Source organism: Phaseolus vulgaris, chromosome 5 (genome assembly GCF_051622355.1).
Source record: "Phaseolus vulgaris cultivar YP4 chromosome 5, ASM5162235v1, whole genome shotgun sequence".
NCBI classification, from domain to species: domain Eukaryota; kingdom Viridiplantae; phylum Streptophyta; class Magnoliopsida; order Fabales; family Fabaceae; genus Phaseolus; species Phaseolus vulgaris.
This window is the reverse complement of record NC_143502.1, coordinates 44,136,260-44,208,348: the sequence shown is the minus strand read 5'-3', so window position 1 is coordinate 44,208,348 and position 72,089 is coordinate 44,136,260. Positions and strand designations below refer to the sequence as shown.

Here is a 72,089-nt window from a genome sequence, read left to right as displayed (position 1 = left end):
TGAATGGCCTTAGGGTTACCTTCTAACTCACCCAAGTATATATACATGCAAGCAGAGGAATCCAATTCTTTTCTGGTTTATGCAAAGTTATGGTAATATCACATTTTAGCAATTTGTGCCTCAACTAGATGGAGAATATATCCATTAATATCAAGTCTTGCAAAGAGAATATATCCATTTATATCAAGTGTTGCAAAGAGAATATATCCATTTCGAATTCTACTCCTTTTGCAACTTGTCTTTAGATTGTTTGTTTCAAACTATTGGATAGACTAACTTTAATTAGGATAAATACAATAAAAAGTTTAAAATCTTTTTTTTTTTTTTATGGATCAAAAGAATAATATATATATATATATATATATATATATAAAAGAAGTACTTATAATATATTTCTAGTTTGAATTGAATTGGGGATTGTTTATGTTTGTCGGTTGTTTTTTTATATTCATCTCTGAAATATTCTTATTAATTTTAATTTATTATTTATTGATAAAAAAAAATTCTCAGATACTATTCTCAATTTTTGAGAATTCTCTATGGTTGGCTTTGTATAATCTTGAAATATCTTAATTTAATTTTTTCATTTTTCTGATAAAAAAAGAAGTTGAAAACTAGAAAATCTTCGATTATATAAATCCAACACACAATTTGATACTTATGATATGTCTCTTATCTACAAAATACTGAAGAAAATAAGAGTATTTGGTGAACATAACCATGCTTTGAATGGAGCATATTTATAGATATTGCAGCAAAATTACTTTGTTGAATACAAGTTGTAACAATAGTAATAATACTTACAGAAATTTGTTGAGGAAAATTAGGAAGATAATTTTTTTTATAGGACAAAGAACAATTTTGGGACCGGAGACTTGATTTATAATTCGAGTATTAGGTCCTATTGCTGCTACCCATATTTGGAAAATACATATGCTTATTGCTGGTAGCATATGTATGTTTATAGTTTTAATTTTTTATTTATACAATTTTTTAACTTTTTTATATGGGTTGTGTATCTGTGTGGATGTCAGGGTCAGAGTAATGTTGATCCACGTCGATACACAATTGTCTTCGTGCCAGCAGCTACCTAATTCTCCAAGTCCTTCTTCTTTCCTACACTCGTTCGTCCGGTCGGCGGGGTACCTGCGATTGCACTCTGACGCTCAAGTCAGTGCTAGTGTTTAGTTTAGTCTATCTGATATTATGAAAACGTACCTTTCCCCCTTTCAGAAGTTCCTTTTATAGGTTGACTTGGGTTTTGGTTCGTGTGGGCCAGGTAACCGGTTACTAAAAACATGCGTAGTGGTCCTTATGTTTAGTGTAGTGGCTTCCTGATATTAAGGAAGTGCTTCTCGAAGTGTCTCTAACTTATTCAACGCTAGTTGTAACCGTTTCCTTGCCACATATTTACTATATTAGATTATTTTAATGTATAGATTCGATCGTCCGGGGCCGACCGGTACACCTGCCCCCCAGGCTCGAGGACATGATTGGCCGAAGAGTCGTATAAGATGGACGAGACTTTCAAGACAGTGCTTGATAGCTGGCACATTAAATGTGTAGCAGAGACGTGACGTTTGGCAGAGCCATCATATTAGTATATACTGCTTCATCCGATGACTTCAACGGTGGGGATTTCGTGCCGTTTCGAATGCCAGATGGGTTTAGCCGTTGGATCATCTTTGATCCAATGGTGCTGGATGATTGATGGGGAAATTTTTCTCTCACTTCCTTGCCTATAAATAACACTTCATTTGCACGTAGAAGGGTTTACAAGCTTCTTCTACTATCTGAATTTCGCGCTATCTGCTCCGAGTGCCGAGTTCACTACAAGTTAGTCTCGTCGTCGAGTTTGCTTTAGTCAAGGTTAGTAATGTCATCCTCTGTAGAGTCTTCCTATAGTGTGGATTCATCCTTGACTCGTACTTCCTTTTGTTAGAAAAGATGGCTTTAAACTAGAGGGGGGGGGGGGTGGTGAATTGTTTAAAAGAGTTTTCGCAAACTTTTCTAAGCTAGAATGAATTTATCTTAGAAACCAATTGATTCAGCAATTCAGTTAGCCAAAACAGCAAGCAAAAGCTGTAATACCAGAAAAACAATCGGTTGTTTACACCAGTCAAACAACAAATAAACTGAATTTAAAGAGTTAGAAATAGAGAGATTGTACACAGTTGTTTATACTGGTTCACTCCAAACCAGAGCTACATCCAGTCTTCTCAGAAACCCTGAGGATATCCACTAAGCAATCACCACTTGATCACTTACACAATAACCAAGAGAATGACCTTGAACACCTCAAGAAACACACTCTCCTTGGCCAACACTAAGATTGCTGATCTTGAACACCTCAAGAACACACAACCAATCTCAGCAAACACAGAAACGAAATGTTCAACAGATTACAAAGATTACACTTGTTACAGATGAATATCTGAAATCAATACAAGTAGAATCCTATTCCAGCACCTTGATCAATCGCAAACTCTTAAGCAATCTCAGCACTTTGAAAAACTCTTTAGAAAAACTTTGTCAAAAGATTCTTAATTCTTAAATCTGTTTTTCTGAATTTATACAAAGATATAGTTTGTTATCAAATCTTAACAAACTCTTAAATTGCTTTAAAAGATTGGTCAAAGCATTTAATGACTGGAGCGTATTCAGTTAAATCATTTAAAGCTCAGTCAAACACAAAACAGTTTTTCTGTTATGGTTCCAAAACAAACAATCGGTTGTTTCCTCGAATCAATCGGTTGGTTTGGTACTTAACAGTTTCAACCATTCAAAAACAATTTTCAATCTTTCTCAAAACACCTAAGTATAAACAATCAGTTGTTTCGACAAAACAATCGGTTGTTTCAACTTAGTTTGAAAAACATTTTACTTTGATAAGGATTGAGATGCTAATTGCTTGAGATTTAATACAAGGGTGGATTACAACATATAAACTACCCCAGAACAAAGCTTAAATCAACACAGCAACAACAAGCAAAGCAGAGGCTTCAACATCCTTCAAAGGATTTGGATTCTTCAAAACATTGAACATCACAAGGTTCAACACCTTTGGTAGTGCAAGTCAGTCATCGGACGACCCAAGCTATGATTGGATTGATCCGTCCGTCCTTAAAATTCCTACTAAAATTAGGTCTGCTGATGATTTGGATGAGTTCTTTTTTGTAAATAAGAACTTTCTAGAGTCTGACTGTCCGACTGAGGCATTGGCCGTGGACTTTTGCGGCGTAACCGATCGTGTATGTCACGATCGGGAGAATGCGCCGCACGACTTTTACTTTGTGTATAGCACATTCTTTTCTCACCTGAACATAACTTTTCCCTTCGACGATTTTACCATGAGAGTCCTTCGGATTCTTAATGTCGCACCTACCCAGTTGCATCCAAATTCGTGAGCAATTTTGCAAGCCTTCCGAATCTTGTGCCAAATATTTGGCCTTAACCCCACCCCCGAGTCGTTCCTGTATTATTATAATACCCACTCGACTACTCCTGTGGGCTGGTTGTCATTGTCCAGTCTGCCCGGGAATGTACGTTTTGCTGCTTTTACCACTTCCTATAAAAATTTTAAGGAATATTATTTTAAAGTTTTCGTTGAGCCGGACGGTCGAGACCTTTTTTATAATGCCGATGGAACCACCAAATTCCCTTTCCATTGGACTGAGAAACCTACCCCCCTTGACAACCGATTTTGGAAATCTTTATCCTCTTTCAACAAAGAAATATTGTTGATTGTAAACCAGTTGCCATGTAGACTTCCTACTCGAAAATTGATAGCTTTGTATGGGTCGTCCAAGAAATGGGAAGATCTAAATGGTACAAGTTTATTTGCTTTCGGTCATTCTGCTATTAGTTTTTAATGTAGTTTAATTTTACATGTGTTTTGCAGATATCATTTTCAAGATGGATCTGAGTTTGAGCAAGTTCATGAAGAGCCTGAAGAGGCAGGCTGAGGAGCGCAAAATCTCTATTGTTGTTGGGGTTGCGCCTCAACCGGCCGCTATAGAAACTGTGTCGCCCGAGACCACTGTCGTTGCTCCGGTCGTGAGCAAGAAGAGAGGACGTTCGTTAAAGGCGCAACGACCGGAGGTGGGTACCTCATCCGGTAGGCCAATAAGTATGTTGGGTTTAGGGATGAGGGTCACTCCCACTATGCAATTTGATCTTCGACCGGAGGACGAAGGTATCTTGGCAGTTGTTCCCACTCTAGATTTGATTGAAGAGATGGTGGAACTCCAGTGCCGGGCGGTAGTGGTAAGTCGGGCTATTGGTGACGAACTCAAGAGGGCTGAGTCGGTCGTGATTCCCAAACTGAAACCCCAGCTTAACGAATCGACCCTCTCCTTGAAAAATGCCTTGGAGGCTGCTGACAAATGCCAAGAGCAGAGGCAGAGGGAGAATCGGCTGGCTTGTGAAGAACAAGAGGCCCTAAAGGCCACGCTAGGTGATGGTCGAACGGGACAACCTTATGAAAGAAAAAGTCGGGCTGACAACCGAGAAAGAATCCACTACAACAAAATCATGAAATTGAAATCAATTTTAGAAATAAAAAATAATTAGTTGTTATAGTGATTAAATTAGAGACAATTTTAGAAACTAAAAAAAACTTTTGGTTTATAAATTAGTTTATATGATTGTTAAATGATTTATAAATTGGTATCTAATTAACTACCAAAGTTTTTGCTACCAAATTTAGAATTTGAATGATTGGTAGTTAAAACCTTGTAACTAATTAAATATCAATTTAGAAATTATTTAAAAATAATAGAAACTAAATTTTTTGTTAATTTCTAAGATGGTTTCTAATTTAGTCACTATAACAACTAATTATTTTTTGTCTCCAAAATTGATTTCTATTTCATGATTTTCTTGATGATCCTTTAATATGTCGTCTATTGTATATGTGTATTTATTAATTCTTCGGATTATTTAAATATTAGAAAGGTGATCTTTATATTTTGGTTCACTTTAAAATTTTATTCAAGAAGATCTTCTTAAAAAATGTACATGTATATATAGAGAAATAAAAGAAGTTTAGCAAAATATCTTGTTATTAAAGTAACAATGTGCAATAACTTTTTTTATTGAAAGGAAAATATATTTGTTGCACCACTGATAAATTTCAACTTTAACTTTACTTAGAATCGATCATTAAAAGTTAACGTAACATAAATCGATATTCAAACGTCAATACTAATAAATTTGTAGTAATAATTTTATAATTCATTATATGTATGGTGTAAAAATTTTATATTATTAATTAATTTATATGAACTTTTACTTATTAATGCAAAATTTTGATATTATTAATTAATTTATGTCAACTTTTACTTATTAATGTATGAAACAACGTTAAATGCTAAAAAGAATTCATAAATATCTTTGTTTATTTAATTTATTTATTGATGATAAAAAGAATATATTATTTGGTTTTTTAATATGAAAAAATGTTTTCATTGTTTCCAACTAACTTCTAATTATTAAGTAGCAGTTTGAGAAAAAAAAAATAGAGAAGTCCTTTGTTTATGTGTACGAGAAAATATAAATAAATATTTTTGTATACGTAACTGATTGAACAATTAACTTCTTCTTTTTTTGATGTCTTTTGCTTCTACCTTCCTTCGTTTTTAATTCTTAAACTTTTACTCTTAATCGAGAGTGTCTCTAAAAAAACTATTGTGATGCTCAAATAAATGTTCATTATTCCATGTATAATGAGTGTTATATTAATTATGTATTTTTACAATATTTCATGAGTTATAATGTGTAATGAATAAAAGTATAGATGCAAACAAATATTCTTAGTTTTTTGTTATTGGATTGCCTTAACATTATCTACTAATTAAGCCAAATGTACAGATTCTCGCAAAGAATCAAATTCTTTTCTGGTTTATGCAAAGTTATGATGACATGACATTTTATAAGAAGCTGGACAATAGGAGTTTCATAAAATAATTATATATCTCTAATCTGAACCAGAAGCCGTTGGTGTCAGAAGAAGTTGTGCTTGAAGGTGAAGTTGTTGGAAAATATATCTGAATGATTTTAGCGTTGATTTATGTAACATTAAAAAATATAATATAATTATAGTCAGATGATTATACATCCCTTCTAATAAATCCAATAATAAAATTAATAAATAAATATTTAAAATTTATCTACAATTAATAAAGTTAGTCATTAAGGTGAAGAATATATATATCCATTAAGAAGTGTTATATAATTTGTAAAGGTGCCATTGCAATTTGTGTGTCAGCTTGCTTGCATGCATTACAATATACGAGGTTCAGACACTTTGCATTAAGACTTATGAGGTTTAGACACTTCTCTTAAATGGTGTATCCGTGTTGGATACATGTATTTGTGTCGACACTCCTACAACACTTATCGGTGAAGTGTTCAATTTAAAAAAAATATTTGTTGGATTTTTAAAAATTCTATAGCACGATTTTAACACAATTTTAAAAAATATAAATACAATAATTTTCTAAAACCGCAAATTTATTGTATAAATTTTTATTATGATTATAAAAATAAGGAACAAATTCTTTTGAATCAGTCATAAAAAATATCTTCCTTTTTTCAAAAGAATCTGAAATATATTTTGGCACATAAATATTTATTTTCAATTTATATAATTCAAAATTATATAATATATAGATATGTGTTCCCGTGTTCTATATTTTAAAAATTATACGTATCTCCATGTCCGTCCGTATCGTGTCAGTATCCATATCCGTATATGTGGTACATAGCTTAAGACTTATAGCATAATAACGTCATGAAAGCAACAATATCCACTAGTGCAAAATGGACGACAAACAAAACTTGATATAATTAGATAAATGCAATTAAGAATTGTATCAGAATCTCTTTTTCACAACTGGCGTGAGAAATATATACGATTTATGGATAGATCAAAACCTATGTGGGTACTCACGGAATAATTTGAGCTGCTAAATTCTTTTGTATGGCCTATTTTATATATATTTAAGGATTTGTTTATTGACATGTAGAATCTGATGAATTTGTGTAGATAGATCACGTGTTGAGTAAGTTTGTTCTAACTATTTTTTTTATAACGGTTAGGAAATTATGAAATGTTTCATTTTATTTATTTTTTATTGATAAAAAAAAAAGTCACAATCACGATTCACGATCAAGATAAAAAAAAAAATTCGAAACTCTTCTTCTAATTATATGCATAGTTTTTTCATATAAATATTAGTCATATTGAATGAATAATATATTTATAAGTCTTAATTAATTATTAATTATCTTCTAAATCTTAATTAATATAATTCAATCTTTAAAATTCTTCTCAATTAATTTTAAATACCATAAAAAAATATAATTTTGATTAATTATCTTTTATATTTTAAATTTTAATTAATATTATTTAATTTTTTTTAAATTCTTCTCAACTAATTTGAAGTACATATTCTTTTATTTTTTTTAATAAGATTTTAGGAAATTATATTTAATTCCTTTATTAATTAGTTTTAGTTTTTTTTTTCAATTTTAACATTCTGATCCTTACAAATGATTTAATCTCTTTAACAAAACAACCATCATTCGTAAATTAATTAAATTAATCTAGCTAGTAAGAAGTTGTCAATTTTGTTAAGTATTGTGAAATATTTTTAGAAAAAATTCCCTTAAACTTTTTTTACTACTTATACAATCTCGTATGATTGTTAAGGACATGACAGCATAATCATTATTTCTGTTGAAATTTATAAAAGACGTTTTTTAAGGATAAAAAGTTCTCCTTCCCTACCAAATCATCTACAGTTTTATCATTGCAATTTGTTCAAAAATAAATTATCTCATTTTGAAAATTATATCTACTTTCATTATTCTTTTTCCTAATTTGCTCTTATGACTTCAATCTTAATGAATCTTGAATACGTGTATCTATTAATTGTTCAACTACCACAAATATACTCATTGAAATTAATTAGACTTAATATAATTATTATAGTCAATAGTTCTATTTTAGAAAAAAAATTAAAAAATAGTTGTAGTTATTTTTAATGTATGTGTAAAAACATTAGATAATCTGAAAGGGAAAAGTAGTATTTTTTTAATAAATTTTTGAGAAAATACTAAAAATGTATATATATGTGTTATAAAGGAGAATGATAGAGTTGAATAGTTGTTTGGTTGGTGCAAATCCATGCTTGTGTTATCATGTTTTGTACTTGCTATTATCACCGGGCTTTCTTGTTCTTAGGAGAAAAAGGGTGGTTGCGGGAATTACTTTTTGACTGTTATCAATCTTGGTGTGGACTCTTTTTTGGGCTTGGAGGGCCTCTAGTTTCCTTTTTGTGGTTGGGGTTATGTTGGGTGTTTCCTCCTGTACTGCAACAATTTTCTCACTGCACCTCATCTTTCTTGTAAAAGACTATTTTACCCTTTTTTTAAAAACAACTTCTTCATTGCCCTTTTCTTGAATGTTTTTGGAATATATTTTCCATAACATATTTTATGAATTATGAATTTATCATTTCAGGTGTTCCAGGAATAGGATTTATCATCCTCCATCCTCCATAGCTTTGCAAATATTCTCCCAACCAACCTATGATATCAGTGTGTGATCTCTTTCCAATGTCCACATAAACCTCTTCTGAATACTAACACTACAAGAAAATCATGAAATAGAAACCAATTTTTAGAAACAAAAAATAATTAGTTGCTATAGTGACTAAATTAGAGACTAAAAAATTTTGGTTTCTAAATTAGTTTCTATTATTGTTAAATAATTTCTAAATTGGTATCTAATTATCTATCAAGGTTTTAACTACCACTTATTTAGATTTTAAATTTGGTAGCAAAAATCTTGGTTGCTAATTAGATACCAATTTAGAAACCATTTAACAATAATATAAACTAATTTAGAAACCAATTTTTTTTTAGTCTCTAATTTAATTATTATAATAACTAATTATTTTTTATTTTTAAAAATTAGTTTTTATTTCACGATTTTCTTATAGTGTAATAATTCTATTACACACCGGAGCTTTATAAAAAGAGAAGTAGAACCACGATAAGGCTGAAAAAACAAACTTAAGACACAATCTCCCCTTAAAAGAGAAAAAAAGTCCATTCCAAGTACTTAGTCTCCTACTTATCTTATTCAAGATTGGCTCCCAAAACTCTTTTCCTCCTTGTTTATTCCAAATAAGTGAAAGTACCCTCATTAAAGGATAATTTAGCGATTTTGCATAACATTATATTCCTCACAATATTAATACCACCCTTATAAATAAGATTAATGTTTAACATTATGATAATTCAAGAGCATCTCATACATTTTCATTATTCGTTCTTATCTTCTTGGACATAGATTCTTGATCGTCGCGTTGGCATACCCATCGACCAAAGAAGTCACAACAACAATAATCTAGCAAGGTTTTTTTTATTTTCATATAACATTTTTGTGTGTAAATGTGCGCAGAAGGTGGTGAGAACAAATCGAAGGTCCCAGAACAAAACCCTACTCGCATTTAATCGAACACATTCCAGTTATGGCTCTAGTCTAACCTAAATCTTCCTCAAACCTTCCTCATGTGATATATACAAACTCAGATATATAGAATGGGAACCGTTTATAGTAGATCTAGACAAACCAACCTACTAGGCCAATCCACTACCTTCCAAGCGAGCTCCAGTGGCACCAAAGCTCAGATGGGAGACAATTTTGAGGTTTCCATGGCAACCTGGAAAGGAGGTAAAGACACAAATGTTTGGTGTGTTCAATACATAACAAGTGAGACAAAGAAGCGCACTTGTCGTTTTATACTGGAGGCAAGTCGTGAAAACAGAAGTGTTAAGAGCATTAGTTTTATGCTAAGTGATGAATTCGATAATGATGTTAAATTGGTTTTGGATATCAAAAGGGTTGGACGTGATCGTCTGCATGGAGGGATAACAGCGTCTCGTTATTCTGGTGTGGGGAGCTTCAGGCCAATGTTGTTTGAAAGGGAGGTGCAAGATCTCTGTATAGAGACGCATGTTACACCGTACGGTTGGTCACAACAAGGAGGTCTTGTTGTGCTGGAGAAGAAGAAATTGCTATACTCTCACGATGCTTTCATGGTGACTGTGGCGCACTACTATATCAGCGATGAAATAGGTGTTTCTGTTGCAGCCAAAGTTCGTCGCAGTAGAGATCACGGTTTTGTTGTTGAAGTGGAGGGTCCTTTCGTACATCCAGGTGCTGATCTGTTTAAGGTTGTTGAACAAACATGTCGCAGTGGTGTATGGTCGCCTGGTGCGTGTTCTCATTGCAACAATGGAGCCAGCAGCGGCAACGGCTCATCCTTGAGCGACAAGCAAATAAGTGAAATCCTGAAACGTCTTCCTTCCTTCGGAAGTGTGGGAGACCAATTCACAGGCATTATCAATGCCGCTGGCTACACTAATGGTTTTCTAAATAATTGTGTCATCTTAATAGATTTTAAGTAGATTAGGTGTTGTCTGTGGGGTTTTCTTCTCTAGTCCCACTTTCATCTTTATTTTTCACCAAAACTTCTATCATACTACTTATTCTTCTTTTCTTGTGTTTGTGTGAAACCAAATATCTTCAATCAAGTTTTTCTATTTTCTATTCATCAATTATCTATTCATCAAGTTGAGGTGTTTGATATGTCTATTTGGATTTTGAGATAGAAAGTCATTATCTTTTATCATATAATCTACCTTTATTTATACTTTTCTACTGGATTTTATGATTTATGAAAATTAACACGAATCCAATAATTTTTTAATCATACTTTATTATTCTTAATTTTTTTTTCACTTTAATTAACCGTTGAGAAAAACGTACGAACCGGTATATTAATATACCGGAATATACAAACCGGTTTGTAAAGGTGCACGAAATGAACAATTCAATATATATAATGAAAACAAAAAAAATAGTGATAAAAGCACACAAAACTCATCTCAACTAGACTTCACTACCTCTGGCCACCACTTACAGCCACCACTTACAATCATAAACACCAACAACAACCCACAAACAACAACACAATGAAGGGAAAAGTTCAAAATGAAGAAAAAGTGACTCGGACACAGTAAAAACTCTCAAATATACTATCAAGGGTATATTTTCCATTTAAAAATTATATGGAGGTGCAAGAAGGAGACATTGAGGTGTAAGGAGAATTTGCTCACAAAAATGAGACCAAACGCCCTCAAACCCAAAAAACACCCTAAAATATAACTGAGTGTTTCTTCTTGTAACCCTACATTCTTTGAAATATTTACCTTTAACAGTTTTAGATAATTTTGGAATAGGGTGTTCCATAAGTAAAAGGTGTTCCTGGAATAGAGATACCATATTATGAATTATTAATTATGGAGGATGGGGGCTGGGTATTAGAGATACAAGAGCTTTTAACAGTGCTTTGTTAGTAAAATGAAGGTGGCGGATGGTGAGTGGTAATCAAAGCAAGTGGAAAGACATTTTGATGTCCAAATACGGTATGAAAATGGATTGGAGGCAAACATCAGTGAAATTTCAATCACGATGGTGGAGAGACCTGTGTATTGTTTATGGAGATGGAGAAGAAGACTACTGGTTTCAAAAAGCAATTCGATGGAAAATTGGATCTGGGGATAAAGTAAGATTTTGGGAGGATGTTTGGGTTGGTACAAATAACCTTGCCAACATGTACCCTAGGCTATACTCCTTGTCATTGGATCATGTTTTGACAGTGGGAGAGGTAGGTAGGTGAGAAGAGTTTGTGTGGCATTGGAGACTGAGGTGGAGGAGGGTAAGGTACGACTGGTAATCTGAAAAAGAACTTGAATTACTAAGCTATATATCTAGGGATGCTCTAGATAAGGAGAAATTAGACAAAGTAGTTTGGGCAAAGGATATCTCAGGGGAATTCTCAGTTAAATCAAATTTTGTATGTTTGGCTAATTGTGGGAGTGGCCCAGGTGATGGCGTTTTTAATCAGTTGTGGCAGAGTAAAGCACTGCCTAATGTGTTAATTACTGCCTGGAGAATTCTCTTGTATAGATTGCCAACAAATCCAATCTTACAAGAAGAGGAGTGGAAGTGAGATTGATGAGTTGTGTGCTCTATCAAGCTTCATTAGAGTCTGCTCAACACTTATTTTTAGAATGTACATTTGCACAACGAGTGTGGTCTATTTGCCTTAAGTGAATATGAGTACTCTTCGTCCAACATAAGGACTTGAAGTGCCATTTCGAGAGTTTTCACCTAACTTTCTTGAGTTTCAAGCATAATCAGGTTTGGAGAGGGGTGTGGGCGACAATTGTAAGGGGTATTTGGGAGCAAAGAAATTCGATTATCTTTAAGCAAAGGGTAGCGGACGCAGATGAAACTCTCCATTCGACTCAATTGAGGTCATGGTTATGGATGAAGTACAGGGTACATTCTTTCAATTATGCTTATTCTAATTGGCAATTGAATCCTGTCATTTGCATTAAAAGTTGTTGCTAAATCTTGAATGGTGGAAGGTCAGGGGTTTATAGGGGGTTATGTAGGTTACAACTTGGTGTGTTGTTGTTGAAGTACTTAAGATGGGGTAGTAATGTGTCATCCTTGGTAATGTTGTTGGTGATTAGATTTTGTAGAATGGAAGTGTGGAAGGATGGTGAGTTTTTGCAGGAAGAATAGGTTTGGTAGAGATGGTGAGGAGATGAGCAAAACCTGCTGCATAATTATATAGCGATTTTCTGGTCCATGTGAGTTAAGAGTGGGAGGATTTCAGTTTGAAAGAAGTGTGTACAGTCCACTCCTTAACCATATGGTTGTTCATATCTGGTATGGGTTTTATAAGTTTTGTTTTGGAGACTACAAGGTTCAATACTGATGGAAGAGGCCCCAACACCAACTCTATTGAAAGGCCACCAACATGTCAAATGGAGTCAACCACTAGAGTTATGGTCAAGATGAACCAAGGGGACGCATTTTACTAGAGTTATGGTCAAGATGAACCAAGATGACGCATTTTACATGCCATAAACTCTAGTATAGAGTTGCATTTTATTTCTTGTCAAAAATTAGCATAGGAACTTTATTTGTAATTTTTCTTAAAATTTGGCACCTAAAACACCAACCTAGGTAAACTTAGAATTTCTAAAAACCTCTAAATTTACCTAGGCCGGTCTAGAAAGCCCATGGAGGGGGTGAGCATACAAACTAGACACACCCCTCCTCATGTGCTCATTTAGGCTCCACTTTTGGGAGGGAATTTATTTGAATTTTCCTACACTTTCTTTTGAATTTCCAATCCTCTAAACACTATAAATAAGAGGGCTTGACTCATGTATTTGCAAGATTAATATACTTAGTGAATTGTTGTCAATTTGTGCCAATTTCAATTATTGCCCAAAACCTCTTAGGTTAGGCTATTGATCTTCACAAATTTCCCCTTTCCAAGTAGAGTTGGCCTCACCACTCTCAATCCCTACCTTTTATGCACCTTCAAGAGAGTTATTTGTTTACTCTCTATGGTGATTAGCAACAGAGTGTTTGTATAAGGGTTGAGACACCTTTTAAGTGTCTCCTTTTAATTCATTTATTTTGTGCCGATAAAAAAAAGATCCACTTCGTATATAACATTCTTTTACCAATATTCAACATAAGCAAACACAACAAATAATGCACTACTAATTAATAAATAATCAATAATAACACATGTATTTTTATAATTAAATTTTTATAAAATTAAATTTGATATTAATAAAGTTATAGAGATTGAAAATAAATTTAAATCTAATGAAATTGTTGTTATCTATGTAGCACAAATATTGATACAACACAGACACGGAAATACGTATAATCTTTAAAATGTAGGACATGGGGATACAAATTTATATATTATATAATTATGAATTATATAAATTGACAATAAAGACAATAAATATTTATTTTATAAATTGTATACGGGTTGGGATACCCCTAAAGTATCCCCCTTTAATTAACAATAAAGACAATAAAGATTTATGTGCACTATGTTTCAAAAAAAATTTGGAGCATAAATGACTAGTTCAAAAGAATTTGTTCCTTATTTTTATAATCATAATAAAAATTTATACAACAAATTTGAGTTTTTAGAAAATTAATGTATTTCTCTTTTTTAAAATTGTGTTAGAGTCGTGCTAAAATTGTCAGAAATACAATAAATATTTTTTGAATTGTACATTTCACCGATACTGTGTCCTATAAAAAATCATAGAGTCTCAATGTCTGATACGTGTATCCAACATGGACACGCTATTTAAGAGGAACCTACTATCATATATTACACTATAAAATGTAGATTAAAAAGTTCTTAAATTTTTTCTAAAGAAAGTTCATACCAACCAAAGTAAATTCAATAGATAAACAATAGTTATATACGAAACTTATTTGTCAAACGTTCAACTCCATTCCCACTTTTTTATGTGGATAATAAAAAAGAGGGATAAAAATAAAACAAAGGAATAAAAAATATCATAAATAATATGATGAAAAAGTAATACAGATATGAATAAAGACACCATAATATCCTTCTACCCGAAATGGGGTAAGTAAGAGAGCTAAGAAGAAAAATAGAAACTGTAGAGAAAAAATTGCATATAAACTTGTTAGAAAAGAAATAAATAAATAAAAAATAAAAAAACATTAAATTATAAGAAAAAGTTTACTTTAAAAAAAGAATATAATTAAAATATTAATTTATTGAGTTATTAAATGAACTTTTCAGTAAGCATATATTATTCATTGTTGCAGCACTAGATAATGAATAAATTCTCCAAGACTTTCGGTTTAATTATTATTTTTTATTTGTTTTCATAAATTAAGAATTAACTATGAAATCAAATAATTTTTATATATTGATCTGATAAAATAAGTATGACATGTTCAATATATTCATTTTGTAATATATCTTTATAATATATATATATATATATATATTTAAGCTAATTAAATGTTAGATTAAAAGTAAGCATATAATTGGAAAATAATAATTTTTTTATTTATGTACTTCTTAGGCCATATATTTGATACCTTGGAATAACTTTTAGATTATATAGTGTTGAAGAAAAAATGAATATACGGTCCAAAATAATAAATACATAAATATGAACTACTTAAAGATTAAATGAGAAAAATGTAAAAAAAAATAAAAAAATAGAAAAGAATAAAACTTTGATATGAACGAATAACTTTTAGACTCCAGTGTTCCATTAAAAAAAGCATATATACTCTCCAAAACTCTTATATCCAACAATATGAATATGTTCCTAATATACCCTAGCCACTATAAAATGTTTTTATTCTGTTTATATTCATTTTAAAAAACCCAACTCTTCCATTCTCCTTCATTGCTCCTCTTGCCTTCATTGCCATCATATTCTCCAATATTATTCTCTATAATGATTTGCTCATTAAAAAATAAATATTTCTATAATACTTAGAGCAAAGGTTCTATGATTTTATAATATATAAATATAGTGCCGCTAGTGCTCACAGTAAAAAAAATAAAAATATACTTTTTTAATTGTTTACAAAAATATTCTTACACTATTAAAAAATTATTAAATAAAAACCAATTTTAGATAAAAAAAATAATTAGTTACTATATTGATTAAATTATTTACTATTTTTAGAGACTAAAAAATTATTGATTTTTAAATTAATTTCTATTATTGATAAACAATTCTTAAATTGGTATCTAATTAGCTACCAAGTTTTAACTACTAATTGTTTAGATTCTAAATTTGGTAGAAAAACCTTACTTACTAATTAGATATCATTTTAAAAACTATTTATCAATAATAAAAATTAATATAGAAAAACCAATTTTTTTTTAATCTCTAAAATAGTACCTAATTTAGTTATTATAACAACTAATTATTTTTTATCTCTAAAATTGATTTCGATTTTCTTCTAATCACAAACTCATTTTTATTTATTTAATTATTTACTAATAAAAAATTAATTTTAATATAAGTAGTGTTCATTTTATATATAATATATTTTTATACTTCAAAGGTTTTATTTACTGTTTTTTCTCGAGTACTTAAAATCTCATATATATATAATTATGTAGCCATGAAAATACTGAGACTGATTCCAAGTGCTCATGGCTCTGCTATAACCTTCTTTGTCCAAATTTAGTTACTGATACACACAATGGGAACTGGTCACAGTAGTCACACTAACCTTGGAAGCGAATGCAGTTCTTATGATGCGTCTGACACAGGTAGCACAGCATGTTTGGGAGACTCATTTGAAGTTTCCATGAGTCATAGAAAAGAAAATGACCACACAGAAGTTTGGGGTGTGGATTACCAAACAAGTCGGAAAAACAACACCTGTGATTTTAGTCTGAGGGCAAGCCATGACAAAAATGGTGTTGAGAACATACATTTCGGATTAAGCGACTATGCTAACAACAAAACCGATTTCTCCTTGAAAATCACAAGGGTTGGTCGTGTTGGTCTCCGAGGAGGGATAAGTGGCATCAATTCTTGTAATCCTCCAATGTCCTTCACAAGGACCAAACAAGATCACACAGTAGAGACAACCATTGTTTCTTATGGTTGTTCCTTCAGAGAGGGTCTTTTTGTTCTTGAAATGAAGAAAAAGGTGAACAGTGAGCATGCTTATATGGTGAATATGGCACACTATTATGTCACCAAAGATGTTGGTCTTTCTGTTGAGGCCAAAATTCATCGCAGTAACAACTGTTTTAGTGTTGAAGTGGAGGGTCCTTTCAACCACCCCAGTGATGAGTTGCGTAAGGTCCTTGTGAAAACTCGTAGAACAGGTATTTGGTCGCGTAGTGCGTGTTCTCATTGTAACGTAGCAAAGGCTAAAAGTGGAGAATCGAATTCATCTTTGAAAGCAAAACCAAGTTACCAGAAGGGCCATGAAGTGGTAGGTCAAATTGCTAATCATGCTTTCTCCAGCACTATCAAGGAGCAATACAACAAAGGCCTTATCAATTCAACTGGATACACCTCAGGTTCTCTAAATCATTCTATAATCTTCAAAAATTGTATTTTAAACTGCTGAGGGAAATATGATTGTAATTTTTAAACTGCTGTTTTGGAAATATGTGGTGTGCAAATATTTTACTTTATATGTATTTAAAGATCAATTATTTGAAATAAGAGCTTGGTACTGGAATTTATATGAAGCTCGTTAAATAATATTTTAGGTCGTTTGCTTAATTTTATTAGTTGCTTTTTGGGTATTTGCATGTGTTTTGCAGAGTTATAGGTAGGATGTTATTGTAGTGTTAAGGAAAGATTAAGTGTTTTTTTTTTTATAATGGTTGGATCACCTTTAACATAATTCAATTTATTTAATTTTACTGTATTGGGGATGATACAAATCTCTGAAGTGGGATTATGATGTTGTATCTCTAGAAAGTAATTTTGCTACTCTCCTACAATTAATAACAAGTATGTTTTAATGTACAACTTTTCTTGTAGATGAAAAAAAGGATGATTAATGATTGGTTTAAGATACAGCATGATTTTCATCTCCTTTTTTCTACCATGGTTTTCATTAAGAAGTGTGTATATGGGGATATGGGTAATACGTTTTTAAAACTTAAAAAAGTGCATGCATAATGTAAAATGAGACGTCAATGTTATATTTTTAAAATAAGAGGAATTTATGTAGAATTTTAAACAAAGTATATGAGAAATCACATGAAAATATGAGAAATCACATCAAAATATTAATATAATTTACTATAAATTTATTATAGTGAATTATAATAAATTTACTATAAATTTATTATAGTAATATAAATTATAATAAATTTACTATATATTTCCAACAAAACCCTCATCAAAACCCCTAAAACATTACCTAGACAAAAGCAAAACATCCACAAATCCTGGAAGAAGACTCTGAGTACAAAACAGAGCAACTAAACTTCTTCAAAACACTCAGCAATACAACCTATTACCACCTAAAAACTAGAAAAAAAAGAGCCTATTAACCATTTTCACGACCTATTCTTCCATACCAACATTTTCTTTAGCTATTCTACAATTTCGCAATTCCACAGTCAAAATGCCAAAAATACTGCATATAAGATAACACCATATATATAGCAAAACTTTTTGAAGTTTCATCTCTCTGGTTTAATGCATTCCTTTCTTGATTTTGTACTTTTTTTTAATAAACAATTTTAATAATAACCTTAACTAATAATACTACTAGGTTTAAAAGTTATTGAAACAATAATTAATGGTTAAAAGTTATTAAATTATAGCTGTTAGTGAAATTATTCATTTATAAGTAATATATATCAGGTAATGTTTTTAGGGGTTTTGATGTAGGTTTTGATGGAAATATTGTCCTACTTATTTTTTATAAGGATCGAGAAATCTTAAAATACTTCTTTTATTAATTTCATCTTTTGTTAATAAAAAAAATATCACTAATTCGAGCTTCTAGTAAAGAATGTGTTGAAAGTAGTGTGTTGTTAATATTTCTCTACTTTATATATTTATATGTGGTGATAAAAGAATAAAAGAATTAATATGGTCAATCATTTGGTGAGGAAGGTTAGCAACTTGATTTATATGATCATTATATAGTTTACCAAATCTGAAATTACAGACAGAGGTTACGTGGCCTTCCAGGTCTTCTACACATAATAAGTGAATATATATATATATATTATCTAAAAATTAAATAATTGATTATATATAATATATAATATCTATTAAAATAAAATAAAATATTATATATTGTTCCGGTACAGCCAATATAGTCTCACATCGCTTAGGATAGGAGTCGAGGTCAATGACAGTTTAAGTACTCATTCCTCTTCCAACCAACTAAGACGTCTTTAAAGTACAAAACCGTGATGGAGCACCGACCTCCAAAGCGGACAATATCTCAGTTTCTATAGAAAGAACTTAAACGAGTTTGGAGGAGGAAATTTCTCTATGAAGGTAAGCTTCGCCCCTTGTTTGTGTTCCTCGTGGTAAGTATGAGTCCTTTAGGTTTTGAAGAGAGCGGTTGATTGGTCTGGATGTGGGCATGATATTTTGTTTTCTATTTTGTAATCGTGTTTGTAGACTTTTGGTTGAAGTAAGGTCTTTTGTGTGTATTGTGTAGGCTAAAGGACAGGTTGTTAGGGCTAGGTTAGGGTAGCAAGACTTTATTTTTAATGTGAGATGTCATTCATTTTTTTTATTGAGGGTTGGTTTGGAGGCTATAGAGTATGTAGATTCTTTGCTAGTTAGGTGCTGAGATGGTTGACTTTGGCTAATTTTGTATAAAGGTTGGGACACCCTTGAAATGTCTCCTTTTTTTATTAATTCTTTGCTGATTAAAAAAAAAATTAGAAGTGTCATGTTTGTCTATAGATATTGTCATTCAGAATTGTACTATTTTATTACGGACATCGTTATCCAGAATTGGAATGTCTACGGATATCCATATGCGGAGGCATAAAATTAACTATAACCTGTCGAACATAGGGATTCGGTATAGACCCGAATATGCACGTCTAGAATAGAAAAAACACTTCTGGATATAGATATCCAGAAGTCACAAATTTTGAAAAAACTTACTGTATTGTGTATCAATTCCCACAACCATAACTCTTCTCCTCCTCCGTGAACAACATCTCTTCTCCTCCTCTCCGCCGTTGTGCCTTAGTTATCATAATTAAAGTCACTACAAGAGAAAAAAATGGTTTTAACGGAGGTTGACTTTTACATTACCAAAGGTTAAAACTTTTGTTAAGTCATTTACTTATTGTTGCAGTTTCTTCCGCTAAATTATCTATGGGGAACGTGTTTTCTGAGACCTCAAGAAAAGTCTTTCAAAACTCCTTTAAATACCATGGGTTTCAAAATTCCCTTAAATAATTCATTAATCTTTAGATTTGACTGAAAAATACTTCTAAGTTTCTTACCTAAATGACAATACTTAATATATTTGAATGTTAAGAACAAATTTGAAATGTTAATTGCTATCAACATATCTAATTGTAATGATAAAAAGTTTTTATAAATATGCGAGGAATTAATATTTAGGAGACTCTCTTAATAATTTTTTATGCGAGAAATCAATATAAATGAATTTTATATGCGCATCAATATTAATTAAAGATAGAATATTACTATGTTTTTCAAAATACAAAAGAGTAAGAAAGATAAACCTTAATTCCAATTTTCTCAATTCAATTAACAACTCTTTGTTTTTATTTAAATTTCATGCAAACTATTGTCAGTATCAAATTATCATACATATTTTTATACTTAGTAAATGTTATTATTAAGATTTTAAATAATTGTTATTTGTGAGTTCGATACCCTTAAATTATTACTTCTGACGTACATTTTTCGTAAAAAAAAATCATCAGACATCCTATTTTTATACTATTTTTATAGACTACCATATTACGGTGGTGCAGCAAATGTGGTGAACATGAGAGAGGTGCAGTGTTAGTTTATCTCATGGGTTTAAATTTGTGCTATAATTGTTCATACATGACTCTAAATGAAGCTTGTTAGAAAAGGTTAGGAAATAGAAAGTAGGGAATGCAAATGCTCTGCTTTTTGCTCTGTCCATTCTTTGTTCATGAAAAACCCTTGTTGTATTTTCTGGTTTAATGTTAGCAAAAGTTTGGGAAGGGTTATGTTTTTGTTTTGCAGATTTGACCATATGTCATTGCAGCACCTACCACTCATGCAATTGGAGTTAGTTTGCATCAAACAAAGTTCACATTCTGGAAGAGAGTTGGATTTGTATTTGTAAAGAACGCTATATCAGAAGCATGGATCTGCTGCATAATGATTGTATATATAACAAATAATAAATTTGTAATTAAATAATATGAAAAAAATATTAAAATAATAGTATTGAAAGTTGTAATATGGTTATATAAAAGATTGAGGTTGTCAATGTATTATTATTTTCAGATCTTTTCTTTCGTTCAATTGAAGATTTGGTTTTGGATCACTTCTAATTCTTCTCTACTTGTTTTTCTTTTTCTAATTGGTGTCTTGATCCTTTGATCGGTCTTTCTTCGCTTTAACATGATAGTTTTTTTTTGCAAGGTTCATTTTTTATCTGGAAGGATTTGTGTTGTTAAGTTGTTCTCATTTAACATGATAGTTTTTTTTTGCAAGGTCCATTTTTTATCTGGAAGGATTTGTGTTGTTAAGTTGTTCTCATTCTTAGTATATGGGTTATATTACCTTAAAATGGTTTATATTTATATATTGTTTATTTTGGATAAAAAAAATCATTACCTAATAATAAATATAGCAAACAGACTTGGTAAAATCTAGCTGGAAAGTACAATGAAAAGCCCTCGTAGGATCGTAAGGGCACATCCTTTATCCTTCATCCTTCCACGTAAGTAAAATTGTCCTTCTAATACCATCTAACTTTGGTTTCTTTCTATGAAAGAAATAAAATCAAATGGCTTATAAATGTCAAATAGTAGGAAACATATATGACTCGAAATCTTATTTTCACTTTTTTACGTTGACTTAACTTCAATTATTTTTACAAAAATAGATGTGGTATTTGCTCTCATTTTTATAGTTTGGTTTCACGAGTTTATCCTAATTTTATAGTGATTTTCTTTTCTTTTTTTTTTCTATTCTACTCTATACGTTCTCTGCATGTCAATCTTATTGGAAAAAAAAATAACGATTAAAATCAAGTCTACCTGTATATGTTTTGACACCTTAATTCTCTAAAATCTTAAAGTTAATTTTCTAGATCGATGGAATAGGTGATGGGAAAACTTTTTCTTCTTTTAAATGGGTTCACTAATTTTACTTAAAATTAATTAAGATTTAACGTTGCCTCCAAGTATTTTGAAAGTGTGTGACAAAATCACTCTTTATATTAATATTTAGGAGGTGGTTATTTGATAAAGAAGTTAAAAAGTATGTTGTCCAGTTTAAGTTAAATGCTACGTATACATAATTTTAATTATATAAAATAAAAATTAAAAGCTTAAACTTTAGAGACAATCTTATGCAAGATTACTTTCCATTAAAATATGAGTCTTTAGTTGAAGAAGAATGGATAATTCTTCCACCACCGTATCAATATGGAACCAACATAAAATTGAAAACTCCAAAGGGTCCTTGTCATTTTTATTTTTAAAAAAAAAATGTAGAGGAGGTAGGCGTTTTGAGCGAAAGTGTTGGTGGTATAGTGGTTTGTTCTGACGGTGGAGTGAAGTCATTATTTTTAGGTGTGGTGTAGTTATTTTTGAGAGGTAAGCAAAATTATTTTCTCATTGTTTTTTCAGTTGTAAATGGTTTAGGGTTTAGGGTTTAGGGTTTGTCCACAGATGAAGAAATCTCGGAAGTATTTTTTGTGTACTCCGAATTTCCAAATTCAAAATGAGGTCATTGGCGGAAGGTCAGTTTTTATTGTTCATATTAGCTTCTGAATGACCATATCTGAAAATAATATATTAGTTTTGGACTTGCATATCAAAAAAGGCAAAAGTTGTTGATAAGCACTTTTATTTTTATGCAGCAGTGTCAATGGATACCAAAAATTTATACTTAGAAATTTAAGGGAATTTGATGTGTGGGATGATCACAACCAACACTACCTTCTCAAGTACACACTTCTTCTCCGTCGACAACTCCTTCTCTATGTCATTGTGTGCATTACTAAGGACAAAAACGACTTTTCATGATATAGAAGTACACATCTAAATTGATCTGGTGGAGGGAGAATAAAAAAAAGAATTGTAAGTGTTAATATATTTAATTTTCTATTTTTTATTATTATTGGGCTTTGTTTGTTTGACCCAACTTTCCTTTTTCTGTTTCAGCTAGGTCTTAATCTTTTTCTTATATATACACCATGTATTTTACTCTCTAATATACAAGTGAATAAAAGTTTCTTTTATATTTATTTTTCTCTACAATTAGGGTTCATCAAAACCTCTCTTTCTTCATTATGATTACGTGCGATTACGTACGCTACATTAAAGCATCACATCAGACAAGGAATATTCATCTTCATTTACTGTTGTAATATGGTATCAGAGCCATTTTGAGCCTATCCTAGCGAGTATTTGTTGGGCCTATCGTGCCACCCGCTATCGGGCCGCTATCTGACCACCCAAAATATATAGTCCCACGCACGAGCTTCTATCTATCACTCTCGGTGTGAGGGGGGTGTGTTGGAGATCCCACATCGACTAGAGATAAGGACATTTCATAATATATAAATGGGTGCAGACCTCAACCTTATGAGCCGGTTTTATGGGGTTGAGTTAGGCTTAAAGCCCACTTCGTAATAGTAAGATTTTTAATATGAGAAATCTCAGTGAATCCAAATGGAAATCTCAGTAAAGAGAATTTATTCTCTTATCACACACGTCTGAAATGTAAAAATATAAAAATAAAGGTTTGTGTATTTGGTAGATGCTTAATTGGATCTGATTTGAAGACTTGATAAGAGGATTGATGCAATACCCAAGCCACTATTAAGTGTTTGGTTTCATGATTCTATTCTGGTTATATTCATTTTGAACCACGTAGAAAACCTAACCCTTCCATTCTCCTTCATTGGTCCTTGCCTTCATTGGCATCATATTCTCCAATATTATTTTCTATAATAATGGTTGATTTATTCTTTGCTCATTAAAAAATAAAAATTTCATTAATGATGCCACACTTATTACTTAAAGCAAAGGTTCTATGATTTTATAATATATAAATATAGTGCCGCTAGTGCTCACAATAAAAAAAATTTAAAAAAATACTTTTGAATTGTTTACAATAATTTCCTCATTTTTATATTATTTTTACGAGTAAATTAAAGTTATTGTTGTATTTGATGTTTATTTTTTAGTTCAAATTAAAATATTGCATATGATGACAATATTATTCTATGCACTATTAAAATGTATTACATTTATGAGTATAAATACATATTATATTAAGTTTAGTATGAATAGGGAATGAATATATAATTAAAATAATTTTCTTTTCTAGTAAGATAAAAATATTAAAAAAACTTAAATTATAAAAATAAAAAAAGGTAATATATTAATAAGGAATGAAACATTTATACACAAGAGTTTTAATCTGAAATAATATTTTGTCAATGATCAATCATATACATGAAATTAGAATATTTTTTTGAGAGACTAAAACATAAAATTAAATTAATTTTTTAAATTATATATAAAAAAGTTATCTTCAATGAAAAAATGAATTATGTGGAGAACTTGGGTGTTCGAATTAAACTATATATAAGTAATTTAAAATTGTAAAATATACGACGGATTCTTCATTGCACTAACTAAAATTAAATGAAGATAGATATTTAGTGTATTCTTTAAAGATGTAATTGAATACTAAACAATAACAGAAATGTATACACAATTTTTCATACATTTTTCTAAGATTTTATATAATAAGTATACTCATTTTAATAAAACTAACGTTTTTTCTTTATCAATAAAATTAAAAGAGATACTTCATATATATCACAACCTCTTTATAAATAAAGAGAATATCTATATCTATATCACACTACTTCTCATCCTGAAACTACCAATCACATACCATAAACAATCTACAGAACCATATCCTAGATGACTCAAATCAAGGGCTTCTTTAGAGCTAAAACACCAACAACAACAATTTCTGCCATTCCTCTAGCGCTGCAAAAAGTCTTGCATCAACATAAGTACATATTCTTCCTTCATCATAATACTAATTGTTGGAATCCTAAGTCTTCGATTTTACCAACCAAAGCATCAATATGGCAGCATCCCTGATTTGGCCTTGGAAAGCAGCTGCCATAAGAAACACATGTAACAGCAGCGCAACACCAAATAATATATAATATATTTATATGTAAATAAAAGGATCTCGATATTTGGATAACTTCAAATGAATTGTTTCACCATACAATCGTCCACGTGAAAAAAATATATATATTTGGGGTTCAGAAATTTTGTGTGTTTAGGTTAGATTGTAAAATTATGTTAAAAGAATTGTGACTTAATTAATACATTATTTACAATTTTTTCTAAAAATATAAAATGGTATTCGTGTTAGTTGGGTGAAGGTAGGGAGAAAGTGAATTAAATCAGATTGTAAAATGATGGTTTGACAACTCCAAAAATTGTATATATCATTTGATGTAATGAATTTAGAAATAAATATATATAATAAAAGGTAAATTTGTAATTAAATTATATGAAAAAATATTAAAATAATAATATTTGAAATTGTAATATAATTGTAATATAACTACAAAATTTGTCCAACTTAAAGAGTAATAGTATGTAGTGACCGCAGAAATATATGAAGACTCCCATTACACTTCATTACACTTCACTTCCCACAGATTCTGGAAAAAAAATTTCTGAAAATGTTAAGTGACTATTCCGGTCGGTTGATTAGGATGGGCATGAGGTTAGGGAGAAAGTGAATTAAATAGTTTTTAGAATCCATAAATATACAACAGTACAAAATTCACTTAATTTAAAGTATTATTACCCTAATAACAAAATTGTAAATCTTTGAGAATATTTTTGAGAGCCCATAACGTAAATAATATATTATTATTTTTACCAAGTGGCGGTTGTATGATGGAACAACTCCATTTGCGCTTCTTCAACCATTATTTTTGTATATAATTATGTAGCCATGAAAATAGTGAGACTGATTCCAAGGGCTCATGGCTCTGCTATAACCTTCTTTGTCCAAATTTAGTTACTGGTATAGACAATGGGAACTGGTTACAGTAGTCACACTAACCTTGGAAGCGAATGTAGTTCTTATGATGCGGGTGAGTCAGGTAGCATAGTACGTTTGGGAGACTCATTTGAAGTTTTAATGAGCCATAACAAAAATGACCACACAGAAGTTTGGGGTGTGCAATACAATACAAGTGATCAGAAAAAGAACAACTGTCGTTTTAGTCTGGCGGCAAGCCATGACAAAAATGGTGTTGAGAGCATAGAACTCGGATTACGCGACCATGCTGACAACAAAACCGATTTCACCTTGAATATCACAAGGATTGGTCGTGTTGGTCTCCAAGGAGGGATAAGTGGCATCATTTCTTGTAATGGCACAATGTCGTTCACAAGGGCAAAACAAGATCACACAATAGAGACAACCATTGTTCCTTCTGGTTGTTCCTTCAGAGAGGGTCTTTTTGTTCTTGAAATGAAGAAAAAGGTTAACAGTGAGCATGCTTATATGGTGAATATGGCACACTATTATGTCACCAAAGATGTTGGTCTTTCTGTTGAGGCCAAAATTTATCGCAGTAAAAAGTGTTTTAGAGTTGAAGTGGAGGGTCCTTTCATCCACCCCAGTGATGAGTTGCGTTGGCTCCTTGTGAAAACACGTAGAACTGGTATTTGGTCACGTAGTGCATGTTCTCATTGTTACGTAGCAAAGGCTAAAAGTGGAGAATCGAATTCATCTTTGAAAGCAAAGCCAAGTGGTTTCTCCAGCAGTATCAAGCAACAATACAACAGAGGCCTTATCAATTCAAGTGGATACACTACAGGTTCTCTAAATAATTCTGTATTCTTCATAGACTGTAATTTTTAAACTGCTGTTTTTGGGAAATATATGAGGTGTGCAAATATTTTACTTAATGTATTTAAAGATCAAGTATTGAAATAAGAGAGCTTGGTACTGGAAGTTATGTACAAGCAAATTGATTGTTGGAGTTGGCACAAATCTCTGCAACAGGGATTATGATGTTGTATCTGTAGAAAGTAATTTTCCTACTATCCTACAATTAATAACAAGTATGTTTTAGTGTACAACTTTTGTAGATGAAAACAAGGATGATTATTGATTGAATTTTTAAAAGTTTAGGGTAAATTACTTTAAGATAAACATTCTGTTTGGTTTTGAGTTACACATTCTTCTACTTTAACTGGTTTTTTATTTATTGATTTGTATGAGATTGATTAAATAATGTAATTTTGTCGAATAATACTAACTAATGTGTTATGAAGATTAACAAGATATATAAGGATTGAATCATTCTGATTCATATTTAATTTATTGTTTATTATTGAATAAAAACCTTTAAGATAAACATGATTTTCATTTTTTTTTACCATGATTTTCATTAAGAAGTGTGTATATCGGGATATGGGTAATACGTTTTTAAAACTTAAAAGTGCAACAATATGAATATGTTGCTAATTTATGTTAGAAAATTATTGATATAGATTTGTGGGGTCAAGCAAAAGCATTGGATTTGCTTTCTTGCATCTATATATTGGCTTAGTTCTTGGTAACAATAAGGTATAGTACAAACACGAAGTCAACTTTTTTGGTTTTCTTTATACATTTATTTATTTTTACTTTTCACTTATTCAAATAATTTAAAACCAATCATACTCGAAAGAATACTTAATAATATTTAACTTTGATTTTTAAAATATTAAAAAAAAATTAAAATGAATGACTTCTTATGATTTTTGAAAGTTGGGACTTTAATTATGATTCCTTTAATTTCAGGAAAAGTCTTTCAAAACTCTCTTCAATACCATGAGTTTCAAAACATTCTTAAATAATTCATTAATCTTTAGTTTTGACTGAGTTTCTGACCTAAATGACAATGTTTAATATATTTAAATTTGAATGTTAGGAATAGATTTGAAATGTTAATTACTATCAACATCTAACCGTAATATGATAAAGATTTTTTTTAAATATGCGAGAAATTGATATTTAGGAAACTCTTTTAATACTTTTATATGCGAGAAATCGATATAAATGAATTTTATATGAACATCAATATCAATCAAATGATAGAATATTACTATGTTTTTATTTATTTAAATTTCATGCAAACTATTGTCAATATCAAATTAAATTATTGTACATATTCTTATACTTAGTAAATGTAACTATCACTACAAGACAATCATGAAATATAAACTAATTTTTAGATACAAAAAAATAATTAGTTGCTACAGTGACTAAATTAGAGACTAAATTTTTTTTTTCTAAATTAATTTCTATTATTGTTAAATAGTTTCTAAATTGATGTCTAATTAGCAACCAAGGTTTTTGCTACCAATTATTTAGATTCTAAATTTTGTAGCAAAAACATTGGTCGCTAATTAGACACCAATTTATAAACCATTTAACAATAATAGAAACTAATTTAGAAACCAAAATTTTTGTAGTCTCTAAAACGATATCTAATTTAGTCACTATAGCAACTAATTATTTTTTGTCTCTAAATATTGATTTTTATTTCATGATTTTCTTTTAATGTATTCAGATTCTAAATAATTGTTTCTTGTGGATTCAATATCCGTTCTTAGAAACAAATTGTTATTTCTGACTCGATAAAAATCATAACACTTCCTATTTTTACATACTACCATATTATGGTGGTGCAGCAAATGTGGTGAACATGAGAGAGGTGCAGTGTTAGTTTATCTCATGGGTTTAAATTTGTGCTATAATTGTTCATACATGACTCTAAATGAAGCTTGTTAGAAAAGGTTAGGAAATAGAAAGTAGGGAATGCAAATGCTCTGCTTTTTGCTCTGTCCATTCTTTGTTCATGAAAAATCCTTGCTGTATTTTCTGGTTTAATGCTAGCAAAAGTTTGGGAAGGGTTATGTTTTTGTTTTGCAGATTTGACCATATGTCATTGCAGCACCTACCACTCATGCAATTGGAGTTAGTCTGCATCAACAAAGTTCACATTTTGGAAGAGTGTTGGATTTGTAGCTATAAAGAAGGTAAGGAAAGTAGTAGAGGAGGCAATGGACCAAATGGAAGACTATTGCAGAGAATAAATAGCACGAGACTTTTTAGTGATACAAAATGAGCAATGGAAGTAATACCTAAACAATAGAAAATAGAGCAAAAAGATAATGACACCAAGAATTTTAAAAGTGGACAAATTTCATCAACTTCACTGCAAGAAAATCATGAAATAGAAACCAATTTTTAGAAACCAAAATAATTAGTTACAATAGTAATTAAATTAGAGACCATTTTAGAAACTAAATAAAATTTTGATTTCTAAATTAGTTTCTATTATTGTTAAATAGTTTCTAAATTGGTATCTAATTAGCAACCAAGATTTTAGAGACCAAATTTAGAAACTAAATAATTGGTAGTTAAAACCTTGGTTGCTAATTAGATACTAATTTAAAAACTATTTAACCATAATAGAAACTAATGTAAAAACCATTTTTTTATTTAGTTTCTAAAATGGTATCTAATTTAGTTACTATTGCAACTAATTATTTTGGTCTCTAAAAATTGGTTTCTATTTCATGATTTCTTGTAGTACTTGAAGAGTAAAATTCACAGAACTTAATCCATAAAATATCTCTAATATAAAAGCAGAATTACAATATTGATTTCTCTTATTTTTTTTTTTATAATCTTACTCAATAAAAATATAATACAATTTATCTCTAGAATCTCACTACATCCTTTCGGGCAAGAAAAATTGTCCTTATTATACCATCCCAGGTTTCTTTCTATAAAAGAAATAAAATCAAAATATGACTCTAATCTTATTTTCACTTCTTTAAGTCGACTTAAATTCAATTCTTTTTACAAAAATAGATGTGGTATTTGCTTTCATTTGTATAGTTTGGTTTCACGAGTTTATCCTAATTTTATCGTGATTTCTTTTCTATTCTACTCTATACGTTCTCTGCATGTCAATCTTATTGGAAAAGAAATAAAGATTAAAATAAGTCTACCTGAATATGTTTTGACACCTAAATTCTCTAAAATCTTAAAGTTGATTTTCTAGATCGATGGAATAGGTGATGGGAAAACTTTTTCTTCTTTTAAATGGGTTCACTAATTTTACTTAAAATTAATTAAGATTTAACGTTGGCCTCCAAATATTTGTAAAGTGTGTGACAAAATCACTTGTATTAATATTTTCAGGAGGTGGTTATTTGATAAAGAAGTTAAAGTGTGCTGTGTAGTTTAAGTTAAATGCTACGTATATATAATTTTAATTGTATAAATAAAAATTAAAGCTTAAACTTAGAGACAAAATTTAAAGTTTGGTTTTTCTTATGTAAGATTTTTTTATTTATTTTTAAAGAATAAAATCTTTAGTTGAGTAAGATTTTGATGAGGAAGAAATTTCACTGATCCAAATAGAAATGTCAGTAAAGAGAATTTATTCTGTGACCACACACATTTGAAATATGATAAAGGTTTATAAATGTTTGTCCTAAGACTTCATGAGAGAGAGGATTGATGCAATACCCAAGCCACTATCAAGTGTTTGGTTTCCATGATTCTATTCTGTTTATATTCATTTTGAACCACGTAGAAAAGCCAAGAACCCAACTCTTCCATTCTCCTTCATTGGTCCTTTGCCTTCATTGGCATCATATTCTCCAATGACTATTTTCTATAATCATTGATTTATTCTTTTGCTGATTAAAAAATAAAAATTTCTATGATGATGCTCACAATAAAACAATAAAAAATGCTTTTGAATTCTTTTACAATAATATCCGCTTTAGTCCATCCTGCATAATTTGCAGTCTGCGCGGGTTAATAGCGGGCAGGGCGGACTGGTCCGCTAACCAAAAAAAAAAAATAAGTTTGTGTGTTGGCAACTTGACACACTGACAGAGTGAGTGTTATTCTCTTTTATGGTCACTTTAGGTTTTCCATTTTAACGCGCACACACATATCGTTGCTCTCCTTCCTTCCTTGCATTCATTTCACCACAATGCATGGTCGCTCTGCTCCGTTGTCAGCCTCCACTGCACGCATGCACAACCACCACTCCACTACACGCATGCATGACCTCCACTCCACACAGGTTGTTCTGAAAAGAAAAAAAAAACGAATATGAACTGATCCTTATATGAGGCGAGACAGAGAATCCAACCTACGTTCATTACATGTAGCCAAATACGGAACGAGTTAACCTGTTTTACCATCCTTATATATAGACAGATATTTAGTTCTTTAAAGATGTAATTGAATACTGAACAATAACATAAATGTATACACAATTTTTCAGACATTTTTCTAAGATTTAATATAATAATAAGTGTATTTTTTCTAATAAAACTAATGTGCATTTTATATATAATATATTTTTATGCTTAAATAGTGTTTTTTCTCTACTAGTGCAATTTCACCTAGTAAAAATGCAGTTAACTCTAAATGTCTGTACTCTCACTTGGTCTTGTACGTTCTGGTTTTGTTTGCAATAAGAGACATTGAGACACCTCTAAATTATCTCATTTTATCTAATAAATATATCTAATTTATTTATTAACGATAAAAAAAATATTTAAAATCTCATTTCGGGCTGTATATATATATATATATATACATCATATAATTATGTAGCCATGAAAAGACTGAGACTCATTTGAAGTGCTCATATGGCTCTGCTATAACCTTCTTTGTCCAAATTTAGTTACTGATACACACAATGGGAACTGGTCACAGTAGTCACACTAACCTTGGAAGCGAATGCAGTTCTTATGATGCGGGTGAGACAGGTACAATAGCACGTTTGGGAGACTCGTTTGAAGTTTCAATGGGCCATAACAAAGAAAAAGACAACACAGATGTTTGGAGTGTGAAATACAAAACCAGTCAGAAAAAGAACACATGTGGTTTTAATCTGAAGGCAAGCCGTGACAACAATGGTGTCGAGAGCATACATTTCGGATTAGGCGACTTTGCTAACAACAAAACCGAATTCGCCTTGAAAATCACAAGGGTTGGTCGTGATGGTCTCCAAGGAGGGATAAGTGGCATCGATTCTTGTAATGCCCCAATGTCCTTCACAAGGGCAAAACTAGATCACACAATAGAGACAACCATTGTTCCTTATGGTTGTTCCTTCAGAGAGGGTCTTTTTGTTCTTGAAATGAAGAAAAAGGTTAACGGTGAGCATGCTTATATGGTGAATATGGCACACTATTATGTCACCAAAGATGTTGGTCTTTCTGTTGAGGCCAAAATTCAACGCAGTAAAAACTGTTTTAGAGTTGAAGTGGAGGGTCCTTTCAACCACCCCAGTGATGAGTTGCGTAAGGTCCTTGTGAAAACTCGTAGAACAGGTATTTGGTCGCGTAGTGCGTGTTCTCACTGTAACGTAGCAAAGGCTAAAAGTGGAGAATCGAATTCATCTTTGAAAGCAAAGGCAAGTCCCCAGAAGAGCCATGAAGTGGTTGGTCAAATTGCTCATCATGCTTTCTCCAGCACTATCAAGGAGCAATACAACAAAGGCCTTATCAATTCAACTGGGTACACCTCAGGTTCTCTGAATCATTCTATAATCTTCATAGATTGTAATTTTTAAACTGCTGTTTCTGGGAAATATGATTGTAATTTTTGCTGTTTTTGGGAAATAAGTGGTGTGCAAATATTTTACTTTATGTATTTAAAGATCAACTATTGAAATAAGAGCTTGGCACTGGAAGTTAAGCTAATTCATTATTGGAGTTGATACAAATCTCTGGAACAGGGATTATGATGTTGTATCTGTAGAAAGTAATTTAGCTACTCTCCTACCATTAAACAAGTATGTTTTAATGTACAACTTTTCTTGTAGATGAAAAAAAGGATGATTAATGATTGGTTTAAGATACAGCATGATTTTCATCTCCTTTTTTCTACCATGGTTTTCATTAAGAAGTGTGTATATGGGGATATGGGTAATACGTTTTTAAAACTTAAAAAAGTGCATGCATAATGTAAAATGAGACGTCAATGTTATATTTTTAAAATAAAAGAGGAATTTATATAGAATTTTAAACAAAGTGAATATCTGTCTAATTTGTGAAATCACATCAAAATATATATATATATATATATATATATATATATGTGTGTGTTTTGTTATCTTATATGCAGTATTTTTGGCATTTTGACTGTGGAATTGCGAAATTGTAGAATAGCTAAAGAAAATGTTGGTATGGAAGAATAGCTCATGAAAATGGTTAATAGGCTTTTTTTCTAGTTTTTAGGTGGTAATAGGTTGTATTGCTGAGTGTTTTGAAGAAGTTTAGTTGCTCTGTTTTGTACTCAGAGTCTTCTTCCAGGATTTGTGGATGTTTTGCTTTTGTCTAGGTAATGTTTTACGGGTTTTGATGTAGGTTTTGTTCGAAATATATACTAAATTATATTAATATTTTAATGTGATTTCTCATATTACACAGATATGTGTTGAAATAAAAATATATATATCACTAATTCGAGCTTCTAGTAAAGAATGTGTTGAAAGTAGTGTGTTGTTAATATTTCTCTACTTTATATATTTATGTGTCGTGATAAAAGAATTAAAGAATTAATAGGGTCAATAATTTGGTGAGGAAAGTTAGCAACTTGATTTATATGATCATTATATAGTTTACCAAATCTGAAATTACAGAAAAAGGTTACGTGGCCTTCCAGGTTTTCTACTAAAATAAAGCATAATAAGTGAATATGAATATTATCTAAAAATTAAATAATTGATTACATATAATATATAATATCTATTAAAATATAATTAAATATTATATATAATTATAATATTTAATTATATTTTATTCTAATGGCTTCGTATTTATCTCTTCTGAGCGACCAAAATGTATAAGCTTCTTATAGAAAGAACGAACTTAAACGAGTTTGAAGGAGGCAATTTCTCCCGTATTATTTTTATATGCATGTAATATAAGTTTTATTTGCTTATGGATATCGATATTTAGAAATCATATATTTAGTTATGGATATTGACATCTAGAAATGTCAATTGAAAGTGTCATATTTATTTACGGATATTGTCATCTGAAATTGTATTATTTGATTACGAACATCGATATCCAGAATTAGAATGTTTATGGATATCCATATTCGAAGGCAAAAAATTAACTTTAACTTTTCAGGCATAAGCATCTGGTACAACTCCGGATATACACGGCTAGAATAAAAAAAACACATCTGGATATAGATATTCAAAAGTCACAAAATTTATGAAAACTTACTGCACTGCATATTAGTCTCCACAATCACAACTTTTCTCCTCCTCCGTGAACGACGGCTCTTCTCCTCCTCTCCAGTGTCGTGCCTTAGGAACTCAGGTGTGTGTTGGGTGTCGTCGTACCTAAGGTAGTGAATGTTGGATGCTTAAGGTTGGATGTAGGAAACACATTGATGTAGTAGAAACCTAGCTTTTATTTCATTAAAAATACAATAGATATTTCACATAAAGGACACATAGAACATTTTACAGAGTTCTGTTGAGTGTAGGTAAAAAATGGTATGGTGGAGGGAGAATCTGCTTTTTGGAGGATATGGTGATGAAATTGGGTTTAGACCTTTTGTTTTTGTTTTTTGTTCTCTCATGGGTTTGGACATATAATATTGAATCGTGCAACAACAACCGAAAGTGTGAAAAAATTCCAATTTCAGTGCCCAATAATATAAACAATGCAATATTCCAAATAAGTCTTCCAGAATCATAGCTCTCTCTTTCTCTTACACACAATCAAAAATGGTTTAACTTAAAGTATGTGATTCGTTACGCTTGCAAATTCCATTTTCCTAAAAGTTTTTATAACTCATCTGCTTCCACACCAAAAACATGGACCACCTTTGCCAGTTGCATACTTTGAGTGAATGAAAAATTTCTTATATAAAGAATTATAAAAATTGATTTTCCACTTCAGCTCACGAGTATCATAAGATTATTGTATTCCTAATTTCCTACGGCTGAAAATTATATATCTAGTTAATTATATTACAAAAATAACCGACACTCCTTCTCAAAAGAACAGAGACAATGTCTCCCTACTGCTACTATATACCATAAAACTTTCTACAACTGCATGATATGGAGAATTGTGTTTGATCAAATAACACTTTATGCTCCCTTTTCTAATCAACAAAGTTTTTTTATTATCAATAATAAAATAAAATTAATGGGAGTATTAGAGTAGTCCAATCCATATAAATAGGAGTAATCCAATCTATATGAAAAAACTTGTTGCACCAATCAAAATACAGCCAGAAGGCACACTACTACTCAAATACGCAAATGAAAGTTGAGATCAGTTTTTTTTATCAACTATGAATATGAATATCAGGAAGATACCAATATGAAAAAAAAGAAAAAACAAGCTAAATGAACTTTGAAGGTTATAAATATTTCTTAAAAAATTAGAATCAAAGAAAAAGTTACCCATAATCTGATCTTTTATTGAGCTAAAGAAAATATTTATAAATTTAAAAATGTGTTTATTTTGATGTCTTAAAATCTCATTTACCATGCAATTCAGACATTTTTCATAACTAAATTAACAAATGTAGGAACAACATGTAAATTAAACTAAGAGATCTGAGGCAGAAGTATGATAGTTAACCAAGAATAACAAATGTTCCAAACAATTCTGCAATAAAAAAATAAATAACTTGTTTTCTCCTCTTTCGTCCCACAAAAATAAACATAAAATGCTTTCAACCACGATTCCACGTCTCACCAAATTGACCTCATCATCTTTATACTCCTCAATACACAGTAGATCGCATTATCTCGATAATCCATAATACATTGATATCGGATAGTTCTCGGTACTCCGCAGTACACTATGAGACCAACATGTTTGTATTCAGTAGTACAAGGCACTTTTCAATTTTCTCTCACCCAATATGAATCTATAAGAAAAAGGAAATGTATAGAATTCATCTATGATGCAATGGTATCAACTCAGACGCCCTGTAGAAAACAGGGGTCTAGCGCCGGAGTATAAATACTGTTTGGGACTAAGTGGTAGCAAGTAGACATGTGTAAGTAGTAGGAAACAAGGGCATGAAGTCTGTTCGGGAAGAGAATGAGGTTAAAATGGATATTGTGGACCTCTGTTGGTACAATCCAATATAATCATGCAAAGGGAGTTCTAGCACAGGGGCCTCTCCAACTGGTTTTCTTGCACATGAGGAAGCTAGAAGGCAATAATCAAGAACAAGTGAAGCATGCAGGAAGCACTAAACAGTTAAAGAGCAAATAATACAAGGAGTTATGCAATAAGAAACAAACTTATGAGCTGCTACTTGTTTAGAGATAGTGGGGCATTGCAATATATAGCACCTGAATATGTGGTTTAACAGCTGATAAAGAAGTAGTAGATGTACGATTTTTAGCTCGTAAGGGCGTTGCAGTAATGCAGCTTCACAGATATATAACCTGAACTTGTACATTCTATATATGTTGTTAGACGGTGTTGCTAAGCAAGCATATGCATAAATACGTACAACAAAGCATGTTAAACTACATGATGTCCGTGTAGAAAGGATTGTATATGACAATCATGGAAGGTATTAATACAGGTTCATATGTTGTATGGGTTATCTTTTGATTCTTTTTTCAAGACTCTTTCCACGAATGTTGATGTTCGATCGGGATTGGTTGACCTGAGAAATACACTCCAACTATTAAGTAAGTACTCTCTGTCATTACTGATAAAAAAAAATAAAAGTACTCTCTGTCATTACTGATAAAAAAAAATAAAAGTCTATGTTGGTAATTGATAAAAACGTACCTTACCCTTCACATAAAGATTATTTATAATGTTTAGTCATGAGTCTTTGTTGTGATGGGAAGATCAATGTTTAGTCATGAGTCTTTGTTGTGATGGGAAGATCAATCAAATATCCGTTGTTAACTGATTTATACCATCATCCTTGATTTATAGGGAAGTATATTAGTATATTGGACTGTCTGAAGTATATTGGTATATTTAATCCGTATTTAGATGATTTGTCTGGAGATATTTTCTGCATATTTCAAAATATGAATACGACTCATTAAGTGTTATTACAATTGTCGTTATTGTCATTTATTACTTGACTTAAAGGTGTTTTTTACTAGGTTTGTCGGTTACCCAAGTCGAGATTGGTTCGTCCGGTAAAAAAAGTAATATAATTAGCTAAAAAAATGACTTTATTATGATATCGAAATAACATGTAGATAACAAAAGAGAGGTGTCTCATATTATAGTTCCATCTTTACAAACATTCCAACCTTGAATCCAAAAAAGAAGGGAAATCATTTCACACAAACAACTCTACTGTCCCTTATTTTTGTGGGTGGAGTTTGTCGAATAAGCTTTTGACAACATTACATGTAACATTAGGGTAACTGTTGCAAATAACAACTTCATAGTTCCTTCATCCACTGAATCCAAATGAATACTTCTTTTGTTTGTCAGGAGAGAAGAGCCCAAAATGTTTCTCTCTCTCAGGACTCTTCTGATTCTCATCGAACATAGCAAACACATAGATCTCTGTGGGTTTTGAAGGCCTTCTAGGGCTACCTGTTTCAGCACGACGAATCAAGTTATCTAAGTAGGTGTTTGCATTGTCAAAAGTAGCAGCAAACTCTCCTCCATCCGATGGCCATCCACTCTCGGACACAACAACCTCCACATCACCAATTCCAGTGGCATCAACTGCAGCATGCAACGAATCCAACATAGCATCAAACAGATTCTGGTATCCGTATTCACCATCCGACACAACAACGTTTGGGGAGGTGAAAAGAGCATAGGGAAGTGATATGTCTGTAGGGTTATCAGAGTAACTAAAATAAGGGTACACATTGGCTAGTAAAGGTGCATTTGCATACACCAAGTACCCTAAAATAGGGTCTATGTATGACCTCACATCATCTCTGAAAGAGCCTTGTGATGGGGGGTAAGACTTTCCTAAGAGGCTCAAATCAATGGCTGTTGTGACCTTAATTTGATCCTGAAGGCCTTGAGCCCTAATAGCTTGGTATATGTTTTGGATTGCAGGTAGAACATGTGGGGCAAACTGAGAAGACGCTTCAACGGGATTCACTTCGTTGCCAACTGCCACGTACTTGATTTTGACACTGGGCCAGTGGTTCAACACGTTGGTTTGCACCCATTGAATGGCAGTGTCAGAGCTTGTAGCAAGACCTTCAAGGTCCACGTTTGGGACCCCGAGAATGAGCTCAATGGCTGAATTTGCAAGGGCGTCTAGAGCATCTTGATTAGGATCAAAGAGTCTCATTCTTGCTATGTTGTTTGATTGGTAAAGGCTTACGACTTCACTTGCGGGAGGTAAATTGTCACCCAATGTGCCGTAACACACGCCAATCTCACCATCTGCTACCCAAACACATCAAAATTCTCATCTATAATATTCTTGGTTAAACTTATCATAAAATATAAAATGATTAAAAAGTAAAATTATTTTTTTTCTCAACAAAGAATAAATAAAATAAGATGACACACTTCAGAAGATTATGTGTTTCAACCTATACAAATATTTTAAGGTATTCCAATCCACACTTTAAAAATGTTTGATCTTCATATAAAAATAGTCAAAATCAAACATACTACCGACTCTATATACAACAAAACAATCAACAAAAATCATCATCTAGCCATCAGGATCATTAAACACCTTTTAGAAAACAAAACAAGATAAATATTGGCTTAATTTATAAGTTAGTTTAACTCATTTAAATAACATGATTTATTTATATAAAAAAAAGTATATACAATTTTAAATAATAAATAAAATTATTAAAAATATTCAATAAGAATTTAATTATTTTAAAAAATAAATCATAAATACATAAAATATATTTTTTCTTAAAAAAATGTATATATATAATAAAACTTATGTAATTACATCATTTTGTATCATTTTACATTTTTCAACGATTACCAAACATTTCGAATCCAATAAACTACTTTATTAATCCCTAACTTATCATTTAAAATATTTATCTGCTAAGAGCCAAACTATTAAGTAGAAGTTAAATTATTAACAACAAAGACCCAATGTTTTAAGTATGGCAAGATACATAAATTTTTTTAAGTTATTTTAACTAAGATGCATTTTTTTTATAATTCTGTTGTGAGGATCGTTATTATTAGAAAAATTGCAAACCTTAGTAAATTGTTTTACATTATGAATTATATAAATCATAATCATCAATTAAGATTTTTATCATGTTAATTTCCTATATATATTAACTCTATTATTGTATTCTATATTTTGGACATCTGCGGGTGCTTATGTCGGATGGAATGTTTCATAATAATATATTATAATTGAAGAACAAAAATTTGATGCAGTTGATAAAGTCACTTCAGAAGATTTATCCTCAGAAATATACTTATCATATACATATATGAGAAATTGATAGAGAACAATGAATAAATGTGGTGAAGCTTATTTGAAAGAAATGTTATATTTTGTTAGGGTTAAAATAAAACTTATCATTTGGAAAACAAAAACAAAAAGCAATTCCTGAATTGAGTAGGATTAAAAGTGTTATTTTCTGATAACATATTATATATGAACTACCATTATATAGCAATGGTGGAAGTAAATGAGAGAACCTGCAGTGCGAAGGTTGATTGTGAATAGCTGAAGAAGAAGAAGCATGAGAGTAGAGAAAGAGAACATCTTGGCAGTGGTGAAGAGAGAAGGCATTGATGATCACACTTTGTTCCTGTGTTCGTTTATGCTTAAAACTAGAGAACTGGATAATTCTGGTCTGCTTCCTTACTCTGTTGAAGATGATTATATGTATAATACAAAAACTCTCCACAATATCTCTTGTTATTAAACAAATATTAAATGTTAATTATAGAATAAATCTCTAGTATAATATCTTTTATAACCAATTCAATTTATTTAATATATTATACATAATCAATTAATGTACAGATCTCACATCTTACATAATGAATTAATCTGATCTCATTTTAAATGTTATAAATGGTATATAACCTAACATATATAAGTACCAAAACTATTGGAATCTGTTTAAATACATGAATATTCTTTCCAAACACATACGTAAATGTATTTATATCACATATATTATTTATCTTGTCGTTCACTAATTTACATTAACGACTTCTTCTTTTGTTATTTCATATATTACCAAATTTATCTATATCACATATCAACTTTGTCTCGTTGTTGTTATTGTTATTATTATTATAATTATTATTATTATTATTATTATTATTATTATTATTATTATTATTATTATTAACTTTATCTTCATACGAAATAATGTATGATATTAATAATATTATTTTTATTAATTAATCATAAGTGTACCTGTATAGACAAAGAAGGTATAGATAATAATTGGTTGTACAAGTCTTGATGTCTCGGTTGCCTTTTCACCTTTAATTGTTGGTGTTCGGCTGGAGTTGACCTGAAAAAGATACTTCGACAATCAAGTAAGTAGTGTTAAGAGTGTATAGTGAAAGTTGATTAAAGCATACCTTACACTTCTGGAGATGATTTATTTAAAGTGTTTAGTCATGAGTTTTTGTAGTCATGGACTGAATCTATCAAATATTAGTGTTAACTGATTTCTAACATGATCCTTGATTTACCGAGAGATATATTGATATGTTATGTTTGTATGTTCGTATATTTAAAGAATATCTTAATAAATCAATTTCTTCCACTGAATCAGTATTAGTTGATTTTTCGAGGATGTTATCCAAATTCAGTGGGACACGATTATGATTGGTAAAAAGTTTCCATAATTGTTATTGCTGTCATTTACTAAATATTTTCAAAATATATTAATACGAGATCGGTTCATCAATGAGACCGAATGATATGTGACTTGTCAGATATTAATTAATACAATAGAAATAACAAAATATAGAAAGTTTGGTATTCTTGGGAGCAAGGTTAAGTTGAATTTAAGAATCTAATTATGTCTTATAATTTGTATTCTTTGTATATAGTATTCTTTGTATGAATCATACAGAAAATGATAATTAATATATATTTAATTAAAAAAATAAACTAAGTAAAATTTTAGTAGTTGACATTTAATATATATTTTAGTCCATTAACTTGCTAATACAATTATTTATTATTTCCTATGAAAGATGTTTTACTTTTGTACTGCATGTGTACGAGAATGTGTTTGGAGATGACTAGAAAGTCGTGTTTTAATATGAAAATACAATTGAGATTATTGTATTTGTGGTACGATACAAAAATATAAAATAATTTAACTTTATACATATTTTAGTTTATTTTGTATACAACCTGAACACTCTTATAAACAGAACACGTACTACATTATCTTGCATATAATGATATTTTTTTATCATGCACCCCACCAAATAAATCAATAAATATTAGAAGAATTAGAAATTATGAATAAGTAGATAAATTATGAATGATGATCTTTAGTGGCGGCTATGGAGTTGAATATATCTTGTAGGATTGTAGCTATCTATGATAACAAAAACTACTGAAGCAGCCATTGACCATGATTAAGACTCTTCTCCTTTCAAAATGTCTTAGTTCAAAGAATACGTAATCAATTCATACCAATCAATTAAAGTGGGTAAGAAAACTAAGAAAATACAACATATCTATTTATATTTGTAAAATAAAAAGTTATGAAAAATAATTAATGATTTATCTTACGATCTTGTGATTAATTAAACATATATAAATCGTAATTATTTGTTTTAAAGTGGATTTCGTTAATTTTAAAAAATTTAATCCTCATTAAATGCTTGTTTTTATAATGAAAGTGAATGATGAAATAAAACAAGAAAACTAAGATAAAAGTGAGTGTAGGTTCACTTTATTATTAACAACCAACATACTTTTTATCCAAAACCAAAGGATAAACATGTTTTACAAACATAAAATTCTGTCTTATTTTGGTGGAATATTACAACAGACTTTGAGAACTAGGGTTCCAACCTTACATGTCACTCTTAAGGGGATATGTTGCATTGAACTCATCAACAACAATCTTTGCATCCCTTTGGGCACCAAATCCAAAGGGGTACTTCTTCTCTTTGCTGGGTTTAAAGAGCCCAAAATGTTTCTCTATCTCAGGACTCTTTTGATTCTCATCGAACATGGCAAATATATAAGTCTCTGTAGGCTTCGAAGGCCTTCTAGGGCTTCCTCTTCCAGCACGACGAACCAAGTTATCCAAGTACACACGTGCGTTGTCATACGTGGCACCAAACCCTCCATCTGAGGGCCACCCACTCTCAGACACAACCACCTCAACGTAACCAATCCTAGTGTTATCAATGGCTGCATGCACTGAATCCAACATAGCATCAAACAGATTTTGGTACCCATATTGGCCATCCCTCACCACAACATTTGGTGAAGTGAAAAGAGCATAGGGAAGTGATATATCACGAGGATTACCAGAGTAACTGAAATAAGGGTACACATTCACTAGCAAAGGTGCACTTGCATATAGCAAGTACCCTATTATAGGGTCTAGGTAGGATCTAACATCACCCCTGAAGGAACCTTGTGATGGAGGGTAGGAGTTTCCTATAAGGGTCATGTCAATGGCTGTTGAAACCTTGATTTGATCATGGAGGCCTTGAGCCCTTACAGCTTGGTATACATTTTGGACAGCAGGTAGAACATATTGGGCATACCAAGAGGAACCTCCAACAGGACTCACTTCATTGCCAACTGCTATGTACTTGATTTTAACACTGGGCCAAAAGTTCAACACGTTCCTTTGCACCCATTGACGAGCAGTGTCGGCATTTGTGGCAAGACCCTGAAGATCAGAGTTTGGCACTCCAAGAATGAGTTCAATGCCTGAGTTTCTGAGTGCTTGCAGAGCTGCTTGATTGGGATCGTAAAGTCTCATTCTTCTTATGTTGTTTGATCTGTAAAGGTTTATAACTTCATTGGCTGATGGGAGATTGTTGCCCATCATGCCATAACACACCCCGATTTGAGCATCTGCTAACCAAATCAAAAATCATATCTGTCAAATTTGATGTGTTGATATATTCTGAGGGTTGTCAAAGTTAAGTTTTTGTGTGTGTGATATTCTTGAATTTTAGGTTAGACGATAGTTTATTGTGGGATCGGTTTTGATTGGGATGAGATTTTATCTTATTTTTCTTTTTATTTTTTATGAGTTATTAGGTCATCTTTGAAATGATTATTTCTCACGATAAAAAAAATTGTGTCAAATTAAAACTGCAACCACATGCTACATATGATTAAGGGATATTGGTAAGTAATAACATTGAATAAAATTGGTGAAGCTTATTTTAAAGAAATAGTCAATAGTTTATTTACATTAGCTTGACTTTAAAAAATCTTTTGGAAAATGATAATTTGAGAAAAAAAGGCATTATAATGTCCCCTAACATTGAAAATGATATTTTATGGATGTATAAAATATGATGTAATATTAAGGATGATAAAATAAGTTAGCTTCAAGAAGCTGGTTCTCTGCTCAAATTAAATAACTTTCTCTAAATTTTGTATCTACTTTTCTATTTCTTCAATATTTTTTTGTCAGGTCAACTAAAACTACTAATTTCATTTAATGTTTATGTATTATGTTAATTGTCATAGCAAAACATTATTAAATAGACACAAAAAGACATAAAATAGAGTCATTATCCAATGAACTGGATAGTTGCAAAAACATCAAACACCTAGTTAGCATCTGGCAATGGAAAGCTAAGTCAGGTTGACTTGTCCATCTATTTTACTGATGGAGATTTTGTAAAGTTTTTAAACTTAAGACTTTATATATATATATATATATATATATATATATATATATATAAATTTGACCAAAAAAATATATGTGTGTAAAGTTTTTAATTTTATTAAAAAATTAAATTTACATTGGCTATGGTTATTAGTTTATTTAATAAATTCAACCTCTTTAATATCAATAAAAAAACTATGTTTAATATTTAGACTAAGTTGTCAATATACAAATAGATTTTTAACTAATTTTTTGAATTAATTTTATGAAATAATAATTTGATTTTTCTTTTTTCTTTTTTGTTGATTTTGAAACTGCTCAGTGTACTGTTAATAGATAGATTGATATATACATTTAACTTATCCAGAACAAAATGGTGAGGAACCAATCTTGTCTGAGAAACTAGTATTACATATCAATCTATGAGCAAACTTAATAAATGAATGGAGAGAAACTGACCTGTTGTGATAAGGTTTACTGTGAATAGTTGAAAAAGAAGAAGGAAAGCAGCAAATGAGAACCTCTGGTTTCTGGGGAACTGAGAAGCCATGGTGGAAAATTATAACACACCACAAAATGGTGAAGTGAAGGATTAGCCCTCAACAGAGGCTTTGAATTGATTTATTAAACTTCATTGTTTCAGTGTTCTTATAAACACAGCTAGCTCCTTGACCAAGTCATAGAACAAATTTCAATTATTAATATAAATCTTGATGTCCATGTTTACCCACCCATGATGAAAAGTCTTGGTCTTGCCAATTTTCTCTTCCAATCTACATTTCAAATAACTCTCCTACGTATATATCTAAAAACACATTATGCATTAATTTTGCTATTAAAACATGTAATAAAACTAGTCTAAAAAATTATCCATACATATACACCATACTAACACTAAAAAAAAATATGAAATACATAATTAGTTACAATAATAACTAAATTAGAAACTATTTTAGAAACTAAAAAAAAAAATTCTAAATTAATTTTTATTATTGTTAAATAGTTTCTAAATTGATATCTAATTAGCAACCAGAGTTTTTGCTACCAAATTTAGAAACTAAATAATTGGTAGTTAAAACTTTGGTTGCTAATTAGATACTAATTTAGAAACTATTTTACAATAATAGAAATTAATTTAGAAATCAAATTTGATTTTAGTTTCTAAAATCGTCTCTAATTTAGTTATTATTGCAACTAATTATTTTGATCTCTAAAAATTGATTTCTATTTCATGATTTTCTTGTAGTGTAATTATTATAATATGTATATTATAATATCACTTAAATAAAAAAAATTCGGAATAAAACTCTCAAAATTATTAATGTAATTATGATAGACACTTTATATATAAACATGAAAAAAAATAAGTATTCGGAATACTATTGGTACAATAGTTAATAATTCTTAAACAAACTTATGTTATTTTCTTCTAAGCATTTATTGTTTAAATTTTTTGTCTCATCTCAGTTAACTGGAAACCACAAAATCACATCAATTAAAGAAAATAAAACTTATACACCTTATCAGTGATTAAAAATAATTTCTTAGTATTACAACTAAAAAAATTATTAAATAGAATTAATTTTAATGACTAAAAAAAATTAATCATTATATAATTAAATTATATTCTATTTTATAAATTAAAAATTATTAATATTTAAAGTAGTTTTTAAATTTTTAAACTAGTTTTTAAATTGGTATTTAATAATTATCAAAGTTTTAGTTATTTATTATTTTAAATTTTAAAACTAATAACTAAAATTTTGGTAATTATTAGATGTTAATTAACTAATTGAATATTAATTTAAAAATCATTTTAGATACTAATAGTTTTTCTAATGCCTTTCTTTTTATAATTCTTCAGTTTTTTTACCACTCCTATCATATTATTTATTTATTTATTTTAGTTTTCGTTCTATTTCTATATCTTATCCACTTTTGCAAAAATAGTCATAATAATATAATTCTTGGCAAAAAAATAAAATGATGTAGACAAATATATATAATAGTCAAGTGATGATAGTGCATGCACTTGGAAGAGTGGGACAAAGTAGATGATGAATATATCTAAATGCTTAGCATTTTCAACATAGTTTAAAGCTTTTCCTATCAACAACTTGGTATTAAGGGCCCACGTTAACAAAATACCAAAGAATTCAATTTCCTTAATAGTCTTCTACTTGATTGCATCTACGCATGGTGTTATATAAACCCAAGATAATAAGTATATGTGCCCTACAAAATACATTAAATATTTATATTAATAATTAACTAGCTTCTCACCGCAGCCATAAAAGCCAATTGCCTTTTCTAAATGATGATAGGGCTGCTGCACCTTCTGAATCAACTTCAAATATTAGCCTAACTTTTGTCATGTGCAATTTTTGAAGTGTTCAACATAATATAACACGAATTTAATATATAGTATATTCTATAATAGAATTAAGTGATTTATTTAGCATATATCAGTTAATTTTACTATGAATAATATTTGGATAGCATTGGTTAAAGAGATTTGGAGATATAGGAACAATTGTTAGCTGACCTGGGGCAAGTCCGAGTGAAACAAGAGGCGATTTTACAGCAAAAAGCAAGATTCAGTTGGTTAAGTCAGGGGGATTTGAATACAAAATTTTATCATTCAAGCATTAAGTGGAGGAGGATGTTTAACGGGATTAATGGTCTCAAGGTCGGAGATCAGTGGTGCGAAGACCCAACCGAAGTAAAGGTTAGAGTGAAGGAATTTTTTGAGGGCAGATTTAGTGGGGGGGAAGTCCTCTGGTTAGATTGGATAATGTTCAGTTTAAGGTGATATCTAGGGAGGACAATGTAACGTTGGTTGGAAGTATTTCAGAAGAGGAAGTTAAGGAGGCAGTATGGAATTGTGACAGCTCCAAAAGTCCTGGACCGGATGGTTTTAATTTTGGCTTTATAAAATTCTGTTGGGATTTTTTAAAAGAAGATGTTGTGAGTGCGGTACAAAGGTTTGCAGAGGGTGGAAGTTGGTCGAAAGGTTCTAACGCCTCATTTATTACCCTGGTTCCAAAGGTTGCAAATCCACAACAACTGAATGAGTTTAGACCGATCTCTTTGGTGGGTTGTGTGTATAAAATTATCTCTAAAATCCTTTCTTCAAGGTTAAAAAGGGTACTAAACAAAGTTATTGATCCCAGACAGTCTGCTTTCTCTTGGAAGGAAGAGGTTTGTTGGACAGTGTGTTAGTGGCTAACGAGACACTGGAGGAGGTAAAAAGGAAAAAGAAAGAATGTGTGGTGTTTAAGGTGGACTATGAAAAGGCATACGACTCAGTTAGTTGGGAGTTTATTTACTACATGATGGGAAGATTGGGTTTTTGTGGTAAGTGGATTGATTGGATAAAAAATTGTTTAGAATCATCCTCAATATCTGTGTTAGTAAATGGAAGCCCTACAACTGAGTTTAAACCTTTGAAGGGCCTAAGACAAGGGGATCCTTTAACACCGTTCCTTTTTCTAATTGCGGTTGAAGGTCTTGCAGGGGTAGTTAGGCAGGCGGAAGAAAAGAAGCTAGTAGAAGGTATTGAAGTCGGGGAAAAGCGAGTAAAAGTGTGCATGTTGCAATATGCAGACGACACTCTTTTCTTCTGTAAAGCCTCAATCCTAAATGTTCTGACACTAAAGGCTATTCTGAAATGCTTTGAACTTGCTTCTGGTCTTAAGGTTAACTATTCCAAGAGTAAGGTTGGGGGAGTGGGTGTGAATATAAATCAGACGATGACTTTCGCCTCAATTCTTAACTGTGACATTATGAAGGCACCTTTCAATTACTTGGGGGTGTTGGTAGGTGGGAATCATAAGAGGTGTGTCTTTTAGGAAGGTGTGATCACTAAGTTACGGAATAGGCTGAGTGCGTGGAAAGGGAAAACCCTCTCTTTGGCAGGCAGAGTATGTCTTATCAAATCGGTGCTTACGTCCCTACCGCTTTTCTATGTCTCCATTTTTTATATGCCGGTAACTGTGATGAGGGAAGTGAAAAGGTTACAAAAAAACTTTTTGTGGGAATGGGGGTCAGAGAACCGGAAAATTGCTTGGGTGGCGTGGGATAAGATTTGTCAATCGAAAGATAATGGCGGATTAGGGGTCATTGACATAGAAAAGTTTAACTTGGCTCTTCTAGGGAAATGGATATGGAGACTTAAGTCTGAAGAGAGTGGGTTTTGGAAGGATATTATAGAGTCTAAGTATGGTGGGTGGAGGGGTTTAAGATCTCAAGATCAGTCTTGTAAGGATTCGATGTGGTGGAGGGACCTCAGGAAAGTTTGGCACTTAGAGGGGTGGGGATGTGATTTTGAAGATAGAGGTCGGTGGGAAGTAGGAGATGGGAAAGAAATCAGATTATGGGAGGATAAGTGGTTGGAAAACATCCCTCTAATGCATAAATTCCCTAGATTATATTTAATCTCCTTGGATACTGGTTGTACTTTGTCACAAGTTGGGAGTTGGAGTAATAATGGTTGGTCCTGGAAACTACGGTGGAGAAGAAATCTTTTTGTGTGGGAATCCAGTCTACTTGATCTTCTAATGCGAAAGTTGGATACCAAAAGGTTAACAAGAGAAGGTGGAGTTAAACCTGATAAATGGCTATGGAGGGATGTGGATCATACGGATTTCTCTGTGAAGGTAGCATATAAGTGCCTCATGGGGGAGGAGTCTGTAGTGGGGGAGGATCTGTTCGCGAATTTCTGGACTTTAAAGACCTTACCTTCGGCACATTTTTTGGCTTGGAGGGTGTTACGTAATGCTATTCCTACTAAGGACAATCTTTCGAGACGCGGTATACCTTTGATGTGCGATCGGTGCCCTCTGTGTGGTGTGGAAGAAGAGTCGGTAAGACATTTATTTTTTGAGTGTAAGATTTCTTGGAGAATTTGGGGTATGTGTCTCACGTGGTTGGGTTTCCCGTTGGTGCTACATTGTGATGCACAAATGCACTTTAGGATGTTCAAACCTCTTGGTCTGAACCACGCAGGTACCAAGTGTTGGGGGGGTATTTGGGTAGGTTTTGTGAGTGAAATTTGGAATCACAGGAATAAGGTTGTGTTTGAGAATGGGCGGGTGGATCTAGTGGAGGTTTTTACCGTGGCACAAAGGAAGACTTGGTCTTGGGTCACAGTAAAAGAAAAATCGGTTGCGTTCTCTTACTCAGACTGGTGTTTGGATCCTATTTGTTGTATGAGGTATTTGAAAGTCTGATTTTTTGTCTTATTAACTAACGTTCTTTCCTAGTTTTGGTAGTTGTGGTGTGGTTTGCGCAAGTTCCTTCGGTAACTCCTATATGAATGGCTAGACTGAGGCTTGGAAAGCTTTAAGTGGTTGTGCAGGTTGTTTTGGTATTTCCTATCTGGCAGGGTCAGATTGATGATTCTGCTCTGTATTGCGGTTGTCTTGGACATTTTGTTTGGCAGGGCCGGACTGAGTTCTTTGCTCAGAACTGCGATTGGAAGCTGTTACGTTTTTCTTGCAAGCAATATCTGGTCTATGTACTATCCTCGAAGGATCGGTTTGTTGATGTTAGTTTTTGGATTTTTGGTACAGTTTGCCTGTTACAAAGATTTGGCTTAGTTGTTGGGTGATGTGTCTTTTATTATCGAGTTTGACACTTGGTTATGGTAATTCAGCCTGATGGCAAAAACCTCTTGTATATCTTTGTTTGAGGGTGTGACCTTTTTTGTGGGTTGATGTAACTGTGTTTGTTGGGTTCTTATATTTTGTACTGGGATTGTGTATTGTTGGATCATTAGTTGGTAGGGTACTAGAATACTTGTATTTGGGGTTTTGTATAAGGGTTGGGACACCCCTGAAATGTCTCTTTTTATTTTATTTATTCTTTGCTGATAAAAAAAAAATATGAACAATTGTTTATTTAAAAATGGAGTTGTTGATCATATAGAAGTGTTTTCTTTCTTCATTCAGTTTTGAAGCCACTCTAACAGTGCTTTTCTGATTGTTAGTGGTTCCGATTAGCTTTAAGGCATATGCTGGAATTTTTTGCTGTTGTTAGTAGTCTTTAGGATGTTTTACTGCATTATTCAGCTGGTTTTGTGAGCCTTATAGGTGCTATCTCGTGGTCAAGAATCAAAGGCTTCCGTTGTATGGAGTTCTTGACTGTTGTATACGGGTTGGAACATCCCTGGAGTGTTCTATTTTTAATATTATTTATTCTTTGCTTATCAAAAAAAATATTGAAGTGTTTTCTTTGACACAAGTTAAAGTTTGGTCTTGAATCGCTTCAAACAGCTTCTCATTCTTTGATTGGTATATAGAATCTTTAGTATGTATGTACTTGATTTAATATTCATTTAAAGGTTGATTCTTCATCTTTTGTTGGTATTTACGATAGTGTACAATTTCTTGGTATTTATGATAGTGTACAATTTTCTATTGATAGAATTTTGTCTCCTTATGTGATTTCTTAAAGTAGGGTTTTCTTAATTATGTGTGTTCTTAAAGTAGGGTTTTCTTATGTGTTTTCTTGAAGCAGGGTTGGCAAAATGAATTGAGTTTGCTAAGTTATCTTGTCCACCATCAATTTAATAAACTCGATTGATATTTTTATTTTGTTAACCCAGTTTTAACTCCCTAGCTACTCGCACCATATATGGCAAAGCTGGGTAAAGGCCTATTTGCAACCCTTTGTGGTACCAAAACTTTGTAAACACCACTATAGTGATTTCGACCATTGTGAAGATTATCACAGAAACTCACTATGGAAGCTCAAATTGCTTACCAAAAGTTTTTACACAATTGTAGCAACACACCACCTTCTCTATTCGCCTTATGAGTAAACACTATCACTCAAACCTAGCTAAATTCTGGTGGGAGGGGAGACAAAATTTACCTAGACTGGCATATAAGCAAAGATGTAGGGAAAACGTATTACTACTAGAAAAATCATCAAATAGAAACCAATTTTAGAGACTAAAAATAATTAGTTGTTATATTAACTAAATTAGATATTATTTTAGAGACTAAAAAAATTATTGGTTTCTAAATTACTATTATTGATAAATAGTTTCTAAATTGGTATATAATTAGCTACCAATGTTTTAAATACCAATTATTTATATTCAAAATTTGGTAGCAAAAACTTTGGTGGCTAATTTGATACCAATTTTGAAACTATTTATCAATAATAGAAACTAATTTAGAAATCAACAATTTTGTTAGTCTCTAAAATAGTATCTAATTTAGTCAATATAGCAACTAATTTTTTGTCTCAAAAATTAGTTTCTATCTAATTTTTCCGGATGAGTACAATGAAAAGGCTTTATGCAAACTCTTTCAAAGATGGGGAAGGGTCTTAGATATTTTCATTTCCAGGAAATTAAACACCAGAAAACAACATTTCGGGTTTGTTAGGTTTCAAAGGGTGGGGGACACACATGTCTTGGAAAGAAAATTGGATTCAATATGGATAGGAACTTGGAAGATGAGGGTTAACATACCTAAATACTATAAGAACGAGTTTCCAAAGAACAAAAGGAATTCTAAACCAAAGACGAAGACTGTAGTAGATCGGAAAGTTTGGAGCAAGAAGATTCAACAACATTCTTTTGCACAGGTTGTTAAAAGTGGGAGCGAGAGTTTTTCCCAGGGAGCTTCAGAAGATGACATGTTTCACTTAGGGTCAAGGTGGAGTCTTCAGAGTGGTTGCAGAATTGTTTTGTTGGTAGAGTTTCCAAGGCAACTAATGTGCAGTCCATCAAGGAAAGCTTCCTTTTGGGACGGTTCAATTTCGTTAGAGTAAGATACCTTGGGGAAAAGTATGTGTTTTTGTCATGTGAAGATGAGAGCATAATTGTGAAATCTATATAAGAGAATAAAAAATGGTTTGACAGAGTCTTCGAATCAATCATCCCCTGGAACGATTCATTTGTGGTAGTTGACAAACTTGTGTGGGTTCGTTACAGAGGTCATCTGTTGGCACTTTGGATTAGCTAGTGTTTTGAGCGTATAGGGGCTCTAGTTGGTACATTGTTGAAGTCAACGAGGCAACTGTTACAAGAGAGGTCTTAGAGTATGCTAGATTGCGCACTAGAATTCCAGTGGGAAAGGCAAAATCTATGAGGATCAATGATACATTGTGTCAGGTGTCACTAAAAGAAGAGATATGTTTTTCAGGTCACAATAACTAGGGTGTCTTCATACGAATTGGGGAGCGCTCTCTGAAGACCTTCCAAAGGCTCGAATGGCGGATAGTGTCGGAGAAGAGCCCCTTGAATCTGAGTGTTCTGACTGCGAAGAAGGGAGGAGAGGAACAAACTATTCAGTTTCCTGCTGGGAGAGAGAAATTCTAAAGGTGGCGCATGCAATAACTATGGAGTTAATTCCTTTTTAGAAGTCAGAATGTCACTTGGAAATGAAGAAAGAGGGTAGCATCATTATTGGAGATGTGGAGGGGATTAAGTCTAACGGGCACATAGGTTTTAATCTGTCTAAAACAACTTTCAAATGGGCACTTGATGACCTAATTTGTGGTGGGTCACTTTTGGCCCATTTGCAAGTTGAAAGTTAGGTAGGGGAGTCTACTGGTTTGGGCCCATCTGACGTAGTAGAACAATTCGAGCACATTGCACTTGGAAAGCACCCATGCATGGATTGTGGACGTGACACTGCTAGTGGCGGCTATGAAAGTGAGGGTTCGCAACTGAAAGACGCTCAATTTTCCTACAACCCCGTAACAGTGGTGCCGACGAATAACATTGTAGTGAAGGTCTCCATTTATTAGTCTTTTAGGGACTAATTTAGAATTTAAAATATTAACAGTTAAAACTTTGGTAGCTAATTTAGATACCAATTTTTATTTTAAAAATTTTTATTAATAACAAAAACCACTTTAAATACAATTATTTTTTAGTTTCTAAAATAATATCTAATTTAATGAATATAAGGACTACTTATTTTATATCTTTAAATTTAATTATTTTTTTATAGTAATTATTAAGACGACTTTACTTGATCAAAATCATTTAACTTTAACACAAATTTTTCATAATAAATAAAATCATCTCACATCCATACGATTTTTTCAACCTCATAACTTTTTCAAAAGCGATCATATTTAAGTAATAAAGAGGAAAAATTGCCCCTTTCATACAAATACCTTCCATTGCTACATGGATATATATCTTTCTTTTTGTTTATATATATCTTTTTAATTTGTTTATTAATTTCCTATCTTTTGTACATATCATTTAGAAAAGTCAACTGCATTTATGAGAAATTTAGTATTCTTCTATGCATTGAAATATAGTCTCACATATGTGGTACATGCCATAAACATTGAGATTAATATACTCAATTTATATTTTTTGATATTACATGTATTTCATTTTTTTAACTCTAGATGATATTTTAAATCTATATAATACTAGAAAAATATTATTATAAAAATTGATAAGTTCTGAAAAATTGTATAAAATAAGTGAATCACTTATTTATTTATTAGAAAAAAAAGTGAATCACTTATTAACATCACGACTCATTCAAGATGTGTAAAGGCAGTGTAATATGTGACAGTATTACTCCATCTTTACATTTTTTTGAAATACAAGAATTATTTTTTATAATTTTGGAACAGAAATTTTGTAAATGAAAAGTATTCTCAGAATAAGAATTTTGTAAGCAAAAAATATTTTCAGAATAAAAAATCTTTTTTTGAAATATCTTTTCTGAAACACATTTTTTAATTTCTAAAATATTGAAGTAACTTGGTAATAATATAAGAGTGCCCCTACAATCATTTTTAAAACTAGGATACAATTGAAATTATTAAGAAATACTCGATAAGATAATTAAGAATTTTTAAAATGATAAAATGTTAAAAAAATAAAAATTTAAGTATCCTTTTCTATCATGATTTTAATGTAATATTTATATATAGAAATCAATGTATATTCTTTATTTGAACTGTGGTATCTTTGGATGATGCCAAGGAAGGAACAATTCTAAATGAATGAGTACAAAGTTCTTGAACAACTCTACTTTCACAGAGCATGGGCCCACACGTTCTTGTTTAAGCCCAAGAAGCCACCAACTATAGGGGGGGCATACTCGTAATCTACTGCCACCTTTAGGTTTTTTCACCAAACAAATAATTTTTTTTTTCAAATTTATCAAAATGAATAGATTTTTAAAAATTATATAAATAAATAAATCATATTTAAGAAACACGACTTCTGATTAAAATAGAAATACATGATATTTGATTTTAATTTTTGTTTTTAGTGAAGTCATATTTTTAATGTACTACTTTTGTTTTTCTAAAAGAATATTTTATTATTTTAGAAGTCAAATTCTTAATACACGTCTTCTCTTTAATGAAAAGAATGGGTAGAGAGGAGAGATTGAGGAAGAGTATGTTATTTATTTTACAAAGTAGATATTAACAAATGTCGGCTGCACCCCTACATTTTTCTTTCTGTACCCCCATAATTTTGTAAATTCCGAAACTGACCTCACATTTTCGAGATCTGGGAGTGTGTTACGGATTCATCAATCCGGAAGTGAATCATGTTGCATTCTGGATGAGGGGGTGTTCTGGAAGCAAAGTTTGCATAAATTATTGATTTCCATATTGCTGAATCCGGAAGCCTAATGTCTATTACGGATTGGTGGATCCAGAATGATTTTTTTCAATTATGGATTTCTGAATCCGGAATGCATATTTTGAATTACGGATTAGCGGATCCAGAATGGTTTTTTCAATTATAGATGTTTTGCATTTTTTTATTTTGGATTAACACTATCATTCATGTACTACCAGAAGCATCAATCTGGGAGATTATCGGATGCGCCAATCCAAAAATTTACCAGAAGCGCCAATCCGAAAATTTACCGGATTTCATAATCCGGAATACAAAAAAAAATATACAATTTATATAGGGACAGTTTTGTCTTTGCGCAACTTTGTGGGGGTGAAGGAAGAAATGTAGGGGTGCAAGAAGAAACTGCCACAAGTGCCTCAAACACCTTGGGCTCTATTTTCTTAAATTGTACCCCTTTGGGGGCTGCTTCTTCCTGCATACCTTCTTGTGCCACCCCCATAAATTTTTCTTATTCCAAAAATACCCTTTTCAATATTCCGGATTACATAATCCGGAAGTCTTTTTCTAGATTCAGAATTAGCTTCCGAATTATGTAATCCGGAAGTCTTTTGTGATTAGATTCCGGATTACATAATCTGGAAGTCTTTTCTATACATAAGATTAGCTTATGGATTATGTAATCCGAAAGTCTTTTTTTCATATGTGTTATTAGCTTCCGGATTACATAATCCAGAAGTCTTCTCTAAATATGAAATTGACTTCCGGATTATGTAATTCGGATTCCGGATTACATAATCCATAGGCTTATTTTTTAAATTCAAGGGGGTGAAAAAAAAAGGATAAAATGGTATTTTCATATTTAGTATGGGGGTGGCACAAGAAGGTATGGAGGTGTAGGAAGAAAGAGTCCCCTTTGGGTCTTTGGGGTTTGAGCCTTTGGGCTCTTCTCTCTACCTTTAGGCTTTTTCTTCTTGCACCCCATAACTTGTTACATCTCATACTTCTTAAAATATTAAAAATACATTTTATTTTATTAATTTTTTCATTTTAGAATAGATGGTCTACAAAAAAATCCAGATTATAGAATTCATAAGATATTTTCATATTAGAAATACCTTTCGAATTCTATAATCCAAAATGAGTTTGTTTAAAAAATATACATTCCGGATCATAAAATCTATAAGGTATTTTCAGATTACAGAATCTGGAAAGTATTTCTGGACTCAGGAATACCTTTTAGATTTTGTAATCTAGAATGTACTTTTTTCAAGAAAAAAAAATTATTCTGGATTGTATAATCTGGAAGAACCTTATGTATTATACAATCCATAAACCTTCTATATTATACAATCCATAAACATTCTAGATTATACAATCCAAGATGTGTAAATAGAAAAACATACATTTCCATATTTTAGAACCCGAAATGTATTTTTAAGGACAAAATGATCTTTTGCTTTACTTGTGGGGTGAGAGGAGCAAATGAAGGTGTAGGAAGAAACAAACCTACCTTTACCATAGGGATATTCTCCAAAAGTTCTACCAAGAAAGCCGAAGGAACAAGAACGAGTATTTTCTTCCCACTTTCATGACAAACTCATTTATAATCATATTAAGGAGTGAGAAAGAGACAATGCGGTCTTACCCTAGAACCGCATTTATAAATCAATTTAATTACAAAAATGCCACCGCGTTTTTTACAAATGCGTTTAAGCGCAAAGCCGCACTAAATAAAGGGTCGTTGTTTTCATATTTTGTACTAGTGTGGGTTGCGAAAATTAAACTACCCCATAACAAGATGAGAGTGTGGTTCGCCACCTACAACATCGTCGAAGTTGTCGTCTATGTTTATGACCTCAAATTTCATTCTCCTTATTACGGTAAATGAAAGAAGAAGCAAAATTATGGCACTTGAAATATTCTCAGTATACATGTTAAATTTTGAATCTCACTTAACTTACACATACTTTAATTTTCTATTTTTCCTTTGTTCTTATTTTGAAGCACATATGTGCTTTATAAAAAATAAAATAAAAATTGTGCATTAAGAGCACGACTTATATAAAAAAATAAAATAATTTTTAAAATCTAAAAAGTGTATTAAGCATACGATTTTACTAAAAACAAAAATAAAGTAATAATAAAAATTTGTGTATTCAAAACACGACTTCTATTTCAATATAAAAGTCATTTTTTAAAAACACAACTTCTTATTTTGAAGTCTTGTGTTAAACACAACTTAACAATTTTATAATTTTTTTTAAAATTTATCCATTTTAATAATTTTGAAAATAAATTACCCAATTTAGTGAAAATTTGTCACCTTTATTAATTATACGCTTGTAATATTTTTTTAGACCTTCATTGTTCCCTTAAATGCATGGAGTAACATAACACTATTATGATGTTGATGTTACAATGGCCATATTTTTAGTGTCAATGAAAAAAAAACATGTGTATCTCAACCACCTAGAGTTAACTATGAAACCATGTACCAACACAAAGTAAGAAACGAACTCCTATGGCAATGAGTTATGTTGAGTAATTAGAATTTAGGAAAACGAAAGTACCTCTATCTTATTGTCTATGACAAAAAAAGACAACTAAAACACTAACAAGTTGTGTAAAATAGTTAAACAATGACTAAAAATGATGTGAATCACAAAAGAAGTGTCATATTATGTGACTTATGTCCTTTTGTATTTAGTGTATATACGACAACGCCTTCAATAGAAAGCGTTGTCGTCTTGGCATATGACGAAAATTCATACTGAAAAATAATTTTACATGTGTTATTTATACTGTTTTATTGTTCATTTTTTCACCATTTTTCTTCTCTTCTTGCTCTCTTGTTGGAATTGTGTTACTTCGTTTCTCTTTGCCTTGCATTGTGATTCCTTGGTGGGTTAAGTATTTTTGCATTGTGTCACATTATAAGGTCTTTTCAATTGATATATATGGGTTGTTTTCGTGTTGTGGTCTTGGTGGCGGTTCATGATGGAGTAGTGGTTCATGACTTTGTAGTGTTGGTTCGCGACTTCGAGTGGCGATTTGTGTGGTGCATGACTCGTAGTTCCTAATTCATCTTTATATTCATGTCGCATTATCAATGTAGTGATATTTTTGTGTTGTTAAGAATGATGAAAATATGAGTTTAGATGTTTTTCAACCTTTGTTTGACAATGATACATTGAAGTTAAATCTGATTATTTCGATATGTGAAATCTACAAAAAAAACAATCATAAAAATGAGAAATAATGATAAATGTGGTTATGTTTTGTTAGGGTTTTTTGGTAGCACATGTATGTAGGTTACATTAAATAAAAAAAACAAGTAAAATGATACTTTGACAAGTTTTTAGACATTATCTTATATTTTGTTTTGAATTTTGCAACTCAATGATAACTTGTGATTATTTAACTTTCTTTTTATGTCCATAATTTAGATGTTATGTTGTCAAAATTTCAGTAAAATTATAATGCATTGAGTGAATCTTAATGTCCCATTTGAGATTCGATTCAATACTAAGAAAGTATTATAAAATGTTCATATTTCTTTTATATAAAAACAATATAAGGTAGTACTAACAATAGTTGAATTGAATCTTGAATTGTTCAGTTGAACGATTTTATATGTTTTAATCACATTTTATATATTGCATAACTCTTGGTTGATTACATCTTGTTTTGATCCCATAATACATATTTGATTGTGGTAGATTTGATGTCACGACTTTCATGTTGTGCCACTTGACAGATTAATGCGAAATGATGTTGATTTTTTGTGAAATATAAGAAATGTTGATTAATGATTATGTATTAATTAACTATAGAAAATGAATCTTCTTGAATGGGTAGGAACACACATTGGTTAAAAAAGTGAGATTGCATTGAAATGTTCATCTCATGCCTACATAACCTAGTTAAAGATCAAAGTTGGATTAATAAACATTGTATAACTTATAAGTATGGGTATATGGGTGGAGGATTTTTTTGCAGTTTGTTCAGCAAAATAAATGAAAGAAAGGTGGGGGTTGAAGAAATCAAGGAGCATCTTTTGTGCAATGAGTTTCTTAAAAGTTATGAGACATGGACATGGTATGATTAATTGTTAGATTTTTCAAATGTCAACGAAATTGATAATTCAATTGATTCAAATTTGGAGGATCGGTTGGAGAATATGATTCATGATTGAAGTATAATTGTTTTCACAAACACATGTGCATGAAAAAATGAATACCAATGCAAAGACTCTGCTTTATCCTAGTTTGACTAAGTTCACACGGTTGTCAGTGGTGTTAGGGTTGGTGAATTTGAAGGCAAATAATGAGTGAATTGATAAAAGCTTCAGAAAATTACTCCAGTTGGTGAAGGACATGCTTCCAAAAGAAAATACACTATTCAATTGTAAATATGAGGCCAATAATATACTTTGATGGACATGAAGTATAAAAGGAGAGTGTAGTGTCGTTAGCAACTACTTCTCGTATTTGTATTTGTTGCTAATAACATTATTACATGATTTTCTCTTTGTACAAGAAGTCCTTGACTAACTTAAGAGCAATAGTAAATGAGTAAGTAATGAATGTGCATTAAATCTTAATGTATTATGCTAAGAAAAAATTGTATGTCATTAGTGCTTACATTAAATACAACATTATGAGTGGTAGGATTATTGTAAGACAACTAAAGTTCATATGGATGCAACTTTAGGTATTTGAAATGCTTTCATTTTGTAGTATTTTTTTCTTGTCGTTTAACACTTCTTATGACATATCACTCTCTTTTATACACATTTTTGTTTTTCAATTTATCAGTTGTTTTCCTTTTTTTACCAATTAGAAATCACGAATGAATTATAACTTTTTTTTTTTCTGCGTTGACCTATAAGAAACATGTACTTTATTTTGAAATCATTTACTACTTCCACCCATCACAGTTGTTCAGGACCTTAGAAAGTCTCATATATTTTCTTTATAACATGCCAATATCCATTATAATAAAATGACATTTTGAACAAGAAAGTGTAAGAAAACTGAAGTACATGAAGATAGAATGATATTAATTATTTCAATTATAATCCATTTAATTCATTGCTAAATTAATAGATGTATTAATTATTCTAAAAGGAAAGAAATTGTTCTAACTACAAACATGAGGATTAAACTCAAGAATGGAACAATGAAAGTTTACTTAGTTTGTATAAGAAAACAGATATGAACATGACTTAGAACTTTATTATAGATTCCTTAAACAACCTCCTTAAAAAAGAAAAGTAATGATTATGTTTTTTTTAAGAAAATCTTACATGATATTCATTTTTTATATATTTTTTTCTAGTAAGTATAGTCACAATATTAAATGACTCAAAACAAATTGGTGATTAAACTTTATAAAAATTAAAATAATCAATATTTTATTTGTGTGAATTTTATTAGACTTTTAACATTTAACACGATCAAGTGTTAAAATATAGCTATGAATCTATGATAGGAAAGATGTGAAGAATCAAACAAGTATATGAGAATTATTTGAAGTAAAGGATTTTCAATTTAATCTTGCACTAAAAAGCTTTAATTATTTTTAATTACTTTGCTTTACTTTCCTTATTATGTATTCTCATTTCTCTTTTTGACACATATTTTGACATCAATTTTTGATTCTTTTATAATTTTAACTTTTATTTTGGTTTAATAATAGTTAAGAGTCTAAAATTTTAACTAATCTAAAACTAAAACTAGTAGAAATGCAACTTTCTAATCTTGTTTATGAACAAATGAATACCAAGTCATGAAATGCTGATTTCATGCAATCAACAAACACTACAGTATACAAAAACCCAGTTAAAATCTATATGGAACAATAATCAAATTAATTCTTGAACATTTATGAAAGTCTAAAAGAAGAATACATACTTTGAGAAAAAGATAAGCTTACATATTTTGTTTTAGTGTTTCATTTTTTTTTTAAAAATTGACTCGTGTTTCTTAAATTTATATATTTGTTAGTTTTAAATGATAAAGGTTAAAATAAATAATATTTTTAAATAATTAAATTATTTACATATTATTTTTAAAAAATATTGTCATCCAATTATAAAATTTCTTATAAAAACATACAAAATTACACTTTTGTACAAATATCAATGTATTATAAAATAAGTAAATAATTATAAAATATATAATTAATTTAACTAAACCATTATTATTTTAGATATTTAATACATACATTAATATACTATAATTTTAATATAAATATAAATATAATTGTTAATCATAATACAATTAAAATAAGTGTAAATTTAATTTTTAAAAAATCAGGAAATAAATATAATTGAAAAAATTATGAAATGAAATTTTTTCTATAGTAAAATTTATTATCATAATTATAATTTTAAGATATAAACACGGTAACTTATTGTAAAATAATAAATAAAATAATTAAAATAAGTTTAAAATAGAACATGAATTAAAATATTATTACTATTTGATTGCTATATATAAAAATTATTACTTTTATTATATGTATTTAGATATATTTAGATAAGCATACTAACACATTCAAGTTTTTTTTAAAGTATCTTATTTTCTGTTTATTTTTAAGAGTTTTGTTTATTATCATCACAATTACAATGATTTGTTTATTATCTTAATTTTTTAAAAGTTGTATTATGTTTAAATTTACAAAGTATATGTTAGATTATAAGTGAAACAATAAAATGTTTCGGTGAAATAACAGAAAAACTTGTTGAGATAAAAAAATTATATCGTAATTGAAAAATCTCATAATTTATTTCAGTAAATATATATAAATAAAATTTTGTTTTCAATAATTTTCATATAATTTAGTTATTTTTTATATTTTAAAATATTCAAATTCTTAATTTTAAAAATGTTCTAATCATTCTATTATTTCAAAATTTAAAATCATTAATAATATTTATTATGAATAATTTTAAATTTTTGTTTACAGTCACAAATATTTATTTATAATACTTAGTATTAGTAAACAAGAAAAAATATTTATATATTATTTTATTTTATAGATAAAGAGAATAAATACTTTAAATAAAATATAAATATTTAATGTAAAAAAGAGTTCCTATAACTTTTCAAAGCGTGAAATATTGTCCGTTTCCTTCCCACCGGTTAGTTATTAACTGAATTATCAATTGTCAACTTTTAACACGCAAAAAAGTCAATGTTATTTATATAATTTTTATTTTCTCAAAATTTAATAAAAAAGATTTATGTAGTTTTTTTTTATTCTAAAAAATTGTATTTTTTGACTGAATAACTTTATCCAAATACATGAAGCAAATCTAAACAAAATGTTGTATGGAAACATGTATGATTTTTTTTGATAATACTGCTAAACATTTATTTACATTTAAAATATTTAGATTTTATCATTTATTCAGTTTTAATTTTCAACACCACTGAAATCTTTCACAATTAACAGAGTTTTTTTTTTCTAATTTTGTATTTTTATCATTATTTATTTTTTAAATTACATATTAAACTAGAATTAAATTTACAAGATAATATCTAAAATTATTATTTTATTGAGACATGTACTCTTAGGCTACGAGAGGCACCGAAAGGCATAAAACGCATCGTTTGGTTCAATCCCTTTCCTTCTTTCGTCGTTCTCTCTCATTCTTCTTCTTTTTCCCGTTCTGTTCCTGTGCCTCTCTACATTATACTTCTATCGTAAGCACTGAAAAAACTGTAGGCATAGCACTGCAGAGAGCTTCCTTTTGAATCTTAATTTGCATTGTGTCGATTCACATCCTAATCCTAACACGTTCCTTCTGCCTAATTTGACTGGCCCAGGGCACCATTACTGTTTTTTCGAATTTCACTTCTCCAACCTCTCAAGGTAGAGCAACTAAGAGTAACCTCTTTATTTATCCTTGTTTTAATAAAAAATGTTTGTTTTGGTTTTACAATTTGGAAAATTTTGGTTCTAGATTCTACAGGATTGATGTTTTTTTTGGCGTGTGTTGGATTTGCTGTGATTGGTTGTTTGTGGTCATTTTTGTTGGGTGTTGTGGTTGGTTTCTGTGGTTGTGAAGTTTTGTCATGTTGAAATTAGGGTTTATTTTAATGGTGCAGAGGAATGTGTGATGGATTCTCTGGAGGGTCAGGGTTTCAGAGGTGTAGATGAGAGTTTTGGAGGGTGCTTCTCTGGTTGAACTTGTCACTCATCTGTAAGTTTTTTTTTCTTTGAATTTTAATTACTCTTTGTTTTGATTGTGTGTTTGATTGATGCTGAATGGAATTTGAGTTTATGTGGGAGTATTGCTTTGAAAATCTGAGTAGGGTAGGGGTTGAGTGTTTGTTTTCATTTAATGTCTAATGTTGCAGATATTTTGTTATCATTTGCCTTTATTGGAGTAGTTTTTGAGTGTGAACGCAGGACTGACATTTTGGTGCTTAATTGTTTGTGTGCTGACCCTTATTTTCGTTCTATGTTTAGACTTTTTGTGTGTGTTTGCTGGATAGGTTTTGTGTTGGGAAATGTTCTGGATTTGATGGCAGACCATGCACTTGGGTGAAATTTTCTGTTTTTAACTTAAATATTTGAAGGGCTAGTAGCTTTAGGCAATGTGTTACTAGAACAATTAAGGGCTTTCTGTTGCTGGAGCATTGCCATATGTTGCATATAATGAAGGTAAGGTATGCTAGATGAGGGATAAAGAGGGCAATTCAGTTGATGAGGCAGCTAGTGGGGTTTGGGGAGGGTTGATGTATGCAACCTTAATTATGAATGCGGAGCAAGGAAGAGGGATATGGAGTGGAAAATGGCCAGAATGCTCAGAGTATCAAATTGGAAGAATGTGCTTGTTGGTTCATCTCTTTGAAAGTAAAAAAGATTATAGAATTTGAATATCTTCTTTGTACTGTTGTTGAGTTACTTATGGCTTTTACAAAAGTGCACCTGCAATTTATTAAGAAGTAGATTTAAGCCTAATTCAATTTTACAAAATTGACTTGTAAGGTAAGGTTTGCTTCCACTTATATATTATAGTTTGACCTTATATTTAGTGGATGTGAGATTTCTAACACACCTCTCACACTAAGGATTAAACATCTCGAGTGTGGGACAAGATATTTGTTGGTGGTTCGATATCGGGTGACATGATAGGCCTAACAAACTTTGCTAGGATAGACTCTGATATCATATTTGGAATTATGTTTAAGTCTAACTCAATCTCACAAAACTGACTTGTAAGGTGACCCCACTTACATACTGTAATTAAGCCTTACCTTTAGTTAATGTGAGATTTTTAACACAATTTCATTGAAAGTGCTGACTTTCAAAGGAGGTTGATTTCTTAATGATAATTTTTTGATAGCTAGATCACGTACTGTGAAGGATGTTTTGACAATTTTAGCAAAGCAGGCACAACCAATTATTTTTAGACCAGCACTAAAGTATTGGGGTGGTTACTGTTGACTTGGTCAAAACTTTCAAACTCTGCCCTACTTTCATCTTTTTTCCTCCTGTTCTATGTTTGTAAGGGTAGTGTGGTCTCATTCTCACTGTTCTCTCATTTCATTACACCTCCCAACTTGTAACAATTAACAGATCAACAAATTTGTGAGCAGATGATTACTTGGTTTATATTTGGATCATACTTTACGTGCTTTGTGATGATCTTGATTTTTATTTGTGGCATTTCATTTTATTTGTTCTCTTGTCACTTCCAGAAAGGCAATCTTTGTCTCTGATGGAGATTACTCTCTTCTGCAACAGAACCCTTCCTCTGAATGGCATTGTTATCTGTCTTGGGGATGAGGATAAATAAGCTATATTTTCATTTAAACGGTTTTTTTTTTCTGATGTTATTCCTATATTGTGGTTAAGCCTTTGTGCAATTGCAAGTTTTTTTCTTTGTGACTTGGACTTCATGGATTTTGCTTGTGGGAGTGAGGTGGCATTCATCTGCCCTTGGGAGCCTTGTGCATTGGGAAGCCCTTGTGTGATTGTTACAACTGTGTTGTTAAGGATGTTAGTATTAGACAGGGCTGGTGGTTTTAGTTGTTATTTAGTCATGTCTCTTGCTTCACTGCTTAATTTTGAGATAAAATTAAAATTTGTATATGTTTGGGGGTGAAGGTATGATACGATGGAAGGTGATAATTATCATTATTTTTTCTTGGGACAGTGGAATCATGGGAAACAAGCAGGCAAAAGAAAGTGTTACTAATGTTTTATCCTATATTCTTTCTTTATAAATGAATTCAAAATTAGAATATTGGCCATTCTTTGTTTGTTATCTTTTGTTTAATTTTTTTCTCCGTTATTGTCTTTAATTTTATTATCACTACTTTTCTCAACTATAGGTACACAATTTATAGAATTAGTGTTTTATTTGTTCCTCTGGTGCTTTACAGGAATATGGCTTTGCAGAAGTATGCTCCTTCTGGCCATGCACCTTCCATTAATATGAAACATTTGACCTTTTCCAGTAAGATGCCTAAGAAAGCTGAGCATGACAAGGCAAATCAGAATCATAACATGGATGTGGATATTGACCTTAGGGAAGTTTATTTTCTCATTATGCACTTTCTTTCAGCTGGGCCATGTCATAAAACTTATTTACAATTTTGGAATGAGCTTCTTGAGCATGAACTTTTGCCTAGAAGGTATCATGCGTGGTATTCAAAGACTGGAGCATGTAGTGGAGACAAAGATGATGATGGTCTATCATTCCCTTTAAATTACAATATGTTACTGGAGAGGTATTTTTATGCATCCCATCTCCTTTATGATTTTTTGGTGATTTATAATTAATTATTAATTATTATACTGGTCCTTTATGCTCCACTCTTTATAATATCTTCTTTGATGTTGTAATTAATTATTATACAGGTATCCACATATTGAAAAGGATCACCTGGTAAAGCTTTTAAAGCAATTGTTATTAAATACAGCCACCCCATCACTGGGTATGAATCTTGGAAATGCCCCAAATGCAGCTGATGTCCCTACACTTTTAGGAAGTGGTTCATTTTCACTGCTGAGCTGTATGTGTTCTTCAATTTTTTTTTCTTCTTTAAATCATGATCAACTTTTAACACTTTAGGTTGGTTTCAAATCGTCACTCTGAATTGTGAATTTATTGATAGTTAATTATGAAAAAAATGAAAGTTTCCTTCCGTGTAGTAAATTGCTTGGTGCTTTTGGTGAAAATTGGGTTTGCCCTAAGGATCTCCTAAAGTAACTGCATGTTAATTTAGAGATTTTGGCACCAATAGATGCCAAAAGGCTTTGGGGTTGTTCTTGATATGCTTTTGTTTGGTGCATATGGTTGTAAATGATTTTATAAATGTAATTGACTGAGTATTGCTTTAGTTCATTTGTGATTATTTCTCTTATCTTCTTCGTGGTGTTCTACTATTGGTCTTTTTATGTGGGGTCTGTTTGTTAGATCTATAGAGAGATTGACTTTGTCTGCTGCATTACATGTGTTGTGTTCTTTTTCTTTTTGGCTTCTTTATCTTCTGCTTATGGGTATTTTTTATGGGGTGTCTTTGGTATAGGGTTTGGCTCTGGCTGCTGCATTACATGTGTTGTGTTGTTTTCCCCCTCCCTTTTCATTCTTGGTTTAGCTTATGAGAATTTCTCTTCCTTTTGCATTTGTATCTATCATTTCTTAATAAATTCTTTGTTGATTATATTGCTTCTCTACTACAGATGATAGGGATAAAATGAAAGAAGTCAAACGGCCACCTCCTCACATGCGCTGGCCTCATATGAAAGCCAATCAGGTTCATGGGCTTAATTTGAGGGAAATAGGGGGTGGTTTCCCAAGACATCACCGTGCACCATCTATACGTTCTGCATGCTATGCCATTGCAAAACCTTCTACCATGGTGCAAAAGATGCAAAATATCAAGAGGTTAAGAGGACACCGCAATGCTGTTTATTGTGGTAGGCTATTTTACAGAGTAGTAAACACTTGAGCTTATATTTAGACCTATTTGTGTAACTTGGTAGTACACTTGTTGAAATGATAATTATTCTTGTTTCCTTTCCTTTCCCTTTAGTGATTATAGTAGACACATCTATTGGTTAAGATTAATTAAAGCTCCATCATGAAAGTAAAGAAACTAAACCAGGGAGAAAAATTAAGCAAAACAACAATCTCATAAAAGCAATAAAGGTGATTTAAATTATCTGCAGTATTTTAGGGCTTTTATTAAGATTTGGTGGAATATATATGTAAAAGATGGGCTTACAGGAGTTTGTGATTGTTACAACACACATTCAATCTTTATTTATAATCAAAGGAAAATAAACAAGTTATAGAAAGAACTATAGAGATTACAATTCAATCATTACTCTATCAAACAGTGAATGATTTGCTTACAATGTAACACATTTTTACTTTGACAACTAACAGCTTCAACCTCTTGTCATGACTTACATAAGACATCTATTTATACTATATGAATGTAACAAACTCCCCTAAGAGTCATGCTGTGTATCACATATCAAAAGTTGTGACATGTGCAAAATGTGTTTCACACTTAGACGCAATGATGAAACACATTAGATGCACTATATGGCAGCAGATGGAGTTCGGCTTAAAAGATGACCTTCCACCATTAGACAGGTAGACGAGATGCTTTTCACTAGTAGACGAGGCACTACTACAGGACAAGTAGACTAGACGCTCCTTACTAGATGAGTAGACAAAGATGCTCTTTATGAGACACTCTTCATGTAGGTTACTAGAAGCTTTCAATAGGCGACTCTCAAAGAGTTGATGCATATGTACTAGCAGACGACTTGTATGCAATTGTTCAGATGGACGATCTTGAACATATTCTCCTTGAATCAATTTCTAGAATGTCTTTGTTTTTTTACATTGCTATGGTTGTATAGTTGTACTGTAGATAATTCACATTTAACCAAACAACTTCCAAATGAACAATTTGTCATTGAAAAGAATTAACAAGAATTGGTTATTAGGGTAAACTATGGTGCAATCAAGTGTCAATGATTTGTAATTAAAATGTTGTGGTATTGTGAGATAAGTTGTAGCAAACGTGCAGGGATTGTTGGTTACGCATCTGCACACTCCTTTTGTTAAGTATTTTGTTAGACCTATTCTGTGATTCCATCTTGATTTCTGAATTTATTTCTTTTTAAGAAAACCTTTGTAGAGACCCAAAACTGTGCAGTTCTCCACCAGCAAGAAATACATAGGAAAACTGAGTAAACTTTGCAGTGCCACAAAATTGTGCCCTTCTGTTTTCACCAGAACACTTAAAATGAACAATAAACTGCTCTAAAATAACACTGGCGATTCTTGTTTCCCCTCCTTCCAAATATGTCGGATATTTTGAATGAACTCAATTACTGTACCTTTCCAAGATTGGATAAATTTCATACTGCCCTATCTTACTGTGGGTATTCCATTTGATTTTTTCTTTGTTTTTGGAGGCATGCTGCTTCTTGTCAACTGAGTTTAGCTTAACATGTATTCTACAGCTATATTTGATCGATCTGGAAGGCATGTGATTACTGGTTCAGATGACCGCCTTGTAAAGGTTTGGTCAATGGAAACTGCATATTGTTTGGCCAGTTGCCGTGGACATGATGTGAGTCTGTTTTTGTACTATAAATATGTATCCTTCAGTCTGTGTAGATATATGCCTTAATGTTCGTTAGCCGTTAGATTGAACTACATTCTATATTTAATAGGGTGACATCACTGACTTGGCTGTGAGTTCAAACAATGCTTTAGTTGCATCCTCATCAAATGACTGTGTCATTCGAGTTGTAAGATTTCATGTTACTAAGCAAGTTTCTTGTTTTTGTCTTTTATCCCAACTCCCCAGGCTTTTTTTGGCTACATTATGTTTGACAATTTCATTTTCATAGTGGCGCTTGCCGGATGGGTTGCCAATATCAGTTTTGCGGGGACATACTGGAGCTGTTACAGCAATAGCATTTAGTCCCAGACCAAATGCTGTATACCAGCTTTTATCGTAAGTCTTCTGCATAGAGAAAAAAAGAGTTGATAATATAATCTTATTCCCAGCAATGTGAAGGCTATGTCATGTCAGTAACATTGAAAGTCCCAATTCAGTCATGATGTATATTTAATTTAACTACAATTTCTTGAAATAACATGCAAGCTTTCTCAGTGCAGTAGACATGCAAATGTGAACTGTATATCACCCTGCTATTATTGCATACAGTGAAGTTCGTAACTGTATCTATTTGTTTGTATCAAATTCTTGATGAATGCTCTCCTATTTTTCCTTTTATTTTAGGTGTTAATAATTGTTTACTGAGAGATGATCCGTGTAAGTTGGATTGATCTACCAATTGATTATAATGATTCCTTGATTTCTTCTAATGATGCCTTGAACTGCTGATGCTATGCTGTGTGATTATGACACTGAAATTTTCCCTTTCAGCTTCAGGCTACATGTTTTTGTATGCATTCAGTATTCTTGCATGATTTATGTGAATGATCCTCACCCTTGGGTATTCCCGGTTTTCTTTTATAAATTAACATGGTGATATTTTGTTTACTTTGCAGTTCCTCTGATGATGGAAGTTGTAGGATATGGGATGCAAGGTATACCCAGTCAAGTCCAAGATTATACATTCCGAGGCCTTCGGATTCTGTTATTGGTTAGTTGATTCTTTTGTGAACTATTGATTGATTTATTGGTGAAAATAACTAATTTGGAATACCTTATTGGCTTTAGGGAAGAGCAATGGCCCATCTTCAAGTACTTTACCACAGAGCCATCAGATTTTTTGCTGTGCATTTAATGCTAATGGAACTGTCTTTGTAACTGGTAGCTCTGACAATCTTGCTAGGGTATGTGTGTTTGCGTGTTTGTGTTTGTAAGCACTTATCTGTAGTTAGAAGACATGCGTTAATAACTATTTAATATTACTGTTAAAGGTAACTGTTGGTTCTATTTGCTTTGTAGAAACTAATAATCTGTATTTATTTCTTACACTTTTGTTCTTTAATCTTTCCTTTTATATAAGTAAAAGTCTCTTTTTATCCCTGTTCAAGCTTTTAATGTCCATTTCCAATAAGCATCACTGCATGTTGATTAGTGCTACTTGATCCCTGGTCCCACTTTTTCAATCATTTGGTAAGGCCTGTCTGTTAGTGATGACCTTCTAGCCTAGCCTTTAACCATTTCTGGCCACCTAGAGATGGTTACTGGCCATTTTCTTTAGTGCTAACAATACATCCGGTTGGTTAATGTTTACTTGTTTTGGACCTGAAATTTACCCTGAAAATAGTTTGAGGTGTTTGAACCTTCTTGGCATGTAATATTTATCCATCTGTTATCAAACATATTGATGACATCTAAATGCATCTATGGTGAGTGTAAAATGATGAAAACCATACATAAATTTCTTTGAGAAGATATCCATCTTCACAATTTTTTAAGCTAACCTAAAAGGTTTTGCAGGTCTGGAATGCTTGTAAACTTAGCATGGATGACAGTGACCAACCAAATCATGAGATAGACGTGCTATCTGGGCATGAGAATGATGTGAATTATGTGCAATTCAGGTTATTATGTTGCACTAGTAGGTTGTGATAATTGATAAGTGAAATTTTTGCATGCTGATGTCTGCCACTCCTTATTTTGCAGTGGATGTGCAGTCCCATCTCGGTTTTCCTCAACAGAAACTTGGAAGGAGGAAAATATTCCCAAATTTAAAAATTCTTGGTGTGTTTGTCAATTAGAAGTAGCTTCTTAAATGATCTAATTGTTGGCACCCTTCTTTACTTTTCACAACAAGAAATGTTATATTCTTAATTCTCTGGGCCTTTTCTATGATCTAATATCTAAATGACTATATTTTATTCCAGGTTGAATCATGACAACATAGTTACCTGCTCTCGTGATGGGAGTGCTATAATATGGATTCCTAGATCACGTAGATCACATGTAAGTCTTCATCCAATACAATTTGCTTCTACTTATGTTATCTTTCTCTTTAACAGAAAGTGAGAATTGGTAGCCTACTTTGTTATTCAAATTGCAAAAGCTAATGGTTATTGGATAAAGAGTGATACTTTATATTTCAATTTGTTAAAATTATTCCATTTAGGGAAAAAGTGGTCGCTGGACACGGGCATATCATCTAAGAGTTCCACCTCCACCTATGCCTCCTCAACCTCAAAGAGGTGGTCCTCGTCAGAGAATTCTACCAACTCCACGTGGTGTAAATATGATTGTTTGGAGCCATGACAACCGCTTTGTTCTTGCAGCTATTATGGGTAAGTTGGTTTTGTTTCTACTCCTAGGGAATTAATATTTAGGATAGCTAAAAGGAAAATTTATGTATTGTGGCTTATCATATCCATTTTAGTTACATTGTCTAATTTTTGCTCTTAAATGTAATTCAATCTGAATGATTATAAGTGTGGTAGTGGGTTCAACCCCATTTTGCTTGTCTCCTATTTTGGTTGAGTTTCTGGAGCTGTCTGCTGCCATTCATCATCCTCTGCCACTGCACTGTTCACCATAGTGTTCATCCACTGCAATAGTGAGATCAATGAGTTTTCCCATCAACCTCCTATATCTCTTAGGGTTCGAGAAACTTTAGATTTGAGTTCACGGGACTATCAATGGGCTTGCAATTTTTGAGGCTTGCTTCCTACAAAATTTCAAAAACATATTTTCTTTGTGAAATGATAATAATACCTTCTTTTGATTGAGCCACTTCAACGCCAAGAAAATATTTTAGATAGCCCAAATCTTTGGTCAGAAATTGGCTGAATAAATGCTTTTTTAATTAAGCAAATCTAGTGATATAATTTCTTGTAATAACTATCATCAACATAGACCATAAGATAAACACACTCCCCTAGAGAAGTATGACAATAAAACATTGAATGATCTGCCTCGCTCCGATTTAGTCTAAAAATCTGCACAATATTACTAAATTTACCAAACCAAGCTCGGGGTGATTGCTTTAGGCCATAGAGAGAGAGACCAATGCAATTTACAAACTACCTATGAAAAACAAATTCAGGTGGTTGCTACATTTAAATATCCTTCACCAGGTCACCATGAAGGGTGAAGAGGCCAGTGGTGAATGGCAACTATAGCAAGGAAAAGACGAATAATGCTGATCTTAACCATAGGAGAAAAAGTATCATAGTAGTCAAAGACCATAAATCTTAGTGTATCCCTTAGATAGTAAGTGAGCTTTGAGACGTTCTAATTCACCAATAAGACCAACCTTAGTAACATAGACCCATCTACAACCCAAAGCTTCCTATCGGACAAGCTCCCAAATGTTCAAGTTCATGTATTTCATCAATCATGGCTTGTCACCATCCAACGTGACCAAGAATCTCAGTAACATTGTTAGGAATAGTAGTGGTGGAAAAGAAGAAAACAAAAGAAGAATGCAAAGAATACAATTTGATTATAACTTGATATATTATAAACAGGAAATGGATAACTAGAAGATTGTATACCTTTTGCTAAGAGCAATAGGCCAAACATGATTTGAATCAAGAAAGGGTGAGGAGGATAAAGGATCCATGGTAATTATTGGAATAGAGTGGGTAAGGATCTTAAATCATGAGGATCTTCAAGGAAGGATTATGTTTTATATGCCTTTAGCTATAAATATGATAACAATATCTGAAATCATTTTGTTTTTATTTTATATTTTCATTAAAAGATTTCAAAACCATCACATTGTTTTCAAGTTATTTTTGTTTTTAGATATTTGATTTAAATAGGAAATAATGAAAACAACCTTTTGGTGTTTTCATCCTTTAATGCACAAATATTTGAAAACAATTAGCCTCTTTTGTAATCTGTAATAGGACAGGTGATTAAAATGTAAAATCATTTTCTTTACTAAACAAACCCTTAATTACTTGTTCTTGTTATCATACCACTCTTGTGCAAGTGTCAAGATAATGCTGTA

General features: G+C 31.3%; 6 protein-coding genes across 8 annotated transcripts in view; 4 read left to right on the top strand and 2 right to left on the bottom strand.

Annotated features, from left to right (window-relative positions):
- The first annotated feature begins 16,110 nt into the window (after positions 1-16,110).
- LOC150027718 (uncharacterized) lies at positions 16,111-17,217 on the top strand. Its single transcript, XM_090302484.1, has one exon. The coding sequence runs from the start codon at positions 16,178-16,180 to the stop codon at positions 17,060-17,062; it is 885 nt and encodes a 294-aa protein (XP_090158610.1). The 5' UTR covers positions 16,111-16,177; the 3' UTR covers positions 17,063-17,217.
- Positions 17,218-25,660: 8,443 nt separating this feature from the next.
- On the top strand, positions 25,661-26,809 carry LOC150027717 (uncharacterized). The gene has a single exon (XM_090302142.1). The coding sequence runs from the start codon at positions 25,756-25,758 to the stop codon at positions 26,590-26,592; it is 837 nt and encodes a 278-aa protein (XP_090158268.1). The 5' UTR covers positions 25,661-25,755; the 3' UTR covers positions 26,593-26,809.
- Positions 26,810-30,923: 4,114 nt separating this feature from the next.
- LOC150027716 (uncharacterized) lies at positions 30,924-32,622 on the top strand. Its single transcript, XM_090302141.1, has one exon. The coding sequence runs from the start codon at positions 31,457-31,459 to the stop codon at positions 32,333-32,335; it is 879 nt and encodes a 292-aa protein (XP_090158267.1). The 5' UTR covers positions 30,924-31,456; the 3' UTR covers positions 32,336-32,622.
- A 4,528-nt stretch (positions 32,623-37,150) lies between these two features.
- On the bottom strand, positions 37,151-39,504 carry LOC150027715 (glucan endo-1,3-beta-glucosidase, basic isoform-like). Its single transcript, XM_090302495.1, has 2 exons — positions 39,393-39,504; positions 37,151-38,147 (listed from the first exon to the last, which is right to left on the bottom strand). The coding sequence occupies exons 1-2, from the start codon at positions 39,484-39,486 to the stop codon at positions 37,183-37,185; spliced, it is 1,059 nt and encodes a 352-aa protein (XP_090158621.1). The 5' UTR covers positions 39,487-39,504; the 3' UTR covers positions 37,151-37,182.
- A 2,101-nt stretch (positions 39,505-41,605) lies between these two features.
- Positions 41,606-44,321, bottom strand: LOC150027714 (glucan endo-1,3-beta-glucosidase, basic isoform). Of its 2 annotated transcripts, none has more exons than XM_090301984.1 (2): positions 44,006-44,321; positions 41,606-42,780 (listed from the first exon to the last, which is right to left on the bottom strand). In XM_090301984.1, exons 1-2 carry the CDS (start codon positions 44,094-44,096, stop codon positions 41,756-41,758), a joined length of 1,116 nt encoding a protein of 371 aa, XP_090158110.1. In that variant the 5' UTR covers positions 44,097-44,321; the 3' UTR covers positions 41,606-41,755. The 2 variants fall into 2 exon arrangements, with proteins under 2 accessions (XP_090158110.1, XP_090158111.1); XM_090301985.1 differs by having other exon boundaries at positions 41,606-42,777.
- A 17,412-nt stretch (positions 44,322-61,733) lies between these two features.
- The window catches only part of LOC137820276 (uncharacterized), a 21,644-nt gene continuing 11,288 nt past the window's right edge, over positions 61,734-72,089 (top strand). The window contains exons 1-15 of one of the 2 annotated variants that reach the window (XM_068624261.2): positions 61,734-61,843; positions 61,967-62,012; positions 62,249-62,343; positions 64,535-64,882; positions 65,013-65,167; positions 65,838-66,074; positions 67,641-67,750; positions 67,854-67,931; positions 68,034-68,140; positions 68,701-68,795; positions 68,873-68,988; positions 69,602-69,705; positions 69,788-69,865; positions 70,009-70,087; positions 70,251-70,419. In XM_068624261.2, coding sequence (XP_068480362.1) covers positions 62,297-62,343; positions 64,535-64,882; positions 65,013-65,167; positions 65,838-66,074; positions 67,641-67,750; positions 67,854-67,931; positions 68,034-68,140; positions 68,701-68,795; positions 68,873-68,988; positions 69,602-69,705; positions 69,788-69,865; positions 70,009-70,087; positions 70,251-70,419 — 1,723 coding nt within the window. In that variant the 5' untranslated portion in view covers positions 61,734-61,843; positions 61,967-62,012; positions 62,249-62,296. Of the gene's footprint in view, positions 61,844-61,966; positions 62,013-62,248; positions 62,344-64,534; positions 64,883-65,012; positions 65,168-65,837; positions 66,075-67,640; positions 67,751-67,853; positions 67,932-68,033; positions 68,141-68,700; positions 68,796-68,872; positions 68,989-69,601; positions 69,706-69,787; positions 69,866-70,008; positions 70,088-70,250; positions 70,420-72,089 lie in introns of those variants that run through there. The other variant, XM_090302412.1, reaches the window with a different exon arrangement.

What these genes read in the sequence shown, in the direction of transcription:
- LOC150027718 (XM_090302484.1), top strand. Translation starts at nt 16,178, where the DNA reads ATGGGAACTGGTCACAGTAGTCACACTAACCTTGGAAGCGAATGCAGT.
- LOC150027717 (XM_090302142.1), top strand. Translation starts at nt 25,756, where the DNA reads ATGGGAACTGGTTACAGTAGTCACACTAACCTTGGAAGCGAATGTAGT.
- LOC150027716 (XM_090302141.1), top strand. Translation starts at nt 31,457, where the DNA reads ATGGGAACTGGTCACAGTAGTCACACTAACCTTGGAAGCGAATGCAGT.
- LOC150027715 (XM_090302495.1), bottom strand. Translation starts at nt 39,486, where the DNA reads ATGCCTTCTCTCTTCACCACTGCCAAGATGTTCTCTTTCTCTACTCTC. An exon ending in AATCAACCTTCGCACTGCAG is followed by an intron (nt 38,148 to 39,392) that starts GTTCTCTCATTT and finishes GTGTTTGGGTAG; the next exon opens with CAGATGGTGAGATTGGCGTG.
- LOC150027714 (XM_090301984.1), bottom strand. Translation starts at nt 44,096, where the DNA reads ATGGCTTCTCAGTTCCCCAGAAACCAGAGGTTCTCATTTGCTGCTTTC. An exon ending in AGTAAACCTTATCACAACAG is followed by an intron (nt 42,781 to 44,005) that starts GTCAGTTTCTCT and finishes TGATTTGGTTAG; the next exon opens with CAGATGCTCAAATCGGGGTG.